This window comes from Ptychodera flava, chromosome 11 (assembly GCF_041260155.1).
Source record: "Ptychodera flava strain L36383 chromosome 11, AS_Pfla_20210202, whole genome shotgun sequence".
Lineage (NCBI taxonomy): Eukaryota > Metazoa > Hemichordata > Enteropneusta > Ptychoderidae > Ptychodera > Ptychodera flava.
The window spans coordinates 30769755-30841843 of NC_091938.1; the positions used below are offsets into that span (position 1 = coordinate 30769755).

Genomic DNA, 72089 nt, shown 5'->3' on the forward strand with positions numbered 1-72089 from the left:
TTTGCAATTGCTGTCATGGAGTTTGCAAACTATTAGGCCTTGGGGTAAGTGTCCTGTTTGCATGGTTTATTTAGGGAGACCAGTGTTATGGTTATTGTCCTGGTGCCACACTCGGCTGGGACAAAGTAAACTATTAATGTAGGATTTGTAGGAAAATGTTCATCGTATCTAAATCACTTTATCACTTGGCATATGATCACAGTAACAAGGGCAACGTCATTGGCAACTCTGATGTTACAAAGTATTTCACCAATGCAGCGAAATACCGTTCAGTGACTTCGACAGAAATATCGACGTCGGGAAGACTGAACCTATTTGACGAGAACATCAGCACTGCTGAAAATACAATGCAAACGGTTTCCTTCCAGTTTGACAAGAGACAGTCCCTTTCGCATATAAAATTAGAACGTTTGATTGTTTTGTGTCATTGTAAATCATCTTATTTACCTTGAGTGTACACCAAAATATTTCTAAAGCCCTGCCTATACCAATGTGATATACGTGGTTTATATTGTAGCGCATGTTCATGGTGTCAAATACTATCATGGATTCCTTACCACTTAGATTTCTTCATGCACAATTTCACAAATCTGAGACGGTAACGAGATGTTTAAGAATTATTATGTTTTGCTGACTGGTAACAATTAATCTCATGTGTTCAGTGACAAGTCGCCTTAGGTTGAGATATAGATAATAAAAAAGTCAATCCGTCAAGGGGGAAGACAGACGACGAATCGCGTTGTATAACCTTGCTTCTAATAATGTATACTCATTCCGACCTAGAATTTCCAATCATTACGGGTTATAATGTAGTGGCATTATTTTGACATTACAGTCAATGACATTTGACACGCGAATGATACATTTCATTGCAGTGATGTTCCAGACTGACAAATCACGCTGATGGAGACCTAGCAAGGAACAGCATCCAAAGAATTTGTCATGGATTGTTTTACTCGCATATCTTCACTATTAATAGATAACGCTACAGCAGTTCAATCTGAATAATGCAGTTTTGTCATGTAACGTCGTTGTTTCTCCCCAATATGTTAATAGGCTAGTGTTATGCCCACATAATATTTCGTTCATTTAAATGCCCTAGAATTTAAAACCAAAAAGCGAAAACAAACATCATTTGATGCTATCAATATCATTTAAAAATAGCATCAACCCTACGACTTTCTTAAGTGATCATACTTTTTTCAGTCGGTAAAGTAACTGCGCTCCATACGTCTCCAAAAGCCAATTATTCGGTCTTGAATCCAGTATTTGTCAAAATAGTTTTTAAAACAAAACAAAGGAAAATGCTAGCATGGTTATTCTATTAATTTCATCAGATTGAGTTGCTGTAGATATTTTCTTTGTACTTACTTAATTCAGCTTATAATAAGCAAGACTGAGAAAATGCTGAGTGATAGCAAAATAAATCAACGAAGAGCGCATTTCAAATATTATTGAATGTTTGAACGCAACCAGATATCTCTTCAACAGTCAGCTGAGCCTATGTACTTGCTGACGTACACCAACGTTATGTAAAAATCGATGGCTTTTCGGAATTTGTAATTTTTCTAGTGGTTCCTGACATGCATTCATGAACGTTGGCGCAAGTGATGACGGTACTATGGACGATAAACTAATGAATTATTCATTACCTGATGTAATGCATATTTGCATTGGTAAAATAAGACTCCGTACCTGATGTTTTGCACCAACTGACATAATTGTTAGTAGTTATCTCCCGGCTGGGACTTTCCCTCCTTCGTCATGCAGTCTCGCTTGACAGACGCTGAATATTGTGATTGTGTAGACTAATGCGCCTCAATATAGCTTCCACCAACTAACTTTGTATTTCAACAACGACAATCTGCATTGAACATATCAGGGCAACTGAAGTCACCCTTCCTTTATAGCTCAGTGAGGAAGGGGCGAGGTCTGGCAAGCGAGGTGATCGGACTGTTAGGTTTGGAGAGTTCCTACCAGGACTAGCTACATTCTAATTCCGTTTGTCATTTCACGTCAAAAAAATCATTAAATCTGAACTTGTTACATGTTTCAAATCACAGAAATTTTACTGTTCATCACTTCTGGTCAACGTTTGCATAACGAATTAAAGTATTACATAAAAATCACAAGATGTCTACAACATGTAAATTCTTCAAAGATGATGTGAGTGGACAAGAGGTCGTTTGCGGAGTGTCTATGGAGCGAATGTACAGATTGAACGTAAATTCGCGAAGTTTCATTTCTTAATTATCTCTCTTTCGTTTGTTTCAAAATTCAAAAAAGGAGGAAGGTATTTAAGGTAGTATGCGTCTCGAAAGTGAAAGGCTGCAACTTTTGATCAAACGTTCCTTGATGAAACTTTAAACTAGTCGCTTAGCAAATCAAGAATGAAAATCGGTTGTAGTGTGCAAAGTGTGGTACTAGAGAAACACATTACCTGACATTTTAAATTCAAAAAAAGCACCATCCCTGTGTTATGTCAATTTGAATAAATATAATTTACGATTTCCAAACAAATAAGACGGTGAAAGGTTTTCTTGCCTCAACGACTTCAAAAGAAGCCCCACGCAAGCATTAGACCACAAACCTTTTGCAAACATTTGAGAGTTCGGATCCCCAGGGCACATTTATGTCTTCCAGTGTGAAATCTCCCTGTAACCTATATCACTTTTAAACTTCCTCCCACATATAGGACTATTTGATATTGACATTCGCTTCTCACCCCTCTTACGGTGAATTGCCATTCATTCTTTCCACGAGAAATAACATCCATAGACGGAACCACCTGTGAAGAGTACATCGCAGCGTCCAGTGCCCTTGAATTTTGATCTCTCTTTAGCGAAGACGAGCAAAGACAGAAGTGAGGAAAATTGAAAACAAAGGAGAGGAAACACTCTCTCATCTTACCGTACCAGACTGACTCAGGGACTGCAACGCCGTGGCTGTTTGCCATACTTGTTTGCATTGTAAAGAGCCTGTACTGTGTAAAGTTCAGCAAACGTCGTTTATAGGATAGTGTATGGCTAGTTGTCCTTGACACTATCATGACATCACGCCCGAGAAAGTAAAGCATGCAAGTTGTAAACCATAGGTTTCAAATTTAGGTCACTCATAGACCAATTGGTCATCTACGAATACTCTCGGCTTTTAACCCTTTGACTGATTTTATTTCAGTAAGATGTCAAAGCAATGTCTTTTTTATTTACTATGACCAGAAAAAGAATTAACAGAAAATATCACGTTTATCTCTGTGACCAATTTATTTACTGACACTGTATGGTTGTAGATGAATGTTTCACACACCAGAAGTAAATACATGGGCACACAAAACACCGTTTACTTTCAAGATCGTTGAAGGTTTGTCTCTACGGGTAAATATTTCCTGACCAAAATTTCAGTGACCATCCACAATATTTGAACACTTTGTACTTACCACTATAGTCCATGAGCCAGACCCCCAAAATTGGTCGATTGGTACCATTTGGGTGGGCAAATTCCCCCATACATTTTCTGAAAGCCCGAAATCTGAACTTTCTGAAAATCTTTGGTGGACATGTCTCAGAAGTAGCTTTCTGTCTCAAAAGTTGTTGTCTTGGCAACCATACTTACAATCTTAAAAGTTAAGAATACTATACAAAACTGACTATTTAGTGAACAGCAAAAGATGTTTACATGATTTCATGACACATACTGGTACCTCACATTATGGCCTTTCAGTTGACCCCATGACCTTGAACATTCTGGGTCAAGGTCAATAGGTCATGCCCATAACATCTAAGAATTTCTGTAAAATCAATCATTTTTCACAAATACTTTTCTGCTACGTTTACATAACATACAATAGAAACTCAAAAGCTTGCTCAACAATAGCCACAGATGTGTGCTCTTTGAAATTAGTGTGTTTTGTATCAGGGATGATGTCGTTAGTGAGTAATTACCAAGGCAACCATATGTATGTTTTCAGTTATGCATGTAGCCTATGAGCGAGACCCCAAATTTTGTCAATTTGCTTCCATTTGACTCAAGTGGGGAACAAAGCCGCCTTTTAAACCTGAAAATCTGTATTTTGAGAAAATCTTCATTGGACAGTTTGCTGAATACGCTTTCAGTGTAAATATTGTTGTCATGGAATCAGCATTCAAATCAAAAGCATTAAAATTAACCATACTATGTAAAATAGATTATCAAATACACGACAAAAGATATTTGATTGATTTAAGGATGCATATCAATAGTTCGCATTGCTTCTTAATTGACCCCACGACCTTTAGATTTGTAGGTCAAGGTCAATAGGCATTGCCTTCAGCAACTTAGAAATTGTTTCAGGTGGGATTTTTTTGCAAATAGCTTTGCAACATTTTTACCAAACCAAAAAGTACAAACATGAAAACCTAGTCAGCTATAAGAGCTAATGCGATCTCTTTAAAATACTAGTGTTTTTTATCATATACCTTGTTGACAGGGCGGCAATCACCATAGCAACCATCAATGCATTTTCAGATAAAGTAATAGAGCGACATTGGACATACCTTTGCATGTATATTAATGGTTATAAAATCATAACTTTTGTGTACTAAGTACACAGCAATGTCAACTAAAGTCATATCGACAGTAAAAGAGGTCAAAAGGCAAATATACGTAAGTGTGTTTGATTGTTTAAAAACAAAATTTGGCAAAGTTTTATGTTTTTGTTTTCATGATTAAAGTAACATGTTCACTTATCAAAAATGAGTATCTGTGTCGGACCAACGTAGTTAGTGGGAGATGATTATAAGCTTGTCAACGAGTAGACAAGTAGTCTGATCTCAAGAGATACCGATATACTATAACTTAAAATTTTCCGGATTTCATGTTGAGCTACCCTGTATCTCCAGATAAATGCATTTTATTGTTATTTTCCATTGGGGCGGAGCTTAGGTCACATGGAAAAGGTTTAACAAGAGGCCTAGCAGCCGATAGACTTCTTCTGTTATGTATTGCTTAAAAATAAAAAGGTCAGGTTTTGTTTGTAAATAAACTTTGTAATACTGATACATCTGTTTATGTTGATTTTAGGAATACTGAACAAGGACATCCTTGCAAATGCATGTATTACTATTATATAATAATGGGCTCTTGTTTTTCATCTCTACCATAAATATGCAAGTATTAGCAAAATTTGAAGAAACTGAAGTAATACCTAGGAACCTTTAAAGATAATTTTGAGAAAATTGTTTTTTCAAACAGAAACGAAAAAAAGGCCCACAAATTTCAAGTACGAAACTTTTCTTTTCAACTTGAATAAACCTCACTCAGGTTGTCTCTAGCAACCACATAACACGTTTCAAAGGTTGATAAAAAGGAAGAAATGCCCCAAATACAAATATTATGTAAATTTCATCATGATTTGAACACATCTAACTGAACTCAGCCAAATGAGTTGCATACCAGTATTGAAAGCAATTAGACCAGCAGTTTCAGAGAATAAAACAATTGTGAAGATGACGGATGACGACGGACAATCCACCTATCTGATATGCTCCACGTCACTGACAGCAGAGGTAAAAACTGCGTAACCACCTTAATTCCTGAAAAATGATCGCTGTGTCATGAATATCTTGGTCCAGTTAGTTGCGCTGATTTAATGACTGCCAGTTTCAATGTTACACATGTTGCTACAACAAGTAGAATTGCTACTTCAGTTCGCCTGTTTTGAATCTATCTATTCGCCTTTTGTTGAAAGTTTTGAATTTTGTCTTGGCATGTACAATACACATATCATGCGCATATAATATCCAAGTAATTAAGTAACAAAGAAATCACCAACGTATAAAATAATTCAGCTTCATGCGATATTTCTTATAAAACTGGAAAAGTGAGTTGTGTTAGTAATAAAATTAAACATCTTGAAATTAAACTTCACTAGTACTCCAAGGGAGTGATTCATTTGTTGTACATCCTATTGGTTTTGTGGTCATATATTTACTTATATTTTCAGACATGGAAATTCACTTAACCTTTGGTGATTGAAATACAATTAGTCACCTCCTAAATAATCTTTAATTTAATATATATTTCAATAAAGTAAAAAAGATTAAGTGGCATTTCTTTTTTCACGCAATATCATTGTCTCGATTGAGTTTGTTAAAAATTTTGTTCAATCTAACGTAATGGATGTTTCAGAGGATGTTAATCAAAACAAGCGGGCGAAAAATGTGCAAATATTACCTCCACGTATCATTTAAGGTGCTATGGCTCACATCTTAATAAGCTCGGGGAACTTGACTTTTGGAAAGGTTTGTTCAAAGCAACCAAAATTCGCAAATTTGAAACTGTATTGCATATTGTATAATCTAGACCGCAGAGAAAAAGTGTTCCCACAAGAAAACACTTAGTAGACTTGAATGTGAAAATTCAGTTCAATCTACTATTAACTGCAATCTGAGTCTAGGGTGTCACAAAGGGATGCTACAAATGTAAATACTGGAGTCTATCAGAAAAAGATGTATAATTTGTGAAAGAACAAAATATGTAATAAAGGGGCTAAACACGAGAACCCCTACATCAAGCAGTAGACTTGAGGCCAAACATAAGTCTTTGGGAAAATGCTGTAGAAAGGATGATGGCTATAACGTCTAGGGGTATTGAAGCAGCAGAAGCACACTGCCACCGCAGCTGATATACAGTACCAGACAGAACTAACGCAACAAAAGCAAGCCTCGGGCAGGCCACAGGCTTGCCCCAGGCCAGCTCAGGCTCACATAGGCTTGCCTGGGTCTGCTACAAAAACCCTTGATTTTACAGAATGCACAGTCTGAGCTTGTGTTTGATAGCTGGCATACCTTTACCAACATTACCTTGTCGTGATTGGCGACAGCAGCTGGAAAATTTGTCGTAGCTTATGCTTCGTTGTTATAATATTCGACAAATATTCGATATAATGGCTAATATGAAAACATCCTGTAAGACTGAAGGACAGCCAGGGGCGTAAACAAGTGAGAAGATGGAGTTCAGTCCAGATACAGCGCTGTGATTGAGATACTTGTAGAGTTCAGTAATTTTTCCCCACATAAATGAAATTGGTCAAGGAAAGAAAATTGGTCAAGGAAAGAGCCGATACCGTGCAACAAAATATTTGGAAAATGGAATTCGATTGTATGGTCGTAAATGACCAGAGTCGTTCATTGCCGTCCACGCGACGTTAGGTCGTTATCGTTCAGCTGTCAGTGAATCTGATTCCGCGTGAGCCATTCACGTCATTTCCAAACCCGTCGAATATATTCCGACGAAGATTCGCCCAAGAAGAAAATATTTCCTTCCTTCGCTATATATGTCGTTTTACGTTTCTGCCAAGTTTTCCTTTAAAAAGTACGCCGAAGTTTTCTTTTTTTGTTCTTTAAAATGTATGGACAGGCATTATTTCTCATCTCAAAATAGTATATGTCCCAGGACAATAGTAAAAAAACACCCTAGCTGTCTTTTGCGTGCAAACTATCAGACTGCTGTCTGGAAAGGAAGCCTTGCTTGTCATCCATATATACTAAATTTTCATGAAGGGCATGGTTGGGTTATTGAAGACCGTTGTTTGTCAATTAAATCGATAAGGGGCATACCATGGTTGTTTGAGTTTGAGGCATGTAAATGTTCAAAATAGTGCAAATTTCCGCCATGTCAATGCCTGGTAAACGGAATAAGGTATACTCCGGTATTTATAATCTCCTGACATATGGAAATATTGTTGAGTTTGAAGAACTTCTAGGTTACTGATGATGATGATGATGATGATGATGATGATGATGATGATGATGGAAAAGAAAATAATAATGAGGATCAATGTAAAGATTGTTACCTAGATATTACTACTTTCTTATGAAATGCTTTACAGTGTGTTAGTGGTGGTTGACTAATGTACGTAAGAATTACTGGTACTGTATTTTGATAAAACCCATGCCAGGGAAAACGTAGCGGATCATAGAAAGTCAACATAACATTGGTCGTTGGTCATTTGTAATTAGTAAGTTAACGATGAACGTTAATATGTTTGTTTTATTTAGTGCGATTTACTTTTGATCAAGCGGTTCAAAACAGTAGTTTTATTATTAGCTCTATCCGACACATTTCATTTTGTTATCTATCGTTGATATATTTACGGCTGATGTCCAGCAGCATTAAAAACTTATTTCTGACTGGTCTATTTCTTTGTTAGATCAGGTGCGGGCCACGCATATAAAGGTATAAGTACTGGGCGTACGTTGTTCAAATTGTCACGTTAAAGTTCAGTTGTCATGTCACTAATGATTTTGCATTTACGTAAACATTCGAAAAAACATTAAAATGACACATGTTTGTTTACAGTAGTATGAAAATTCTGAAGATATACATTATTGGCCAATACGTATAGCTATAGCTAATAGCTGTAGGCTGTTAGCTAAATATAAGCTTGTTGATATTGCTTATCATTGATAATTATGATGTTTAATACAAACTGGTACCATAAAATACTCTTTCCGTGTAAAAACATATACGTAACACCATAGAAATCACCATTTTATTCTATGTTTAACCTTGTTCTTTCATTGACCTTGACCTTGGTTTGAAAAGAGCATCAGACAATGTGGTCAAATTTAATACCGGTAGAAGCCACATGTATCGTTTATCAAAGACAAGAGTGCATCTTTGCTGACAAGAGTGCACCTTGCTTGAAAATGTCAAAAAGTGCACAACAAAAGAGACACTATTTCTGTGCATAGCCACCTGAAATGTAAACTCTCCATGTTTTGAACTTTGACCTCATTTGGTCATGTACGCCTGACCTTGACTTTAAGGTCACATCTTGAGTGAAAGTTAGAATGTGTAACATATCCTATTTATGTTATCAATTTTGGTATGAACATTTTCATAAAGCAGGATATTTACTTTTGTATACAATTGTACTTTCTAAATAATTAAGATGTTTGTTTCTATGGCAACGGTTTTCACCCATTACTAAGCTACCAAAACTTTTCAGAAAATTCAGAGTTTCAACTTTCAAAATATATAAAGTGTGAGATTGCCCTCTGCTTGCCCCAAACAGTACCAATTGACCATAATTGGGGCCTGGCTCATAGAGTACATGTATAACTGAAAACACACTGATGGTTGCCTTGGTAATCACTCACTACCAACAACATCCCTGATACATAACATACTAATTTTCAAAGAGCACATATCTGTGGCTATGTCTGAACAAGTTTTTGAGTTTCTATCATATTTTATGTTAATGTAGCAGAAAAGTATGTATGAAAAATGCTCTATTTTATCGAAATTCTGAGATGCGATGGGCATGACCTATTGACCTTGACCCAGAATGTTCAAGGTCATGGGGTCAATTGAAAGGCCATGATATGAGGTACCAGTGTCTGCCTTGAAATCACGTAAATATCTTTTACCGTTCCCTAGAAAATCAGTTTTATCTAAAATTCTTAGCTTTTAAGATTGTAAGTATTGTTGCCATGACAACGACTTTTGAGACAGAAAGCTACTTCTGCGACCTGTCCACCAAAGATTTTCAGAAAGTTCAGATTTTGGGCTTTCAGAAAATGTATGGTGGAATTTGCCCACCCAAATGGTACCAATAACCTATCTGGCTCATGGACTATTATGTGTGTTATATGAACCTCTTCAAAGACATTGGGTTTTGATCACATGTCGTCGAGTTACTTTCACTTTTCCATTAACTATCAAGAAATACTGGAATCACTGTACAGTCTCATCCCTCACAGAAAAATGTTGCTCGGACGCTTAATAAAATCCTCTCTTGCCGTCATACATACGGGACACTTTCCTACCACAGTTAGTTTAAATGTGCCATGTCCCGAGCACTACTCTATCAAGCTGAAATGACGACTTGGGCGATGTACGGTGGTTTCCAGGGTGATTGGCAGTCCCTCTTATACTTGTCGTTACACCAGCCTAGCGTCACACAAAATTCTATTGTGACAAGTTGTGCTTGAGGTCAGTAGTACGGTCGTTGACTCAGACCAAAATGCTGATATTCCGAAGAAATAATGAAACGAGTCTTTCACTTAAGATACGTTTCGCAACTCTCCGCAAGGAAACATCAAACATTTCCCTTTCGAATCATGAGTAAATTCTGAGGTCGTCTTGCACATTTAGCTACTAAAGAAGCAAATTACGTATGTTTGCCGACAGAAATATATATATTGCAAATAGCCTTCATTCCTATGCGAACTTTATGAAGTAATATCAATTTCCGATTACCACAACTGAAAATTTCATTTCGATCACGAATTTCAAATTAAACCCACACAAGTGGTAGATTGGAACATTATTTTAATGATTCGGAGTCCGAATATCCTGTACTGGTGACGCATTTAACCTTAGAAACAGTGTTATGTACTTAGGTATCGTTAAACAAAAAGGCAGCTTCAAATGATGTAGGTGCGTAATGTTGTCAGAATTACCGTGATTTGTGAAATGTTGTAGACTCAATCAGGAAGATGTTATCTTAGATACCTTTAAGCAGATATAGTGTATAACTTGAGCATTAATTCAGATATGTGTAGAATAATTGACACTTCATGATAAATCGTGAAGCTATACTAACAACAAACAAATATGCACGACAAACAAACAAACAAACAGATACACCTAATTTGTCTGCAATGTATGTAACAGTTACTTGACAAACTTAAAAGTCAAGCTGGGGTGAATCTGGTTTGAGCTACAGACCGAGCGATAAAACTCTCACATTGTCTGGTTCCGACTGAACCGTCTGACAAAAACATTTAAGAACCTTTGAAAAAGTTGCGAAGTCGCTTGTAATGAAACTGTAACACGTGCTTTCAGCGTCGTTAATTGCTTTTAATTAAATGAACAGTGTTTAGTAAAATCTCTTCAAATTGGAAACTATCACGCAAGCCGAAAGGCACCTATCGAATTGAAAATTTGTTTATTTGTCACCATTCAATAGCTTCGAAACACGTGCCATCAATCACACTTATTGATGGAGGGTTGTCACAGTCTCATACCCTGAAGGTCGTAAATGTGTTGTCAAAATAAAAGCGTCTCCACAACACCAAGCGTGTCAACCCGTGGACAGCAGCTTTCTCACCTTATTCATTTTCTTCGCTCATAAACGCAAAACAAAAGGTGCCGTTAATTATATGTTGTATTTGCAAGTTGTCGAACCCATATATTTAGATACACGGCGACCAAGTTGGGCAGACAGTTTTCTTACAGAGACCCTATTCTTTCGAATGTGTTTATTCAATCGTATCGTTGAAGTTATAAACTTATCTTATCGAAGAGGTACAAATGATAGTTGGACAAAATCCCAGTATGAGATGATATTTATTCAGTTAAATGTGTAAGGCCTGACACTAGGTTCAAATCCACCAGTTAAGCTTCAACTGTACAAGCTCACTTGTTTACTACATTTTATACCCATTATCTTGATTCCGAACGGAAATTCTTATTTACCTTGTAAATTTGTAGAATTATGCCACAACCAACTGGGTGGAAGGTTATACATATGTAGGATTATATAAGAAAATGACCTGTGCGATGTTAAAAGTCATAGAAGTGTTGCAAAAAAGTTGTCAATACCATACATTGAAAATCTTTACAAATCATAAGATTTGTAAATGTGACACTTGCCCTCCGGCTAACTTTGCAAAATGTGACCCTCCCGGGGATGGGTTTGTAAATATGGCGTTCCCTAATTCCTCTGGTCCAGCCCCTCATGATAACTCCAATGTTCCTTATATGTGTCCTTAGCCCAAAGTTTACACTGGTATGACGAAAAACACGTTCGCTATAAAACGCCTAGGCCAACGACCCTGAACTGCCTCGTTAAAGAGGAGAAGCAAGGCTCATTCTTATGTGAATAATATCTTAAGTTTGACATAGAAGATCATCATTCATGGCTAGTGAGCGTACTCCTTCATGGGTTGTGCGCTTGACCCATAGCACTCACTGAGCAGTTAGCTCATAAAAATGTTATGAGACACACACCAGAATATTATATTGTGGTATTTCAGTGGAACATTGAATTTTGAATCCCGCAAGCTGAAATCAAGTCAATTATTCAGACCTGCTGCAATCTCTTTAGACTGGGAATCCTTCGCTTGAGGGCGCTCTCTACGCTTCCCCCTCTTAAGAGAGTAGAGAGCGACGGATCTTTCAATCTACAATATCATCTACTTAAGGGGCCCTTCCCCAACATGCTACGCACGTACTAGGCATCGAACTGTACAAGTAAAGTCTGAATGGTCAATTTATTCTTGCAGTCCATCCGACGCTAACTTTACACTTTATTTATGGTTAATTGATCGCTTTAATTTCCTCGATTTATTATCGGACCATTTCAGAGTATTCTGTGTGAACTTTACGGTGAAAGAACTGTATACTTTTCCTGTGGATATCAACAGCTTGATTAAATTTAAGATCCTAACAAGACACATTTTTCAGAAAGTAATACAGAAGATACATAGTGTGTCTGCCAAAACCGTCGTTATCTTATTCTGTGTAGACGAATTCACTTTACATAATCAAAGGCAATCGTCACGGTACATTGAATGCAAAGAGGACGGTTGTGATACAGTGTTTATTGCGCTTATATTGACACTGCAGCACGTGATGTCAGAGTAGTAAATTCAGCGTTCATTGCGCATCTGGCCCACTTTGTGGAGTTAAAGAGCACATATTTGTTACCGGGAAAAACACTATTTCTTCTTGAGTGAGATAGCAGACATAGCTGACAATATAAATTGTTATACATTCCACTTTCTGCTGTCAAGATAACAGATTTCAAGACATAAATGTGCAAACAATGTAAAATGTCAATCGAAAAGTTGCTTCTTTTGATACAAGTGTAGTAAATGACCCTGACTATAAAGACTCTGCTTGATAATTTCAAGTTTGCCTCAAAATTACGAATTTTATTTATTTATTTTACGAATAATATCATCCATGTAATAAAACTAACGAGCATGGTAATGTACGGAAACTATTCATCCGCTGAGGTACTGAGATCAGTATAGTTTAGCAGGAACTCCGGCGGTAGTCTAATTGTAACTTGGAGAATGTAAGGTGTCTCGTGTTTATATTTGTTTTAAAGGTGATATTAACAGGAGAACGACCAAAATCATGGCAACCTAACCAGGGTTTGCTTATCGGATCAGATCGTCGAAGATAAAGTAACACAGGTCATCGAAAATATGTGTCGGTAGTCAAAACACCTAGTCCACGCTTCTGTTACATCGAGACTAGATCATTGCAAGTAGTCTCCTCAATGGAATCTCTCAAAACAGTATTAATAAGCTACAACTTGTTCAGAATACTGCTGCCTTCCTCATCACCAAAACCAGGAATTTCAATCATATCACTCCTGTCCTTCGCGAGCTCCACTGGTTGCCGGTCAACAAGTGGATTGAATTCAAGATTTTGTTGCATACATTTCGTATAATTCACAATAGCGCACCACCTTACATGTGTGATCTTCTTTCCAAATGCCGACCGGTTCGTTGTCTCCGCTCCGAGAATAGTTGCACGTTGAAGTTACCGAGAGTTTTAACTAAGTCATTTGGTAACCGTGCACAAATGGATGTAAGTCCAGGATCCTAATATGGAGACCTTAAGTCTGTAACAGATTTCAAAAAGATGTCTGGAATGTTAGTTTCTTTAGTTTTGCAGATGTATTTATCACCTAACAAGCTGTTATATCCATATCAAAGTCCTCCACGGACCTCCGACAAGAAATACAGATTAATCAAAGTGATTGAAGATAATATCCCCAGCAACCGTTGCATGTTCATAAAGTCTGAATACCATGAATTCAATCACGTGGATCCGTCCGTCCCATTGCCCGTCCATTCACATCCAACAGAATCCATATTTTTTTTAAAAACAAACCTAACAGAGTTGTTATCACTGTGTATCTCCAACACTGACATGTTAACATTTTGTCATGATGATGTTATACAAGGATTGCGCTTTCAGCTTTTACAAATATCTACCGCTACATTCACAAGTGGAATTATAAAATAAAACTGAAAGATGTTCTCTTGACTTCACCGATTAACATCAAAACCATGCAGTAATAGATGCACAAGGAAAATTTGAATTGACTACAAATATGCAGCGAGCTACAACATTAAGAAGAAAAGATTGTTTCTCAAACCCATACTTACTGTAGAAAGGCCCCGGACTAATTCTCTATCTACTGCTGTAAATCCGTACGTGAGTGAGTGCACATAATCCAGAGTAGCAGGGCGCCCTCAAACGGCTGAAACTTTGTTTCCACGTTAGGGTTTACTGTTTCGAACATGACACCTTATTGTCCAAGGTCTGTGATGCACTCCAGAACTCACAGTGAAGTCTATGCAGTGGCTTCTAGAGAAACGTTTACTGTTAATTATGAAATGTACAATATTTAGTAGCTCAGAGTACCGTGGTAAGGCGTTTAGGGACTGGTCAGTTTCTTCAGCCTGGGGGGGGGCGGTGGATTCATGGGGGGGGGGTCACCCTGTTTTTGACTTTGGTGATAGGGGGGGTCACCATGTTTTTGAAATGCCCAATAGGGGGGGGGGGGGTCAGTGTGTTTTTGAATTTTGACACAGGCTCATCATTGCCTAAAATGCTAGTGTCAGCCACAAATTTCATCATTCAGTTGTATTTTTCGGCGCGCCCTTCGGGCGCGTAACTTTATTAATCAGTCATATTTTTCAGCACGCCCAACTTTAACATATCAAGCATACATACATCAGAGATATCTGTATAATGTTCAATATTTTTCAGCGTGCTCTTCAAGCTCATTACTTTAATATATCAGACATTTTTTAGCATGCCCTTCAGGTGCATGACTTTAATATACAAGGCATATACATGTAGATCAGAGATATCAGGATGTTTCACATTTTTTGGCGCGCCCTTCGGGCACCATACTTTAATAAATCAGAGATATCTTGATGTTTGCTAAGTGAAAGTGTACCATTATGAAATCTGCATTTCATATGAAAAGGATGACAAATTTCTGATACTTTTCTGTTCTCTCTATGAGAATTCAGTATGAGAAAGCAACATGCACAAATATTTCACAATATATATTTGATACAGTGACTTATTTTAGAGATAGAAAAAGATATCTTTCCTTCTCATTGATACAATTATTTTCCTTTGTGTCACAGGTTTTGTGTAGAAAGATGCTTTTTTATGAACAAATAACAGTTAAAAAGGCAGTTTTTGTCATTATTAGCTATGCTTTTATGGTTTCAATGTTACAAGAAAAGGTCCTCTCAGACACTGTACACATCAGATTTGGCTAAAAAAGATCTCTATGGCTCCTCAGGAGATGTATTGGATGGTTGGCAAGTCTTAACACCCATCAAAGTTTTTGATTCACTGCTTTTCCTCTTTGATATTAATTATTGACTTCCATTTCTGTACAACAGTTCAAGACATTTGGTTAAGCATAGAAAGTGTGAAATACATTCACAGCTCATTCAAAATGCAGCTCATTCAAAATATATTGTATTCAAACTTTAAGATTGACACTTTGAAATTCCTATCTTACAACTTACATGTCAACAATTTCATTAAAAAATAGAATGACTATTTAAAATATAAATATATGTAAAATGTAATATATATATATATATATATATATATATATATATATATATATATATATATATATATATATATATAATTTATGTCCACCTTTTGTTTTACCTATGTTGCGCGCCGGGGGGGTCACCCTGTTTTCAAAATTTACAATAGGGGGGTCAGCCACTTTTTGACGTCGGCAAAAAATAATCCACCGCCCCCCCCAGGCCGAAGAAAATGACCAGTCCCTTAATAAGAAGGGGATGGAAAAGCGAAACATCGAAAGTGCAAAATGGTGAAAGGTCTCAGTTGCTGAGTAAAATATTATTCTAACGACAGAAGTGAAAAGGAGAAATCATCCAGGACTGCAGTAAAACTGAAAAAGCAGGAGACACTTATATGTTATTTTCTGGGTTCGTCAAATGTGTGAATTGTACATTAATTCTTTGCAGAGTTGGACAAATAACAGTCCGACACTTCTTGAAACGGATTTTGAGCATATGAGTGTACGTGCGTATGTCTTAGGTTCTATTGTCAACTGTGACTTGGGAGAAAGTGAAAAACTGGTGAAATGTTTGCGTGACGTTGGAGTAGAAGACTTGGTTCGTGCCCAGGGACAGGTATGTAGTCTGTAAAATATTCGATAATGTCGTAGGGGTAAAAACCCTTATGATTTCCTTCTGGCATGAATAATAATAAAGTCTCGTAGCTATAATTACAATATAATAACTTAAAGTGTCGTTCTAGCAAACACACTGTGATAAACGAAATAGTGTTTTGCATGTCGATACTATCAGACGTCGGCTTAAATATATTCACATACTTTTGCTTAATCTGAGATGACGTCACTTGTAGTTGAATGGTCAATTGCTCAGGAACAAATGTGTCGGTTGCGCATGTGTATATGTCTTTCAAATGAAACTTGCCAAAAGGTACAAAATGTGAACCAGAAATCTTTGCAGTGCCCAAAACATTTCATCATCCAATTCAATAATTTTACAACTTTGGGAAAGTTACTTGGTTAATCCCCCATTAATTGTTTTCAAAGACTGGCTTGGAAGGAATATACCTTTAAAGATCTCGAAAGTAAATGGTGTGTTGTGTGCCCGTGTATTTAACACAATAACTTTAGGTGAAAAACATTCATCTACAACCATACAGTGTCAATTAGTAAATAAATCGGTCACAGAGATAAACGTGATATTTACTGTTAAACCATTTTTCAGTCATAGTAAACCAAAAATTCAAATAGCTTCCTAGCAATCGACGTTTGCTGAACTTTACATAGTATAGGCTCTTTACAAGGCGAAAACCATGCTATTTAAGGTGATTCTGGTAAGCTTACAGTAGTTCAAGTAGCAAACAGGCAAGGGGTTGTATTAAATCATAGTCAATCTTGTACGGTAAGACGAGAGAGTGTTTCCTCTCCTTTGTTTTCAATTTTCCTCACTTCTGTATTTGCTCGTCTTCGCTAAAGAGAGTTGCCAAAAATCAAGGCACTGAACGCTGCGATGTACTCTTCACAGGTGGTTCCGTCTATGGATGTTATTTCTCGTGGAAAGAATGAATGGCAATTCACCGTAAGAGGGGTAAGAATCGTATGTCGCTATCAGATAGTCTCAAATGTGGAAAGAAGTTTAAAAGTGATAACGTTTACTGGGAGATTTCACAAGGGAAGGCATTGAGTGAATGTTGTGACACTTCGCAAATTTACGTTCAATCCTTACATTCGCTCGATAGACCCTCTGCAAACGAACTCTTGTCCACTCACATCACCTTTGAAGAATTTACATTGTAGACATCTTGTGATATTTATGTGATACTTTAATTCGTTATGCAAACCTTGACAAGACAGCAGTGTCAAGTGATGAAATGCAAAATGTCCGTGATTTGAGACATGCAACATGTTAAGATTTAATAGTTTTTAAGTTGAAATGATAAAATGGAATTAGATGTTCCTGGTAGGAACACCCCAAACCTAACAGTCCAATCACCTCGCTTGAAAGACCTCGCCCCTTCCTGTAAAGGAAGGGAGACTTCAGTTGCCCTGACGTGTTCAATGCAGATTGTTGTTGAAATACAAAGAAGGACAGCTGGTAGACGCTATACTACTTGAGGGCGCACTATACAACCACAGCATTCAGGGTCTGTCAAGCGAGACTGCATGACGGAGGGGGGAAAGTCCCAGCCAGGAGATAACTACTTACAATTATGTCAGTTGGTGCAAAACATCAGGTACGGAGTCCTATTTTACCAATGCAAATATTCATTACTTTAGGTAATGAATAATGCATTAGTTTATCGTCCATAGTACCGTCATCACTTGCACCAACGTATGTATGCATGTCAGAAAGCACTAGAAAAATTACAAATTCTGAAATGCCATCTATTTTTACATAACTTTGAACACGTCAGCAGTACAAAAGCGCAGCTGACAGCTGAAGAGACTTGTGAGTGCGTTGATAAAATTGAAAACGCTCTTTTCGTTATTTATTTGCCATCACTCACCATTCAATTAGCATTGCTTCTTGTAAATTGAATTAAGTAAGTATAAAAGAATAACTTCAGCAATTAAAAATCTGATTCTTTTAATGGAATAATCATGCTAACATTTTCTTCAGTTTAGTTTAAAACACTATTTTGAGAGATCTGAATTCAAGGCAGCGCCTATATAATGTTTATAAGGGATCATTTGTAATACATGTGTTTCCTTTTTCTGGCTGACGTTTGAAGCACAGTTAGTTTTACCGGCTGAAAAAAGTATGATCGCTTAAGAAAGTCGAAAGGTCCATGCAATTTTCACGACAGTTATTGCATCAAATGATTGTCATTTGCTTTTCTTCTTTCATTTCGCTTTATGATTGAAATATCATGTGGGATGTACCAATAACCTATACATTTGGGAGAGGAATGACGAAAACATGACAACTACATGACAAAATTACATGATTCGGATTGAACTGCTGTAGCTTAGATATTAATACTAAAAGATATTTGAGAAAAAATATCTATAACAAAGTCTTTGGATGCTGTTCCTTTCTTGGGCTCCATTAGTGTGACTTCTCAGTCTGGAACATCACTGCAATGAAATGTAACATTCGTGTGTCAAATGTCATTAACTGTAATGTCAAAACAAATGCCAGTACGTTATAACCCGCAATCATTGGAAATTCTTGGTCGAAATGAGTATACACATTGGAAGAAATGTTATACAACGCGATTCGTCATCTGTCCATGGTGGGATTATTGTTGAGTTTTATATTTATATATCTCAACCTAAAGCTCCTTGTCATTGAACATGACATGAGATCAATCGTTATCTGTGAGGAAACGTACTTATTCCTACTCATCTTGTTAATGTCTCTAGGTGGTTAGGAATCCATGGTGTGCTTCAATATAAACCACGTATATCACATTGGTCTAGACTGGGCGTTAGAAATATTTAAGGTGTACACTCAAGGTGAATGAGATGATTTACAATGGAACAAAACAATCAAATGTTCAAATTTTATGCGAGAGGGGGATTGTCCTTCCTCCTGGCAAACTGAAAGTAAACCGTTTATATTGTATTTAAAGCAGTGCCGATTTTGTCGTCGAAAAGGTTCAGTCTACCCAAAGTCGATATCTCTGTCAAAGTCATTCAACACTATTAAGCCCATTGGTGAAGTACTTTGTAACATCAGAGTTGCCAATGACATTGCCCTTGTTAGTGTGATCATATGCCTAATGATATAGCGATTAAGATACGACGAACATTTTCCTACAAATCCTGCACTAATAGTTTACATTTCCCCTGCCGAGTGTGCCACCAGGACCATGAACCTTTACACTGACCTCCCTAAAGTAGTCATGAAAATAGGTCACTTACCCCTAAGCCAAATGGTTTGCAAAATTCATGACAGCAATTACCAAACACGGTAGGGTGTAGAAGAACATACAGGTTGTCTGTGTCACAGATCCACTCTCTGAAAAAGACAGGGAATGTGAGAATGTTAGATTCAAAGACTATAGTACCTGCTCACCAAGGCGAGGAAGTTGGCAATCAAAACCTCTCGGCTAAATTGCCAACTCTAAACTGGTGCTTCAGTAGCTTTGTCAAGTTGTTCAAGTTTTGATCACTACCGCTGCATGCAGTTTTTAACTATATCAAGGTAACAATAAACAACAACGAAATCAATGATTGTCTGTCAACATCGCCTGTTTACTCATATTTTGTCATAGAAACATGACAGTATAACTGTATTGCTTTTTCATCCACAACGACAATGCATGTCATTAAATTCCAGGTACATTACAGTATATCATACAGTTAATTATTTACTGTTCAATATGTGTAAATCAGCAAGGATAGCAAAGTCATCACGAAAATTATTCAGTTTTATTGTTTGATGTATTGCAGCAAGTAATATAAAAATACGGTCTCGTCGGGTAAAATTCCTCAAGGTACGCATGTGATGAAAAAGTAAATATTTTAGATACTTTACCTGCTGTAGTACTGCCTACAGAAGAGAATACAAGACGACAGTTTAGCTCAGTTTTCAAGTGACGATCGATTCCAATTAATATTGTATCCTATATTTGATGACTAATGCGTAACGGTCGAGTCAAGTTTGATATCTGTTTTATACAGATGTTAATTTTTCTCATTTTTGACATGATTATTGAACGTACTTTTGTTCATATTGAAGCTAATCCGAAACGAAACAATTACAAAAAATATATTTGAGCTAAAGAATGGACTTCGGAAGTATGCATACAATATCTAGTAACATCAATATTACATATTTATACAAAATGGGTAGCAGCACAATATTTGTACCTGCAAGACCGACAACTCAAGGAACTAATTTTATGTGTGGTGTGTACAAGAGTAAGCTATATTTTCAGCCTTTCAAAATATGATGAATTGTATCAAGTCAATGAAGACGTTAGATTCTGACTGATAGACACACGTTGAATTAATCACGAGAATATTCGACGGGCACCCCATGAACTACTTATTTGTAAGAGAGTAATCGATAAGGCAAATAATTAGAAAATAGTGTTCTTGCGGTGCACCGATGAAAGGATGTACATGTAAGGGATAAGAATCGATCATTTGATGTCGGGAGGTATTGTCAATAATGTGGTAAATCTGTAGAAAAAAAGTTGCTGTAAAGGAAATACAGCCACGCAGGTTTTCGGACAAGAAGTTCTCACACGAGCGTGGACCTAAAAAGTGCGAGAATGGGGGTGCACAATTCAAAAAAGAATTGTCAAATTTTATTTTGGAAAGGAAAACAAATTTGCATGTCAACATTCTGGCCACCCCTTTCCATAATCTAATGGTCCATTCCCAATTTTTGCTGACTTCACTTTTCAGCAAGTAATTGTTCATTTTTCGTTAAAATTTTACTTAGCAGAAAAAATACGATTAAAAAAATGAATCTTAATACTTTTGTTACATCATTAGCTGGAAAGGAATGGCAACTTGACATTCCGTTAGTTGAGTCATCAGTTTTAATACTGCGTTCGCCAACTTGACCTCATGAAGTAAAATCCCTTTTCACTGATACATAATTTGTTTGAATTTGTTCCCCCAAAATATGCATAAGCAATTTGAACTTCCAAAGTGTACGTACGTTGCCCGGATAAAATATTCGCCGACAGCATTCATAATTTGTAACAGTGCAAAACACAGTACTAGCCATTGTCACATGACATTCGAAGTCATTATAAATGCAGCGTCCCCAAGCGTTGCGCCTGGGAAGTGAAATGCTTTTTTGAAAAGTGAAATACCTTTTTGATTGACTTACCATCTAAAGTGTCAGCTGCGGGTCCAGAATATTCGGGAAAAAACAAGAACAAGAACAACAAATAAAAGAGTATGACTTAAAGACGACTTAACTCTAAACCGCTTGATTCTATCTTTTATGAAGTAGTTGAAGTCAACCTTTTCACATTTAATACTTATTCTGAAAATCTTAGAAAGTACAAATCTAGAGAAAACAGTACTCTAATCTCATTGTTTGCGACTCTGTCCTTACGTACTTGCCTTGCGTTTTTGTCTGTTTACTGGTCTTTCTGCTCTACTTGTGAGGAACAGTGCTTCTTAGTTGCGTCTCCATTACCTAGGTTTTATTTAAATATCTAAATATAACTTTTTTGATATCCTTGTTTCCTTCGTGATCTCCAATTTCTTCTTATTCTAAAATGGCTCTTCGCCACAATATTTCTCCAGTAATTCCTTCCATTGCTGTCAATATCTATCTCATGCTTTCTGTTCTGTGTTTCTTTTGTTCTTTTTGTTTTGTTTTGTCGTTCAAAACATTTTCCGCTCATTTCTCTTCAGTGAAATATGGTACACTTCTTTTCATTTTTCGGTATAAAATTAAAATCTTTAATTCTTTGAATTTCTTCTCGTTTAAATCTTAAGAAGCCGAATTCGTGTTATATATATATATATATATATATATATATATATATATATATATATATATATATATATATATATATATATATATATCAGTGTTCATTCTAGGACGTAAAAACAAGGGGCCAAAATACCATAGTCTATCAAGTCAAGAAAAGGAGAATACTAGAGATCGGGCCACATGTAACCAACGAAGCCTCCAGCAAACAATGGCAGCAGCAAACTAACCGTTTGGTTTGATTCATTGTTTACGTAAAATTACTACGGACTGTGATTTTGACTGTGGAAACGATCATGATCAAAGCTTAGCGCACCGTATAGGATTTCTCCGAGTGGCCCCCGATTTGCACTGGTCGACAATTATCACACTGATAGTATACAACACGACTGTCACGAGAGTGTAACCCGTACGACCTACATAAAGAGATCGATACATCAACTTTTAAACATATCTTGTATGTATTAGCAAATTTACGATCATTGGTTCTGACTAAATGGTTTTTACACAGCGGTGTTGTTCTATGCTTAGACCTGGCTACTCTGGAAAACGAGATATGTCCGACCTAAACTGTGTTGCTCTTCAAAACGATCATCTGGCCGGCCAAGCATGAATGCTTTCCTTGTAGTGTTCAACGTTTCGCTGGTATGGACCACAGGTGTCCGGAGTTGCCGGTGTACATGCATAGAGAGAGATTGGCTCCGGCAACTCCGGACACCTGTGGTATGGACGATAGACGTTGCAAACGCTTCAATTTAAGGGACTGCCCGATCATCCTGGGTTCATACAACTATTATATAGTACTGGCGTTAAAAATCTGAGTGGCGACTAGCTTTTCACGATAACGCAGCGGCGGGAGCCGTTGTTTACATTCATCGATCGTACCACATGCGCACGGCTCCAATACACCATCGCCCCTACATCAGTCCTTTCTACCCAGCTTCCTATGTACCACCATATATGCCGTAGTGGGCAAAGGTCGAAGGGTAACTGAATCGTTTTACATGGCACACTATGACTGAGGTAAGGACCTTCGGGGAGTTACGTAAATGTATGGACTAAGTGAACTCTGCGTGATCGACCGACCCATTCTAAAATGTTGCGCCCTTATGGCGCATCAAAGGTAGAAATGAGGGCATTGAAGATTTTTTTGCGCACATTGCGCAATGGCGCATCCTAGAATTAACTCTGATATACATATATTATATATATATATATATAATATATATATATATATATATATATATATAATTATTAATATTACCTCCTAAATATCCATAAACAGACCGTACGTACCTGTTACTGTTGTTGAATTTATATATATAATATATATATATATATATATATATATATAATATATATATATATATATATATATATATATATATATATATAATTATTAATATTACCTCCTAAATATTCATAAACAGACCGCACGTACCTGTTACTGTTGTTGAATTTTCTGTCTGTGATGCTGGAAGGTAATTGCAGTTTGATAAATGAAATTTCATTTGAGGCAATATACAAAAATGTGGTTCTTACGTCATGCCGTTCAAAAAATACGGTGAGGATATCTTTTATTTTTCAAATTATTTTTTCCCGTTATTTTCATTTTTTAGCTTTTCAAAACACTCTAGCGGTGAATAATTGCTCCACAACATGTTTTCGGATTTGATATATCACAAAACACGTGTATGAGTTTGAATGCCATCAAAACCGAATCGGTTGATCACAATTCTTCTGAGGAAACTGATCTGCTTATCCAAGTTTTTGAAGATAATATTATGATTCACTCATGATTGTTTGATCACATCCTAATGAATAAACATGAGCACATTTGCACTCAACAACTGTATTCTTTCACCATTTTACCAACAGTTACTGTGTTGTCATAAGCTAGTGGGAAAATCCACTGTTTTACTGATTTGTTTGCTTTAACACTTTAGATTATTGATGCTGTAACAACATCAACGACTTTTGGTTTCAGTGAACTTGTCATCGAATTAAGGAAGAGCGCACCCGGGGACAGAAATTCGGGCTTTCAAATTTTATCAATTCTCTTCTGATCTATCGTTTGTTGGGGATCATTTTAAAGCTCTTGGTGAAAAGTTTTCACCGTCTTAGTTTTTCGAAAATCCAAAATTTTATTTTTTCCCATAGAGCTAACACAGGTACGGCTGCCATTTTGAATTTTATATATTGGTAAATCTCAGGTAGGACCCCTGGTTTTTATTCTTGCTTTGTTAAGAGAATGATCGAAAGTTTCATTGAGGAAAGTTTCAGCAAAAGTCTACATCTTTCACTTTCGATGTGCATACTACCTTAACGCTGAAAATCCTAATTTTAGTGAGATGAATGGTTTTAATCAATGCTGTGTTGTCAGCCAAAATTGCAGCAAACTACTACATCGGATCGTCCAAGCTTTTCACAGCTTTGAAGAATAAAGGCGGGCACATGAAAAGAAGTCAAGTGGAACAATATATGGATTCTGACGTCATAAAATAAGATTAATCTATCACAACTGAAGTAAATGTATTGATGTCGAGGTTAGTCGTAGCCCTCACTAATATTTATATTCGTCTACTGCCATACAACTTCAGTGGGTGCCACTTGTAATATAGTCTGAAACCCGGCGTATTTCTGAAGCACAGAATAATAAGCTGACAATGGTAATAAATAAAATGTTCAATTGACGTGAAGCCTACCAGCGCTCCTTACAAAGTTTTAAAATGTCCAATTGTATGCAGTTAAACAAACTTACTAACAACATAGACATATTTTGTTGTTAGTTGTATTACCTTTGACGACAGCAGACACAGTCAGTACCACAAGGAAAATGAAGAGGATTCTGTTGAGATACAAGATAGATATTCACGAGTTACATTTTCGTTATGTAGGACGATTGATATTAAAAACTTTGAGATTAAGTTGAGTGAAGGACTCAATAAGGACTCTATCCGCTGATTGAATATTTATTTTATTGTCATAGTCATAATAAGAAACAATTGAAGCAAAATCTGGCATGTTAACGCTTTTTGGTGTAAATGAGGTTGATCGGGTGGAAATATTTGCTAGATCGGGTTCAGATTGGATTCCAATTCTTGATGAGTCGAGGGAGCACGATAGAAGAACGGTTCGAATGACACACACAAACTGATAGTGAGGCATCCACCGGTTTACACGAACAACGACCATTCATATTTTACCACTTGAGATAATGACAGGTATACCAATAGAACAGTAACACAAATACATGGAAGGTGAGCAAGTTTAATAATTCTCGCCGACTGATTTAAGTAGCCTTCAAAATATCGACGAAGAAGGAAGTTTTGGTATTAGAATCGTAGAATTTTCTTCATAGCAAAGTAGGGAAGTATCAAAATCGGCAGCACATCTACAATCTGAAATGCTATGCACCCGAAAAAGACAAAAAATGAAACACTTACTTCATGTTGCAGTCTAGTGGTCCACACAAGATCTGGATGATTCACACCTTGCGGCTCCAGCGTCGTCTGGGCCCGACGGACAGACTCCGTCTGGTAAATATCGTTTGCACTGTCAATCAGGCATGGACTCCTGGTGTCAAAGAACGATTGGACGATGTGACAAAGGGAGTCAATCACAATTCAATATTTCAACTGTAAGTCTGCGAACACTCTCTGATTGGTCGGAAAGTTAAGAAATTGATTCCAATTTAATGTGAGTGACTTTTGTTTATTTACACACGTTGCTACGTTACCGACATTTTGTTTATCGCGTTTCGTGTGCAGTTTGATTTATGACAATAAGTGAAATTTTCCGCCGAGCGTAGACGTTTCTATCACAACTTTTGTTAAAATTGTAATAGCACATAATGGGAAGCAATAATAAAGTTAACAGGCCATCCCTATGATCACGTGCACAGAGCATGCCTGATCTCGTACCCATCTCTTGTTTGAAATCAGTCCCATGTTGCCGTGTAGACGATACGACAAAAAAGTCAATCACAATATTCATTGTATACATTCTCTCATTGGCCAAAGGTTAACTAACAATCGGTGTTTGGATGAGTTACAGTAAGTCTGTTTTGCTATGTAATCAACATTTTTCTACCTCGTTTCGTGTGAGACTTTATTTATGGGTTGTAATTTGAATTCTCCTTTCCGGCACGTTTCTATCACAACTTTACTTTTCTTTTAATAATACACAGCTTGAAGATATTATTTAAACTTCAAGGGCCTCATTTTGATCAAGTTTTTAGAATATAAACACTGTCAATATAAACACTGTTTAGAATATAAACACGTTTTAGAATATAAACACATAACACTGTCGCCATTCTACTGTCTCTCTCGCGCTTGAATCAACGTCGTAATTGGCAATTCGGGAATAGCGATCTCAGCGCAACATCACACCAGATATTTCCCAATATTTAAGGAGATTCAGATGATAAGTCAACTTTGCGATCAGTAAGTAATATACATGCTGCGATATTTCACCAGCATTTTATAAGTATGTACCACCTTCCTGTCGAAGGTTAGATAAATAGAGTTTACTTCGGTTTACCAGGACAAGCCGTTTTGTGCGACATAGGAAAAGTTAGCAGTTACGATCATGCGTATATACAGAAACTACTTTACTTCATCGATAATTGCTACGCTATGTTTTGCTGGCATACCGCCGCTTGCTCATCGACTTACCAATGTCGCTATGATGATACCAATTTTACAATTAAGAATCTTTGATTGTCAAGGTCTTTTTAGTCTCTTTACGTAATTCAAGTGAATACTTTAATACCATATGCGTCACAGCAGGCTCGCATGATGCGCTTGTCTCATTAACTTTTTGTTCGGTCAGACATTTTTTTAAATCAACACATTTCTGGGTAATCAAATATCAAGATGAATGGCGGACTCAATACTTGCAACGCTCTTCAAGTTGCTTGTTGCGTATCGGAGGCACTTCACTCTCGGCAAGACGTGGCACTTCTCTGATTACCAACGCGTATACTTTATGAAGAATTTAAAATTGTGTTTGTTCTAGAGAAGTCTGAGCTATCAAAGGCACTCACGAAAGTTTTAGTCATATTACAAGAGGCCGAATCCGACTAAAACGTCTCGTGATTACGTTATGGATTTAATCTTGAAGTGATAGTTCACTGTCCTGCGAAATCTGTTCAACTTAAATTTTATACTTTCGGGCATGTTTTAGTCAAATTTGAAAATAACTGCGAGACTAACTTACGATTTTTGTTCTTCTGGGTGCGTGTTGCTGATTACCGTCATTCACCAATTTTTGACTTATTGATATGACTGACTTTTTTTTGATCAGCAACACCGGCATCTTACGATACAGTCATGTCGTGTTTTCTTTGAAATCATCCACACCAAGAGAAAATATGCCTCTGGCCGTGTAACTTTATATCACATATCACAGTGGAAGTATGGTATGAATATGTTATAATATGAATGATATGATATGATATATGATATGATATGATATGATATGATATGATATGATATGATATGATATGATAGGAATATTTTCATTTCACAGTAAATTTATCAAATATTTGCAAATAGGCCCTACCGATATATATTTTGCCATCTGGCGCAATATTCATCGACGTAATTCACCTTTTTTCAGAGTTTCTTCAAATATTGTTGTGAATTGTCTTCAATATGAATAGGACGACTTTTGACGACGTTGGAGACAATTCAAGAATGCAGTATACATTATATGGCTACAAAATTATCATTACGTTGAAAATGCAAGGAATTCGGACATAAGATCAAGTACTTATAAACAGTGGTCCAGTTTCCCAAGGCCACTAAAATGTTTTGACCAAAGTCGAAAATCCATCCTAGAAAAAAACTTATTCTGAAGTCTATCTACCTGATATGTCCAGGAGTCACATTGCCAAGGTCAAGGCCCATTTCCACCGTAAAAAATGAATGGATGATACCGTATTGTGGCGACTCGACCACATTCACTCCTACACAGGCACAGCGTCTGCAAGACCCTTGTAAGTGTCGATTCAATTGTACTGGGCACGTAAACCTTCCCCCTCAAAGACACTGTGTAGCCTACAACTGCATCAAACACACAAACAGCTTTGACACACATGTGCTAACTGACTGCTTCAGCAGGTTTTTTGTTGGCGCGTGACCAGGAAGTATTGGCACGACCCTAATTTCAACCGATGTGTTTTTATGCGGCGACGTTCGACGCTTTGTTTACAGCACTATGTCAGTTTGAGAAAAAAAAACTGCGACCACGGACGTTTTGACTATCGCTGGCCTCCATGTAAAATATGAAACTGGTCGTTAAAATAGCCGAAAGTGACTCTATTATACTTCAGCGGCACATTCAATTATAGAAAGAAGAGGGTCTTCCTCCCCTTCTGTCTATGATTCAATACAGCATGGATAGTATAGTTTGGTAAAATTCAATGTCATCTAATTCTCAGCAACAGCTATCGATGAATGCGTTCACCTCCTCGTTCGTGACATTTCTTCAATATATGGTAAAAAGGGCAATTTGGCTCAGAGCAAGAACCAGGCCGGACATTTCGTAAGTCATTTTATCTTGTTCAGGAAATACATGGCATTATTTGTTTACAGTGGTAGTTCCACATTCACATTGCAATGATTTGATTATGACGGTGATGTTGATAATGGGGAGGAGGGGAGGAGGAAGAGGCATTGGAGGCTGTCGATGACGACGATAACGACGATGATGCTAGTGGATACAGCAAGTCTTGACAATCAGTATCGCTTAACGTTCATTTGCACGTTCCATATATGATACACCCTTCGTCAGTTATTTTGCCAAGTTCATATGTCACTACCAGATCAAGTTGGTTAAGACTAGTGAAGCATAACATTACCAGTATGGTGTATTTTAACAAAATTTTAACATTTGGAGGCCATATAAACATGATTTGTTTTGAACTACAGCTGCTATAACAGACCAAGATAAGTGGCTGAAAATGCATATTGTTTCGTCTTCTTACCGCTTTTTACTGATTCGGTAGAGGGAGAAGTGGTTCTGTCAGGCAGGAAAAGGATTAATGATCAGAAAATATGTACACAAATCCCGTTCATGTCTGAGTACCACTCCTTGTAGGAGATGCATATATTTTGTCGGGAAGACACGTTCATGTTCGTTTCTACCCACCTGGTTCCAGACTTAGCACTATCCTCCACTCTCTGGGTTGGGTAAGTCCCGCTTTGTACAGAAACCTGTCCGGAATTTTGGCAACTCAAAGTACCACGTCTCTCAAATGATTTGTGCTCCTCTGACGTTTAATCCATACGGAATCCCACATTTGTTGCGAACATTTGTCGTTCACCGAAAAAGTAATACCCTTTTTCGTTAGCTGCACTCTTGCCCTGCGTAGTACACATTCGAGACTCTGAACTCGGTATAAAGTCCGTAACGAATCGAAAACTACTTCAGCACCATGGCCAGAATTCTCTGACAGAGTGTAAATGCATGTTTTATTTCCATCTAAACATCACCCTTATCATACGTCAAACATTCAATATCGTGCTGTAACAGCGAGTATTTCATCGTTTTAGCTCGTTCATATCGATATAATTCAATTCATTGCAATTCAAGAACGGGAAATATTTTTGTTCACATAAACACAATTCGTTTCCAAAAATTAGCTGCTATTGTAGTTAAGGCGAGGAGAACATGTTTCCATAAATTGGACCAATACACGCCGGTAGACTTTAACCCTTAATTTGTCTTATTCATTTAGGAAAACACTTTCATCAACTTGTTTTGCGTTTATTTGGATATCGGCCGGCGAAATACAAGGATATAAAAGTTTCCAACCGACCACCGTAAACCAAATAGCACAGCAAAGACGTCTTCTTTACCGAGTCCCAACTGACGTGTTGTTAACAACGACAACACTGGTATCCATGAATACAGGATACAAACAACAGATTTGACATTTCTGAAACAATACGCCTTATCCACAAAGATGAGCCTTTTTGAACCTACACGAAAACTACTGTGTATAAATTTCATTTCAACAAAACAAGCTGCATTTCGTCATGTTTCCTAATTTAGCGCAAAAATACAGCCTTTTGATTTTAGTCGTGACTAGTAACTCCGTTAGAGTTGAGACCTGCATTTTGTTTCCAGCCAGGGTACCTGTTTTACCATCGTTGGGACTGGTTCTCATCGCTTGATTGGCTCTGAAGAGAATGACGTTTATGGTGGCTGGCTTGTGTCAGATGTTAAAGAGTACGTCACTGTTGTTACAATAGCATCAATAACTCTCATAGCCGACAGCGTCTGACTCCAGGGCCTGAGGAGTTGGCCCAACAAAGCTGGTGACGCAAGCATGATAAAATCTATCAGTTATTGCTTAGCCTCTCTGGATGACCCTGCAATGAAGCCTTCTAACCTCCCTTGTCACTTTACGATGTCACCGAAGATCTCATGGATGGTAAATCTTCGAGACAATGCTGAAGTAAAACCGACTGACTTAGAATAAAAAGGCACACTTCTACTTTTATCACAGATATACCGTTCAATTCAAAGAAGGTAATTTACTGACGTAAACAGGAAGAGAACATTTCTATTTTTGCCTCCGTCTCTGCATCTGTGCAAGAAAGCAAGTCTAGACAGGAGTATGTTATTTATTTTGGTAACAGCATTCCTTTCTAACATCCCGTACCTGTGCAGGTATACTAACGGGACGATAATTGTTATGCTGCATATTAGGATATCAGGTACTTAAGGAACAATAATTGTTCAGTTTTGGGAACTGTCTGTCTGTATGTCTGTCTGTCTGTCTGTCTGTCTGTATGTCTCTCTGTCTTCCTGTGTCTGTACATGTATTGGTACAGAGTTATGAAACTTCAATTAAACAGAATCTCAAAACTACATTTTGCCGAATTAAACGTTTGCTTAAGCCCAGAATGTGGGAATAAACAGAGACAACGATGAACTGATATTTTTATTTTAAAGTTATCGAAAAAGCACAGCATAAATAGTATGTGGCTGAGTTATGATATTGCACCACATTATTTCTCAAAGTCTACTCACACACATACAAATATAAATTGAGAAATAATATGGCGCAACATCATAACGCGGCTACATACTATGTATGATATCGATCATCTATAAATACACATACTCAGTACATTTGTAAAATGTGAATTTATTATTATCAAAGTATATTGAATATTGGAACACAGTTGGAAGAGGGAAATACCTGTTTGCTTCAGAAATTCGGCGATTTTCTAGCTTCTGGTGGTACCTTCTGAATTCTACACGCCCAATTTTCAAGTGCAAACGAACAGACATATCCCGAAACAGAACAGTTGTCATTCCGTAAGTACCTACTGTACTGATATTCAAGGGAAAATTATCGCCCTGTGAGCATACCTGCACAGTGACCGGATGTTTGACAGGAACGCTGCTGCCAAAATTAACCTCAAGAACGAAAATACTCCTGTCTTGCTTTCTGGCACGGTTGCAGGGACATATACAAAAATGGAAATGTTGTCTTCAAGTCTACGTCAGTTATTGTACCAACTAAATCGAATTGAACAGTATAATGTGGACTATATTATTTTCATTGGAATTTCATTTTAGCTGAAAATAGATTTTCAATGTTTCACGATGATCTTATTTTCACTTTGTCTAGTCTGACTACATGCAAAGTAAAGAAACAAAATTCACTTGGATTTTATTTTAACGGAAAAAGGTTCAAGCCAAATCTAGGTGAAATAAAGTATTCCACAGTATCCCTGAAGATTTGTTGCTGAATACGAATAAGACCCTACGTTAAAAACTAACGGTTTCTCTTTCCTTGCTACTTTGATTCAAAGTGATAAAAATAGAAGTGTCTCTATTCATTCTACGTCAGTCGGTTTTACTTCAGCATTGTCTCGAAGATTTATTATTCACTGGGTCTTCGATGACATCATGGAGTGAGACTGGAGGTCAGAAAGGTAATGAAGGCTTCGCTGCAGGGTCATCCACAGAGGCTTAGAAATAACTGATAGATTTTATCGTGCTTGCGTCACCAGCTTTGTTGGGCCAGGTCCTCAGACCCTGGAGGCAGACGTTGTCGACTATGAGAGTTATTGATGCTATTGTAACAACAGTGACGTACTCTTTAACATCTGACACAAGCCAGCCATCATAAACGTCATTCTCTTCAAAGCCAATCAAGCGATGAGAACTGGCCAGTCCCAACGATGGTAAAACAGGTACCCTGGCTGGAAACAAAAAACAGGTCTAAACTCTGACGGAGTTACTAGTCACGACTTAAATCAAGAGGCTTTATTTTGGTGCTAAATTAGGAAACATGACGAAATGCAGCTTGTTTTGTTAAGATTATATTTCTACAGAGTAGTTGTCGTGTAGGTTCAGAACGGATCATCTTTGGGGGTAAAGCGTATTGTTTCAGAAATGTCAAATGTGTTGTTTGTATCCTGTATTCATGGATACCAGTATTGTGTTTGCTAATAGCACGTCAGTTAGGACTCGAAAAAGGAGATATCTTTCCTGTGCTATTTGGTTTACGGTAGTCTGTTCGAAACTTTTATATCCTGGTATTTCGCCGACCGAGATCCTAAGAAACGAGAACAATTTGATGAAAGTGTTTTCTTAAATGGATAAAGCAAATTAAGGGTTAGATGATATGTATTTATCGAATTTATGGAAACATGTTTTCCTTGCCTACACTGCAATAACAGATCGTATCTGTAAACGAATTGTGGTTATGTGTCGGAAATGATTACCTTAAATTTAATTGCAATGAATTGAATTATATCGATATTAATGAGCTAAAACAATGGAGTACTCATAATTATAGCACGCAATGAATGCGTATGATAAGGATAAAGTTTGGATGTAAACAAAACATGCCTGTAATACACTACATCAGACAAATCTGATCATTTTTTAATGTTGCTGAAGTAGTTTTCGATTCGTCATAAACTTTATACATACACCGTTTAGAGTCTCGAATGTGTACAACGAGTACAAAGGTGTAGTACAGCAATGCGCAGATAACGAAATTAGACACACCGTGGGGCAATGATTAGAGTACCAGTCTCACTATCAAAGGATAGTGAGTTCGAGACCCGGTATGTGTAAGTCAAGAAGAACGAACCCACTGTCATCGAACTGTGAGTTCGAGGCTTCAGCACGGTGTTACGCCCCTGAGCGAGGCACTTTACTCCTCATTGCTACATTGGGTAGTGGGATATGGGTACCTCATCCTGTAATTTGGCGTTCGCCCGTTTGATGATTCATTCAGATATAAAAAAGAAAGAAATAAAAAAAAAAGAAATATTAAAAAAGCGAGTTACGAGAATGCCGCACAGGCTTCTGTGCAAGGTTGAACTTCAGTAACCTTGAAAGTGGAGGATAGAGCTTAGTCTTGAACAAAGTGAGCACAAATGAACAGCATGGTGTCCTACCAATAAATTGCAAACAAGTTACACAATGTGTGAAATGGTGGTATCAATAAAAGGAGTAAATTTGGTCATTTTTTAAATGTGGTAATATGTCTCGTTGGCGTCTCCTAGAATGAGTGGTAAGCAGACGATGAATGGTATTTTTTTGCATTTTTGATCACTAATACTTTCCCTGCCAGACAGTATCACATCCTCATCTGCCAAGTCAGTAAAAAGTGGTATAAAGTCAAAAAAATTATGTATTTTCACCAACTTAGCTTAGTCTGGCAGCTTTAATTAGCAAAAATTATTTTTACAGTATCTATGTTTACAGGCGCCTTAACACGATCAATTTTTCTTAATTGCACCATATGGAACATGTCATGCTTCACTAGTTTTAACACCTTGACCTGCAGGTGACATATGAACTTGAGAGAATGGGGAAAATGGATGTTACCCGTGCAGGGCAGTCAAGTGAGAACATAAACACACTGTAATAGTACTACAACGGATACATAATGGTGCTAGCTTTTTCACGTCGATCGTACGTCGATTTGTCAATGATGGAAAAAGTGCCTCTGCTTTGACCATTTATTGAAGAAATATTTCGAATGAGGTGGTGAGTGTACCAATCGATAGTTGTTGGCAAGGTTTTGCGAGAATTTGATGGCATTGCTTCCGGGGAAATTATATTATCCATGCTAAATTGAATATGCCGCTGAAGTGTAACGAAGTAGATTTCGGCCATTTCTACGACCCTTTCGATATTTTACAGTTGAGAAAAGCGATAGTTAAAACGTCCCTGGTTGTTGTGGGATTTTAAAACTCACATAACGGCTGTAAACAAAGGGCGGAACGTCACACATATAAATCACATCAATGAAAATACATTCGCGCCAAGACTTCCTGGTCACGCGCCAACAGAAGGCCGAAACGCTCTATTTACATATGTGTCACGGTGTCGAAGCTGTTTGTTTGATGTTGCGTTGTGCTGTACAGTGTCTTTGAGGAGGGAGCCACACATGCTCATTGAATTGAATCGACACCCGTGCACACACTGTTCTTGTGTAGGAATGAATGTGGGCGAGTCGCCACAATATGCCATCGTCAATTAATTGCGGAAAAGCACGTTGACCTTGGGAATTTGGCTCGTGGGACATGTCAGGTAGGTAACTTCTGAATAAAAATTTACCAGGGTGGCGTTACGACTTTTGGCAAAACATTTAGTGGCCTGAGGCAGCTTGGCCCGTTTATGAGTAGGCAATGTTATCTCCGAACTCCGTGCATTTTTACTTTCGATTTTACGTTATGATAAAGTTATTCTAAATGCATATACCAAATACTGCATTCTTGAAATGTTTTCAACACCGTCAAAAAAGTCGCACGATTCATACTGAAGACGATTCACAACAAAATTTGAAGAAAATCTGAGAGAAAGTAAATTAAGTCGATAAAAATCGCGTCACATGACAAAATAAAAATATCAGCATTTGCAAATATTTGATAAATGTATTATACTATTAAAAAGGCTTATTATATCATTATTAAAGCATAACACGATTGGAACTAATTTGGGATAATTGGACGGTGAAGTAATGTCGATTTAATCTGCAAATGTTAACTCATCCGCTTGTTAGTTTTAACACTTGTTTTTATGAGTAATTTGTAATATTGCAACATTCAGCCATATGGCACCTAATCCTTTTGAGAAATTTGAAAAATATGGAGATCTAATTATCCCAAATTAGTTCCAATCGTGTTATATTCATATCATAATTTATATATGAAAATCTTATTATATCATTATTATAACATATTCATATCATATTTCCGCCGTGATACATGATAGGAAGTTACACGGCAATGACATAATTTCACTTGGTCCTGGCGATTTCAAAGAAATCTCCACGTGCTTATACCGAAAGCTGCCAGTATTGCTGATTAAATAAAGTCAGTGATTCTCTGGTCAAAACTAGTGTATGAAGGTAATCAGAAATACGCACCCAGAAGAACAAAATTCGCATCTATCGTAGAATAGACTACGTAATCTGGCAGTCATTTTCAAATTTGACTGAAGTATGTATAAAAGTATATGATTGGAGATGATATCAAAATTTGGACAAATATGAGTGAGATAGACAGGGCAGTGGGCTATCACTTCCACATCGAATACATAGCTTAATCACACGACTTTTGGAGTTTAACTCGACATAGTGGAAAATGACTATTATTTCACAGAAACGTCTGACCTGTTAATAAGTTAATGAAACAAGCACGTCATGCAAGCCCGCTGCGAAGCATATGGTGTTAAAGTACTCATACTCAAATTACATAAAGAGAAAGTAAAGTTGCAGATACTTATAAAATGCTGGTGAAATATCGCGGCAAGTATATTACTTACAGACCATAACGTTGACTTATCACCTGAGTCTCCTTAAATATTGGACAATATCGAGTGTGATATTGCGATGAGATCGCTAAATACCAAGAGACAGACAGCTGAATAGCGACAGTGTTATGTGCAATAATATTCTAGAAACCAGATAAAATGGTTCCCCTGTAAAGTTTACACTGTGCACTATTAAAACAAATGTAACGTTTCAAATTACATGCCATAGATAAAGTTGCACACGAAACAAGGTAGTAAAAATATTTATAACACAGCAACGTGAACCAACAGACTTACTTTAACTCATCCAAACATCGATTGTCATCCTTTGGCCAATGAGAGACTGTTTGCTACGAATATTGTGATTGACTCGTTTTGTCGTATCATCCACGCGGCAGCATGTGACTGGTTTCAAACAAGAGATGGGTACGAGACCAGAGACATGCTCTGTGCACGTGATCATAGGGATGGCCCTGTTAACTTTATTATTGCTTCCAGTGTGGTATTACAATTCAACAAAAGTTGTGATAGAAACGTCTATGCTCAGAGGAAAATTTCACTTATGGTCATAAATCAAATTGCACACGAAACGCGATAAACAAAATGTCGGTAACGTAGCAACGTGAGTAAACAAACAAAAGTAACTCACATTGAATTGGATTCCATTTCTTTACTTTCAGACCAATCAGAAAATGTACTCAGTGGAAATGTTGAATTGTGATTGACTCCCTTTGTCACATCGTCCAATCGTTCTTTGACACCAGGAGTCTATGCCTGATTGACAGTGCAAACGATATTTACCAGACGAAGTCTGTCCGTCGGGCCCAGACGACGCTGGAGCCGCAAGGTGTGAATCATCCAGATCCTGTATGGACCACTAGACTGCAACATGAAGTAGGTATTTCAATTTTCGTGTCTTTTTCGAGTGCATAGCATTTCAATCAATCGGTCAATTATTGAATCAGTCAATCAATCAGCAAAGTTTGTAGAGCGCCAAAATCCAAAACCAGTGTTTTACTTTATGACGCTAAATGATTAAACCATATTTTATACTCTGGAGATGCATGTGCGTTTCCAGTTTTCTTTGGAAGTTTCCAAGTTTTGGGATTTTCTAATGTCGAGTGGTTGTGTATTCCATTGTTTGGGTGCTGCGTAAGAAAATGCTCGGTCACCATAGGTGATGGTTTTGTAGGTAATAGATGTTAAGTTACTTTGTGGATGAACAGAGAGTACGAGTTGGAATATAGGGCTGGAGTTGATCACTGATGATGTACGTAGGAGTCTGATTGTGAATATCCTTGAAAGTTGACTGCAAAATTTTGTAGATAATTTTGAGACGAACTCGTAACCAAGGGAGATGGGTTAGAATTCGGGTGATCTTCGCAATTTTCCTGGTGCGTGTGATTATTCTCGCATTTCAAGTTTTAGACAAGTTGGTAGAACCTTCACATATTTTCAGGATTTTTTATATCGATTTTGTCGAACATGTACGCACAGTCGACACAGATTCTGCGTACTCCAGAGAATGGCAATTTCTTTACCTCAGTTATGTATTATTTTCTCGTATATTACCATTATTACATAATTCATTTCGTGTTGGACTACATGATCCATTATTCCTGAGATGAATACTGTGTCACTGATTAGTGTACGGAGACGAGCTGGAAAACCAATACATTGATACCATTACGTTCCTCGAACTTTGAACAACAATTCTAAAGTCAACCTATTTCTTAATCCTACCTCATGAACAATCACACGTTACAACATTCTACATTTTGCATAGCAAATGTTCCGAAAGATGGCCTTTTTTCCTGGTTTGTCCTTGTAATCAATTGTTCAAATTGTTAGAACATATACGTTGTCTTTCCTTATGGCAGCGTTCACGTAAAGTCTGAAAACGATGTGTAGTAAGCTCGACAACGGTGAAGCTGCTTTTCGAAACCACGTTTGATTTTTTAAAATATTTTCGTGACTATCAAAGCAGTTCCATTCCTTTTGTCCTTGTATCTTCAAGTTGCTAAAACCAGCTCAGTGATATTATCAGCGAGCTTAAATTTGATGTTTAACTTTCGCAGAGTTTAGAGCATTTCTATCAACCGTACATTCTAACACGACACAAATCTTCCTCATAGAATACGATACTATGGTAATTTATCTCTCAGAGATATGCTTTTTTCTAATGAACGGTCAATGCTATATAAGTCACATCTTGTCAAACTAAATCATCCGGTATTCCTGACAGCAGTTCTACGTCACCGTTATTTTGTACAAGTGTACGGAGATGAATTTGTTTAGCCATTCAAAGGACATTTTGATTATCTATTTATACCATTGTCTTTCTTCTACTTGCGAAATCAATGTGAGAGTCAATCAGTTCCTAATTTTTATTCATTGGGGAGAGTGACTAACACATCAAGAACAACCAGAAATCACGATTTTCTACATCGTTTTTCCTAGATGTTCTGAAAGATTAACTTTTCCTGATTTGTCCCTCTTTGTATGCACTCAAAAGTCAGTTGCTCAAAATGTCTGAATACGGGACTGCTCTTACTTCTACGGCGAGCCATTATTTCAATGTAAGTTCAAAACACGATTTTAAACGGTGTTTTAGCCGGGAATTTTTAATCAGCTCGACGAGGGACTACTTGAAGTAGTTTTCGATATTATCTTTGTTGCCTTTTGCAATAAATGACTAGAAAACATGCATCTTTCGTCAAAGCACTTTTGCTCAATCTGTGGAGTTTCATCTGAGTGAGACAGGGATCTTACGTCCGAGCAGGCTTTAACAGTCGAAGCCGTCGCATGTCACATAACCTGAAAGTTTGTATGTTTAAACCTCATACACTATGCTATCAATGCGATTACTGTTATAATAAGTTTTCGGACCCTCTGTATGACGTCGTTTGAAATAATTCAAATCGTGACGAAATGGCAAACGTTTGCTTTTATGATATTTCGTCTGTTTCTTTAAAGACCGACTGAAGCAAGGAGCATGGTTGTGTGATCTTTATTACAGCCACGTCGCTCCGCATGCCCGCAAATGTCCACGGTCCATGATCAGGCGAGTTGTAGTCAAAGTTGAATGGCCGATGACTTGATGAACAAATACGGTACGATCGTTCATATATCCTTTACGTCGAGCGTTGCAATTTCATTTATTTATTTATTTATTAATTTATACAATAACGTAATACAGTTTTGACGCTAGGCTTGACCTCACGTCGTCTTTGTTTGAAGTTCATTAATAACTGCCTATTCTATGCAGTTCAATATTCCTGTTTTCATCTACCAATTTTTGTATCCAACATGTAGATATGTCTCTTTAATCCTGCTCTAGTTTGCTATGAAGAGACTTTCATCGATTCAAATACCAAAACTTCCTTCTTCGTCGATATTCTCAAGCCTACCTAAATCAGTCGGTCTGGAATATTTAGCTTGTTGACCATCTATACATTTGTGGTATTGTTCTATCGGTAAACCTGTCATCAGCTCAAGTGGTAAAATATGGATATCGTTGTTCGTTGTAAACCGGTGAATTCCTCACTATTAGTTTTAGTGTTTCATAAGAACCGTTCTTCTATCGCGTTCCTTCGTCAAAAATTAGAATTGTCTAACCCAATCTACCAAATATTTCGACCCAATCAACCTGATTTACACTAAAACGCGGTTTTCGCTTCAATTGTTTCTTTTTATTACGACCGTGACAATAAGATAAATATTCAAGCAAATAAACACACGAACAGCAGATGATAGAGTCCGTGTTGAACGGTCCTTCAGTCAACTTAATACTCGGGTTTTAATAAAAGTCCTCCTATAGAAAATAACAGTAATCGGTGAATATCTATCTTGTATCTCAACAGAATCTCCTTCATTTTCCTTGTGGTACTGACTGTGTCTGCCGTCGTCAAAGGTAATACAACTAACAACAAAACATGTCTTCAAGCTAGAGATTTATACAATCGGACATTTTAGAAATTTGTAAGGATCGCTGGTACGCTTCACATCAATTATAAATTTTGTTCAAAACCATTGTCAGCTAATTTATTCTGTGCTTAAGAAATGACGTTGAGTTTCAAACTACACTGCAGGTGGCACCCACTGAAGTTGAATTGCAGCAGACGAATATAAATGTTAGTGAGGGTTACGAATAACGTCAACATCAAACACATTTTCTTCTGTTGTGAGCGATTAATTTTATATTATGCCATCCGAATCCATACATTTGTTCCTCTTGACTTGTTCGTCACATGTGCCCGCCTGTATTCATCAAAGCTGTGAAAAGCTGGGGCAATCCAATGTACTTCGAAGTGGCTGACTACCATTTTGGTGGACAAGACAGCATTAATTATAACCATTCATCGCACTAAATTAGAATTTTCGAATTCATTCGGTGACAAATTTACTGAAATGGAAAGTTGTTTGTTTTGGTGAAAACGAATATAAAGTTGACGAAAGCAAATGTGCTCATGTTTATTCATTAGGATGTGATCAAACGAACGAAAGTGAATCATAATATTATCTTCTAAAACTTGGATAAGTAAAACAGTTCCTTTAGAAGAATTGTGATCAAGTTGGTCAGTTTTGGTGGCATTCAAACTCATACACTTGTTTTATGATACATCGAATCCAAAAACGTATCATGAAGGAAATATTCCCCGCTATGTTTTAAACCGTCGTGAAATGAAAATAAACGAATAAAAATTCGAAAAATAAAAGATATCCTTACCCTATTTTTTGAAAGGCATGAATTTAGATCGGCATATTTCTTTTTATTTTGGCCTAATAAGAAATTTTATTTATCAAACTGTAATTACATTTCAGCAATGACAACAACTCCAACAGAAGAAATAGGTATGTGTGGGCTGTTTATGGATATTTAGCAGATATTTTGGATATTTGGTTATATAAGATTTGGTTATATAAGATTTGAAACAATACTAAATATGTTATACTGAAAATGAAAGAAATGTATCGTATTTCACCGACTAGAAATAAGCAGAAATATGATTGAACAACAAAACAAAGTAAAAACCAAAAGAAACAGGGAAACATGAGAAAGCTATTAAGAGCAATGGAAGGAATTATTGAGAAATATTGTGGCGGAGAGACATTTTAGAACAAGAAGAAACTGTGATCACAAAGAAAACAAAGGCTGCAAAATAATAATGTTTAGATAAAAAGATGGTGAAAATAAAGGGCGAAATTCCTCGTAAATAGAGCAAGAAAGATCAGTGAACAGGGAAGTAAAAACATTGACAAGTACGTAAACACAGACTCCCAAACGATGCGAAGGAAGCAGATCAGAGTAAGATTTTCTCTTGATTTTTACTCTCTGTGATTTCAGAATAAATATTTAAATGTGAAAAAGTTGATTGAAACCAGTGAATAAAATATCGAAGCGAGAAGCTCAGCGTGAATTCGCGTTTAACTCTTTTATTTGTTATTGTTTTCATTTTTCCCTAGAAACGTCTGAACCTACAGCTGACGCTTCTGACGGTAAGTCAACCGAAAATGCATGTCACTTCCCAGGCGGAAGTCTTGGGCAATGCCGTTATATAATGACTTCGAATGTTATGCGACATTTGGTAGTACCGTGTTTTGCAATGTCACTAATCATTACTGTAGTCGGCGAATATTTCATGCGAGTAACATATGTACACTATTTAGAAATTCTAATTCCTCATGCATATTTGTTAGAAACAAAGTCAAAAATATGTATTAGTGATACAGGATGTTACCTCGTAAAAGTCAAAGATAGTGAACAAAGTAATAAAACTAATGACCAAACTAACTGAATGTCAACATTCTTTTCCAGATGATGGTGTAACACAAGGTATAAACATTCAATTCATTTTCTAGATCGTGTTATTTTTGCTGAGTAAAAGTTTATGTGCGGTCTTTTTATGGATACTTAGGAGGTACTGTAGACATTAATTTGTTTAACGAATTAGGTTATTTAAAATTTAAAATAAGGATAAATTCAACTCTTTTATATGTTGTGGTTTTTGTTCTGGTTTTCCTCGGATTCTTCTGAACCTGCAGCTGATACTTCAGATGGTAAGTCAACCGAAATGGCATTTCACTTCTCAAAGGCAAGGCTTGGTACGATGCCGTTATAATGACTTCGAAAGTTATGTGAAAATCGATTGTACTGTGTTTTGCAATGTTACAAATTATTACTGTAGTCGGCGAATATTCCATACGGGTAACGTATGTACACTTTGAAATTCAATTTGTTGATGCCTATTTATGAGGAAACAAATTCCAACAAATATGTATTGGTGATATAGGATTTTATCTCGTAAAAGTCAAGATGGCGAACAAAGTAATAAAACTAAGGACCAAACTAACTGAATATCAACATTCCCTTCCAGATGATGGTGTAACACAAGGTATAAACATTCAATTCATTTTCTAGATCATGCTTCTTTATGCTGAGTAAAACTTTATGTGCGATCTTTTTATGGATACTTAGGAGTTATTGTAGATATCATTGTATTTAGCTTATTCGGCTATTTAAGATTGAAAACAAGAAATTCAAAGAATAAGGGGTTTTATTGTTATTCTGATAAAAAGGAAAGAAATGTACCATATTTCAAAAACAAAGCAAAGAAACGAAAAAGAAACAAAGAAAACATGAGATAGCTATTGACAACATTAGGAGGAATTATGGAAGACATTTTAGAAAAAGAAAAAACTGGAGATGACAAAGAAACAAGGATTTCAAAAAGTAATGTTAAAAAAATAGGTATTGGAGACTCAAATAACGGTCAAAATTCCAAGTAGAGCAAGAAATACCAGTAAGGGAAGTAAAAACCTAGACATTTCGTAAAGACAGAATCCCAAATGATGAGAAGGAAGCAAATCAGAGTAAGATAATCTCTTTCAGAATAAGTATTAAATGTGGAAAAGTTGGCTGAAACTAGTTCATAAAAGATTGAAGCGAGAAGCTCAGTGTGAAGTCGTGTTAAAGTCTTTACTTTTTGTTGTTGTTGTTGTTTTCCCCAAATCTTCTGAATCTGCAGCTGACTCTTCAGATGGTAAGTAAACCGAAAAGGTATTTCATTCCCCGGCACAACGCTCGGGTACGATGCCGTTGTTATGACTTCGAATGTTATGAAACGCGTTTTGGGGATATTGCAAGTTTTGACTGTAGTCGGCGAATATTTCATCCAGATAACGTATGTACTCTTTGGAAGTTCAAGTTGCTCATGTATATTTATGGTCTCATAATGGGGGAACAAATTCAGCCAATATGTATTAGTGAAACAGGATTTTACCTCGCGAGGTCAAAGTTAGCCGTCTCAGCATAAAACTAACCGAATTAACCGAATGTTCAACATTCCTTTCCAGCCGACGGTGTAACACAAGGTATGAAGTCATTTACTAGATCATGTTTTTTTCTGCTGAGTAATATATTAAAGAAAAGTAAACAAAAGTTAAGTGAAGACAGCAAAGCTTTGGAATGGATCATTAGATTATGGGAAGGGATGGTCGCAATAATGACATGCAAATTTGTTTTCCTTTTCAAATTAATTTGATAATTTTTTTGAATTTTGTACCCCTCATTCTCGCACCTATAGGTCAACGCTCTTGTAAATACTTTTTTCGAAAAGAAAAGAAATATTTTCTTTGCAACAACTTTGACACTATTATTGACAATACTCCCGACATCTAATGGTCGACTCTTTATCCTTTACATGTACATCCTTTCTCAGACTACCTCCCTTTTTACCTCCATGCTGCCTTCATGAGTACAATGCATGACACTCCCTAATTGTTGGTCAATTTCTCTTTCAATGCCCATGTTGTGTATTATTGCGCTGGTGAACTTTTAACTCTTTACTATTCATTTGCCTCATCGATTACTCCCTTTCAAAGTAAGTAGTTCATGGGGTGCCCGTCAGATTTTCTCATGATAAATTGAACTTATGTCAATCAGTCAGAATCTAACATCTTCGTTGACTTGATACAATGCATCATATTTTGAAAAGCTAAAATGTAAACTTTCTCTTGTACACACCACACATAAAATTATTTTCTATGTTGTAAGGTCATTGAAGATACCAATATTTTGCTGCTAAGCATTTTGTAAATCATGTACTATAAATGTCACTAAATTACAACATTGTATGAACACCTTCTACAGTCGATTCTTTAGATGAGATAGAGTTTTTTGTAAGAATGTTTCGCTTAGAATTAGTTTCAAAAGTACGTTCAATAATCATGTCAAAAATGCAAAAATTAATATCTGTATAAAACAGATATCAAAATTGACTCGACTGTTTGACACATATCACGCATTAATCATCAAATAGGAGCAAATATTTCTGGTAATCGATGGTCACTTTAAAACTTTGTTAAACTGTCTTCTTGTGTACTTTCCTGTAGACGGTGATTCACACTACTCCAGGTAAAGAATCAAAACGTTTATTTTTTCATCACATTCGTACCCCTGAAGAGGTTACCAGACGAGGTCGTAGTTTGGTGATATTACTGCTACAATACATGAAACAAAATAAAACTGAATATTATTCTTGATTGCTTTGATACTATATGATGTACTATAATGTACCAGGAAATTGATGACGATGCCACGTTGTGAATGAAAAAGGAATACAGTTATACTGTCATGTTTCTATGATAAAATACGAGCACGCAGGATATTTTGACAGACACGTATTGCTTTTGTTGCTATTTATTGTTAGTACCTTGTTATAGTTATAATCTTCGTAAAGACAATTTATACTATGTTGTTATGCATATGTATTACTTTAAAATCTTCTACGATAGATTATAATGGTGTGTACACCTATTTTTCGAAAAGTTCAGCGATGTATTCGTTACTTTGATTGAGTTTGCCTGCGTTCTGTTACAGCGTATTATGTATGCATGTGCGTTTACGTTATTGAACTCCAGTTGCGGGCAGAGGTAGTGATCAAAACTTGATTACTGAAGCACCAGTTTGCCGAGAGGTTTTTGATTACCAACTTCTTCGCCTTGATGAGCAGGTACTATAGGTACCTTTTTGAATCTCACATTCTCATTCTCCGTCTTTTTCAGACAGCGGATCTGTGACACAGACAACCTGTATGTTCATCTACACCTTAACGTGTTTAGTAATGGCGGTCCTGAATTTTGCAAACTATTAGACTTGAGGGTAAGTGATCTGTTTTCATAGAAATTTAGAAAGGCAATTGTAAAGGTGTATGGTCTTTTGCCATATTCGGCTGGGGAAATGCAAGCTAATAGCGTAAGATTTTATAGGAAAATGTTAATCGTATCTAAATCACTACATCACTAGGCATATGATCACAGTAACAAGGGCAACGTCAATGGCAACTCCGATGTTACAAAATATTTCACCAATGGGAGTAATAGTGTTAAAGGACCTCGACAGAAATATCAAAGTCATGTAGACTAAAACTATTTGAAGAGAACATCAGCACTGCTGAAAATACAATGCAAACGGTTTCCTTCCAGTTTGACTAGAGGAAGACAGTCCCTACGCTTTCTCGCATAAAATTTGAACATTGTAATGTTTTATTCCATGTTGTAAATAATCTCATTCACCTTGAGTGTACACCAAAATATTTCTAAAACCCTTCCTCTACCATTGCAATGTATTTATATTGAAGCGCACGTTCATGGTGAATGATATATTTCATTGCAGTGATGTTCCAGACTGAGATGTCACGCTGATGGGCCCTAGCAAGGAACAGCATCCAAAGAATTTGTCATGGTTTTCTTCTCTAATATCTTCTAGTATTAATATCTAAAGCTACAGCAGTTCAATCCGAAACACATAATTTTGTCCTGCAGTTGTCATATTTTCGTCATTTCTCCCAAAATGTATAGGCTTTTGTTACTCCCGACATAATACATCTGTTTCGTTCATTTAAATATCCCAGAAGCGAATTGAAAAAGGAAAACAAGTGAACATCATTTGATGTTACCAACATCGTGAACATAGCATCGACCCTATGACTTTCTCAAGTGATCACACTTTCTGCAGCCGGTAAAAGTAACTGCGCTCCATACGTCTCCAAATAAAAAAGAAATTCATTGAACATAAATGTTCGCTAATAATCATTATAATAGCGCGGTCTTGAATCCAGAATTTGTCAAAATAGTGTTTAAAACAAACAAAGGAACATGTTAGCATGGTTATTCTATTAATAGCACAAGACTGAATTGCTGTAGATAAGTTCTTTTATACTTACTTAATTCAACTTAAAATAAGCAATGCTCTGTGAAATCTGAGTGATAGCAAATAAATAACGAAGAGAGCGATTTCAAATAATATTGAATGTTTGAACGCAACCAGATATCTCTTCAACTGTCAGCTGAGCCTATGTACCTGCTGACGTACACAAACGTTATGTAAAAATCGATGGCTTTTCGGAATTTGTAATTTTCCCAGTGGTTCCTGACATGTATTCATGAACGTTGGTGCATGTGATGACGGTACTATGGACGATAAACTAATGAATTATTCATTACCTGATGTAATGCATATTTGCATTGGTATAATAAGACTCCGTACCTGATGTTTTGCATCAACTGAAATAATTGTATGTCGTTATCTCCTGGCTGGGACTTTTCCTCCTTCGTCACGCATTCTCGCTTGACAGACCCTGAATATTGTGATTCTGTAGTGCGCCCTCAAACAGTATAACATCAACCAGATGTCCACCTTTGTATTTCGACAAAAAGCAACAATCTGCATTGAACACGTCCCGGCTACTGAAGTTGTCGTTCCTTTACTGCACAGTGGGCAAGGAGTGTGGTCTGGCGAGCGAGGTGACAGGACTGAAAGGTTTGGAGCGTTCCAACCAGGATTAGCTACATTGTAATTCCATTTATAATTTCATTTCAATTTTAAAATTACTTAATCTGAACATGTAGCATGTCTCAAAACACTGACATTTTGCATTTCATCACTTGACAGTTCTGTCTTGTCAACGTTTGCATAACGAATTAAAGTATCACATAAAAATCACAAGATGTCTGCAATGTAAATTCTTCAAAGGTGATGTGAGTGGACAAGAGGTTGTTTGCAGAGGGTCTATCGAGCGAATGTACTGATTGAATGTAAATTCACGGTTTCACTTCTTAAATATCTCTCCTTTCTTTGTTTCAAAATTCTAAAGGAGGGAGGTACCCCATACAAACGGTTTCCTTCCAGATTGACAGGAGGAAGACGGTCCCTCTCTCGCACGAACATTGAACGTTGTATTGTTTTGTGCCATTGCAAATTATCTACAGCCCTACCTACACCAGTGTGATATACTTTGTTTACATTGAAACGCACGTTCATGGTGTCAAATACTATCATGGATTCCTTACCACCTAGATTTCTTCATGCACGATTTCACTAATCTGAGACATTAACGAGATGTTTAGGAATAAGTATGTTTGCTGAGAGGTAACGGTTTATCTCATATGTTCAGTGACAAGTAGCTATAGGTTGAGATATAGGTAATCAAAAATTCAACAACAACTCTCCAAACGAAAGGTTTGAAATGAAAGGTTTGGTGCATTCCTACCAGGACTTCATCCACGAATTTCACTTAATGGTAATACTTCTGTCAGATTTTAAAAAAAATAATATGACATTATATTTCCATCCTATTGTTTTTTTCTGAGTAAGAACATATGTCAAAAGTCAATGTAAAAAATATTGTGAGTCAGGTCATTACCAAAATTGGCGGCGCTATGATTATTTCCACGGTTAGCCAATCACCGATCAGATTTCGTCATCGATAAGATTGCAGTCACTGCAGGTTCGCCAGCATTGTATGAATCCCTATCGGCTACTTTAGGCCCTACTGTAGGCTGTAAAATCAAAAACTTCCCACTTGTTTCATGATGAACTAGATGCTATATTCTCCAAGAACACTTTGACAAACAATAAGACCATCAAACAAAGCAGCAACCAAGATATTTACGAGTCATTTCGATTACCCCTTTCCTGATTTCCTTCATCTCTCTCGCGTAGAATTTTTAGCTGCCAACTTCGATACAAATGCGGTTTTCCGAACGATCTGTGTAGATACGCGAATTTATATTTCGCAGAACTTCAGGCCAGAGTCCCGGGTCACAGCGATGTATGGAGTTTGGTTATCTGAGCCAGGCTAATAATAGTACGCGATTTTGAAAATGTGTGTTGACAGAGTCATGGCCACACAACTGTTCGAGATTATGACAGAATACGGTGGATTTTGATAGCCCAATCTCCGATACAATCACAGGGGCCTCGATCTCCGATGATGATGATGATGATGATTAAATATTTAAAAAATGATGAACAATAAAAATATATTTGGACTCAGTAAATTTGTTGTTGTTGTTGTGTTATTGTGTTATTATTAATGTTGTTGTGGACAATATTTGCAGAAACGAACAAAGTATGCGCCGCGATACTCAATACGGCCTAATTAACACATGCGCTGCAAAATATAATAGCCTAACAATACACATGGGCTGCGAAAAAGGTGTGTCTCTTATTTATTTCACACACTTTTTCTTCCGTCGCCAAAAATGCACCTAGCAAGCATCGAAAGTGGTAAAATTCGATGTAGGTCAAAGCACATTAGTCCTTCTCAATCATACTCAAACATTTTTACCTCTTACTGATTAAAAGTCGAAAAATCAGCAGGTTTTTCAGCTTATCCTGTCTTCTCTTACATTCCAGATTTAAAAGACCCCGCGTTAGATCGAGTCACGCGGGCGTATAGCAGAGCCTGTACTGAACGAATGGGCCATGCGTGACGTAGCCCCGCGTACGATACATGCATGTTCTATTCCCACTGTGTCCGAGTCATTCATGGGCTACAAGTCCATAGACGCGTTTTCAAGATTAAGAAAGCTTCTTCTGCTTGCGTCTATGGACTTGTAGCCCACGAATGAATTTGGCACAGTGGGAACGGAACACACAGTATCGTACGCGGGGCTACGCCACACTGGACCAATTCGTTAAGTATCAGGCTCTGCTATTGGTTCGATTTGAAATGCGCCCACATGACTCAATCTAACCAGTCCGGGTTATGTCCATATAGAGGATAGTTGGGAAAAGCCAATGGCGTACCGTATATGTAATGAGGTTAAGGCAAGAACCAATCACGTACTGTATATGTAATGACGGTTAAAGGTTAAATGGGTTCACTTTGAAATGTTATGTTGAGATCGCGATCTTACCTGACAGATCCACCGTGACCGATCGAGTGAGAATGTTGGCTACCCGGAAGTGTCGAGTCAATTTGCGACGTTCTACCGTGTTAAAAATTGTAAGGATTTCTTCAGGAATAGTTTTCTGAGTTTCTTTACCCTAGACCATGTTCGACAAAGAGTTATTTGACGTTTTTCGTACTCTTTACCAGCTTCTGGTTAACTTCTCGGCGATTGATTCTGCGCGTGTTTTTCTTAGCGAAGGGTCAATCGTACCGGGAAATGCATGGTGATCGAAAAAATCGTGCTCCGATCATTGACAAGAACAGTTGACCCATCGTTGCAATGCTTGAAACATTCTCCATGCTACAGATGGAAAGGTTAAATTAAATTTGACCAAAAATAGGCGATATTTGGAGACAAATAACTTGCTGTAAATTTACAAGGGTCAAATCCTGATTTCGAGGCGCGGTACCTGGCCAGGAAAATCATCCAAAGAAGTAATATTCGATGTAATAACCACCAGTGTCAGTCGTCATCTCGACCGTATTGAACATTGTGCGTAACGTGTTCATCTAAAAACTATCTAGTGCTCAAAATAAAGAGTGAAATCTAGCCGAAAGTTCCGAACTCATTACAATCTGCGAGCCAAGGATTGCATGGTTAATTATTCATGACGTTGGCGGCGGCAGGTTCGCTGATTGGTCAAACGCAATATCCTGTCTATGGACATAACCCGGACTGCTAACGCGGGGTCTTAAACTGACATTGTTTTTTGACACGGATCTACGATAATACAAGAAAAAGTTATGTGAATGGTGCAGCGGAGGTGTTTATAGCAAGATAGAGTTCAACACAGTATGGCATAGGTAACCATAGACTCACGCGGAGGTTGCCAGGAAATACAAGTTTTATAGATGACGCACTGGCCGCTGATTAGGTAATGCCATGGTGGAAAAATATTATAGTATAGCGTCGCCAATCGTGGGAAATGACCTGGACTGGTTATCGCAGTCCACTATTCAGTCGGGTGTTTTAAAACTTGCTTGTGATTTGCTGTATAAAGTCAGTGACAATTAGTTATGGCTTCAAGCAGCAGTCGTCATTAAACACTTCATTCAAGTATTCCAAGTGTATCAATTGTACAAGCACATTGTCAGGTCAGAATAAAGGTATCAAATCAAGTGCATATTGAAAATGAAAAAACAAAACCCAGAGCAATTGTTTAACGGCGGCTGCGTGTCTCGGCCCAGGTTGGTTGAATCTCTTTAGAGCGGCAGGCCGGGTGATAAAAGTCTCACGTTGTCTCGTTCAGATTGCACAATCACCCCGACAAAAAGATGAAAACACTGGCAAAAAGTTCCGAAATCGCTTTTATTGAAATTGTAACACGTGATTTCAGCGTCGTAAACTGCATTTAATTAAATGAACAGTGTTCAGTAAAACCTCTTCAAAAAACCATTATGCAAGCCCAAAGGCACCTATCGAGTTAAAAATTTATGTTTATTTGTCACCATTTAATAGCTTCCGAAACACGTGCCATCAATCACACTTATTGATGGAGGGTTGTCACAGTCTCATACCCTGAAGGTCGTAAATGTGTTGTCAAAATAAAAGCGTCTCCACAACACCAAGCGTGTCAATCCATAGACAGCAGCTTTCTCACCTTATTCATTTTCTTTAATAAACGCCGCGGAACAAAAAGTACCGTTAATTATATTCTTCGGTCGTTAACCCATATATTTAGATACACGGCGTCCAAGTAAGATAGACAGATTTCTCACAGAGGTCCTATTCTTTCGAGTGTGTATCGTAAATCGTATCGTTGGAGCTATATTCGTATGCTATCGAAGAGTTCCAAATCAAAGTTGGACAAAATCCCAGTCTTAGACGATATTTATTAATTTAAAAGGTGAAAGGCCTGTATTTTCTTAGGTTTAAATCCACCAGCTAAGCTTTAACTGTACAAGCTCACTAGTTTACTAACTTTTATACACAATAACTTGATTTCGAACTGAAATTCTTATTTACCTTGTAAATTTGTAGACTTATGCCAAAACTAAGTGGGTTCAAGGTAATATTATGACAATGACCTAATGCCATTATAAACATCATAGGAGTTTTGCAAAAATATTGTCAATACCATACATAGAAAATTTGTATTAATTATCGTATTTGCAGATGTGACATATGACTCCCGGCTAGCTCTGCAAAGAGTAATCCTCCTAAATGGCAGGTTTGTAAAAATTGACCTTCCTTCATTCCTCTGGTCCAACCCCTCATGATAACTGAAATATTCCCAACATGTGTCCTTCGCTCAAAGTTTACATCGGTATGACAAAAAACCAAAACGGCAGAGTCAACGACCTAGAATTGCAGCAAGGCTTATTCTTATACGAAGAGTAGCTGATCGAAGTCATTTATGCCTTGCGTGCGCATTCATGGGTTGTACGCATGATACGAAAAGCACTCACTGAGCGGTCAGCTCACAAAAAGTGTGTGCGACACACACCAGAACGGTCCAATGATATTTCAGTGGAACATTTAATTTTGAATCCCACAGGCTGAAATCTAGTTAATCATTGTTGACCTGCTGCAATAGGATTAATATCATCTACTTAAGGGGGCCTTTTCCTACATGATATGCACTTACTAGACATCGAACTGTACAAGTAAAGTCTGAATGGTCAATTTATTCTTGCAGTCCATCCGACGCTAACTTTACACTTTATTTATGGTTAAGTGATCGCTTTAATTTCCTCGCTTTATTATCGGACCAATTTCAGAGTATTCTGTGTGAACCTCAGATGAACGAACTATATATTTATTTCTTTATTTATGTCAACAGCTTGAGTAAAGCCTAACAAAGCACTTCTTTCGGACATTACTAAATATACAGCGTGTCTGCGTGATCATGTCGTTATCTTTTTCTGTACAGACGAATTCACATTCGTCATGGTACACTGCATGCAAAGAAGACGAATGTTATGCGGCGAATTGTTCTCAACGCTATCCTGAATGTATTTATTGCGCTTTATTGAAACTGTAGCACGTGGTTTCAGAGTAGTAAATTTAGCGTGTATTGTCCGCCTGGCCCAGTTTGTGGAGTTACGGAGCACAGATTTGTTACCTAAGCTCGAGCGTCAAATCGGGAAAAACGCTATTTTTTCTTGAGTGAAATTGATGTCTCTCAAACTTCCATATATTAATTATTCCTTCATATTAACAAACATGTACACTTTATCACTATTTCACGATGGCGACAATATATTCGGATATCAGCAGTAGTGAAAAGTCTTATGATCAATCAATGGTGCAAATAGGTCGAATCAAACTTGATTTATGATACAGAAGTTTGGTTACGTTTGTGTAGATCTAAATTTAAGACGTATCAGGAATTGTAACTTTGAGGCTTCCTAGGTGACACTTCTTAAAGATATGTTGCATTGAATACATTTGTTGCCTCTGACGTAAATCACTGCACGGCGAACAACCCACAGGAGCACACCATCGGTTACTATACAACGGCGAATACTCAAAAGGGTAAACAAAGTGATAGAAAAACTTTACATCACCTTTGTGTCATTCCTATTATTCTATCCAAACAACAATTTACACTTCATGATAGACAGCTCAATGGTATATCTGTGTACGCACACTGCTGTTAGCGCATACGCACCGAGAGTATAGGATCAGTAAATCCAAATATTCTAATCTCGTGCGAATCACCAGACAGCAAGATGAAGTAAGTTGACATATTTCTCAGTTCACTGTAAGGATTTTCGTACATGTATGGCTGTTGTGTGTTAAATTTGTGGTTAAAAGAAAACCTAGCGGACAATTTATATTGAAGTACATTCCACTTTATGATTTCAATGATAACAGATTTCAAGACATAAATGTGAAAACAATTTAAAGGGTCAATCGAAAAGTGGCTGCTTTGCTATAAGTGTAGTGAATGCCATGACTATGACGATTCTGTTTTAACATTTCAAGTTTACCTCGGAATTACGAATTTTATATTTCATTTTTTTCAGCTGCATGTCATGTTTCCTGCTTGTGGTTTTGTCTGCCTTGGCTTTACTCCCAGGGAGTTTTGTAACAGGTACATATTGCTAACATTTTTATCCACATCAAAAGGAATCGATCAATCTAGATGGCTTTGAAAAACCATTGACGTTGATGGACTTTTATTTCAATTTCAATAATTATCATAGAGCGCCATAATTTCAGTTGAAAGCCGAATAGAATTCTAGTCGGTAGTTTTCATTGTGAATTGCGACAAGCAAAATCAGTCAGACTGTGACGAATGTGTCATGTACATGCAGGCTCCTTCTCTGTACTGATTCATAGAAATGAACTTGGACATACCAAAACCGCTTTCGCACATCAGGTTTGCATGGCCTCGCTTGCATGATGCATTATTTTCTCTCCCAGCGTCCCTGAGTCTTATTTTTTATGGAAAATGTCCTGCAACTAAATCTCAGCAAAAACTAAAGAAATGCAAAATGGGAGACATAGGAATTTAGCTAGATAATGGAATAATATTAGCTCTTAGTCATTGCGCTATTTCAAAGTCAACCTAAGTAAATTAACAACGGCATAGGTTGTCGATCTAGCTTTAGGCACTGTTAATTTAAAGGGCACATGTACGTACATTTTACATGCAATCACCTGTCAATACTTTATCGTTTACATTTTAATTTCCTTAAGATATGCAGTCATTTTTACATTGAATGTTAACTACAATTCAAGATTGTCATCTGAGTGACCACATTTATAGACTGTACCGATATTGCTAATGTCGGCAAGTGAATTCTGTGCGGACTAGAATCAAATTTTAAACATAATAGCGCATTTTACGTATACCTGTACGTGTTTTGACATTTTGGGGGAGAAGAACAAGAACTTACAATTCAATTCAATTATAATGTCATTCACTGGGAGAAAGATGCCCTAATTCAGCAGGATTATACATATTTCCCAATGACAGGTGACATAAAAAGTGCATGTCAAGTCAATTCTAGACAATGATTGTGTTTGTAAAGAATAAGGATTCCCTACTCCATTTAGGGCAGCCTTGATCTCAAAACTTGGCTGTCGCGGCTTATTCGTTCTAGTCAGCTAGTTTAGTTTGCAAGTAGAATTTAATATTGCCATAAAAAATGTATCATTTTTGTGTATTTCTTATTCGGGCAAAACTTTAACGGCGCTTGTGAATGGCAGTTCAACAGTCCATAATATGTAAAAATATCAACATAACTCTTTGTTAACATCTTTCACGCTTATATATAAAATGTGAGAGAGAGAGAGAGAGAGAGAGAGAGAGAGAGAGAGAGAGAGAGAGAGAGAGAGAGAGAGAGAGAGAGAGAGAATATGACATATCTCGATTGTGACAAGATCTGTTTCTCTTGATGTAGGAAGGAATAATGTCGGAACCAGACCACCTATACAAGGTATGTGCAAAATAACATCGGTTTTGTTAAAGTTTCTACTTTGGTATTTGACATTTCGTGTATGTTGATATGATAACGTTGCACGGTGACTGTTCCTGTATGATAGTAGACGATCAACTGAAGTTGTGCGATGTACACTGTACTTGTGAAGCCGCAGATCAAACAGTCACTTTATGTAAGAATCGCGATGTGACGATAGTGGTATATAGCTTTCCTAGGCTCAGTTCAATCAAAGCCATTTAGGAAAAATTGAAAATGACGTTGTTTGTCAGCGCTGATATAAAATATACGTGAAAGTCCCTAGGATTTCGTACTTCATTGAAAAATGACGTCTTTGGAACAACTAGCACGCGGTTACGATATTGTTCCAAAATCTGCCTACGTGCTGTCATAGCATGCTCCCAGGCCTTTTTCGTACAGAAAACAACACGTTATTTAAAATTTAACAGTCGCAGAGGGCGGAATGACTATTCTGTTTGCAATTTTGGTCTATTTTTGGAAAGACCCGACCCATTACAAGGCGACAGTTGCGGTGGATGTACACATAATTAAATCCTTCAAATTTAACCACATTCAATATTTCTAAAGAATTAGGAAAAGGCACGGAAACTATTCATGTAACATGGCACTTAAATCAGTAAAGTTTAGCAGGAACGCCTACGGTAGTCTAAATTTAACTAGAAGAGTGCAATCTTTTGTTTACACTTGTTTTAAAATGATATTAAAAGAAAACCAACAAAATCTTTGCAATCTTACGAGGGACTGTATTATCTGATTTGAACATTGAAGATAAGCTTCACAAATCATCGAGTGCGTATGCATAGGTGGTGAAAACGACATACAAACAAAGTGGAACGTTTAAGACATTGCATTGCATTGGACACTGAGAGAGTTACTGCTTGGCGAGCCCCCCTGATTTTGTATTCACAACCTTTGAACAAACCGTATTTTATATCTTTTGATATCAATTGACATAAAGCCGTAGTCAACTGTGCCTGACAACTATTGTGGGACAGGATACAGTTAAGGGACCGCAGACAGTACTTCTTTTTGTGTTGTCGTCAGCAGAGTCATTTCAATTTGCCCCCTAGATAGACGGCGATTAGTCAGTCACTGCCAACAAGGGGCTCGTGTAGCTAAATTGTACATCATTCTGTTTGTAAAGAACACTGTAACTTCTCATTAAGGAAATAATGATATTAATACAGATTAGTCCACAGAAGTTCAGATACTTTCAAATTTAAAGGAGTGAAATAAATAATGGTGTTACCGTGACTTGTAACGAATATGCGATGTCAGCTTCAAAATGGTTCAGCTATTGCATTCAAGGGATTTGTTCTTCTGGCATTGCATTGTAGTAGATCGAAAGACTTACTCGTACAGTGTGGGGGCGTTCCGGTAGGGGTCGCTGGGGCGCCACACTCGACTGAATCTTATAGTCTTGTATTTACCTAAAATTTCCCTCGGCTTTATATTTTGGTAGTTTGAAATGAAAGTTTGGTTTATCGCTTAGCTTCTGACCAAAGCAAGGCATCGAGTAACAGGCTTGCCCAATATTCATCAGCTTTTAACACTTGTGTGTCGACTTCATATCCTAAATAAAAATATGTTTCGAGATATCGACAGGATTTGCCATCATGGCCGACAATAAACATAAAAATAGGATCTAAACAGAAATCGGCTATTTTGGATTGGGGCGGTTCAAGAAGTGAGTTAATGTTGAGATAGGCATTGAGTCTCTTGGCAACGATTTTTTCTTTGACTTTTGAGATGAATGGAAGATTATAAATAGGTCTGCACATTTTCAGGATGTCTGGATCAAGTGTTTGTTTCTGTGATTTTTGCATAATATAAAAGCGAACTACAGGAATGTCAGCAACTTCCCAGGAGAGAAATTTCTTGTAATAAAAAAAGTTGTTTAAAATCAGTTCGAATCTGAATGCATTTTTGATAAAGCCCTTACATTGAGAGGTTATAAACGGCAAGCGAGGGTATTTGGTTGCGGATATAAGACCTCTGGGTGAAAATTAGCATATTTGGCGGGAAATAATCACCGAGCGAAGCGAGGTGATTATTTCACCCAAATATGCTAATTTTCACCCCAGAGGTCTTATATCCGCAACCAAATACCCGAGCGCACCGTTTATAACCTCATTATAATATGCTAAAGTTAAAAACAAGTGGGCAATTTCGTTATTTAGGGCCGAAGTTGGAACGAGAGTTCAGGAGCGCCCAGCCTCATACAAACTCTAAAAAAGAACGTTTCAGAACGCGCGCGCGTGCACAGTTGAATTCATAAAATACGGTTACGCAACGCATCAATATCGCGATTAGACATCGAACTTGAAGAATTTTACTTAAAAAAACGCTCAAAAAACTTTAAAAAATCATGTTGTTGTTACATAGCCTCCGCTCCTTACAGAAACTCTTCATTTGTTGGTTCGTCAAGCTGCACTAGACTAAAATTTAACAATCAAAATCAATCTGAAGCCATAGACTTGTTCGACATTATGGCGCGTTGAGCTCTCAAGTTGGCGTTCGAAATTTGCGCGAGCTCAAAAATGTTACGCGGCGCGCAGGTCTTCTTGTTGAGAATATAAACCCCGGCTCCAGCCAATCAGATTGCCGGATTCCAGCTAAGCATATTATAATGACAGATATAATAAACAGTCCTATATTTCCGTTCGTGCCCAGTACTTTCGAGTCAGCTTTTGCTATTGCGCTTGTGAAATTGAGCTTCAGACATTGCCAGGTCAACAATTTTGAAAATTTAGAATACGCCAGGGCTTTGTTTTTGAGCTTTTCATGTTCAGATCATGATTTCAAAAGTTTCTAAAGTTACATGGATTGTAATCAAATTTTTCACATATAGTGTATGGGGAAAAGATTGTAATTCTGATTGAGGGCTGAAAATTCCACCTGTCCACTTTGATAAGTACTCTTGAAAACCGCCTGTCCAAGGACACAAAGTACCCATTTCTTACAGGCATACAAGAATTATTTCGAATCATGTATCTATAGACATAGTCCGTTGTAAAATTTTAAGAGTTCGACCATCTGTCCTCGAGGCGCACTCTACATGTAGGGCAAACTTTCCATTCCAATACAATAATCCATCGTAACGTAGATTAATATCAATCATTACATAGCCCACAGTGATATTGAGAATAATGACTGAAAAATTTTCAAATCAAAAACACGTTCAGCTAGAATTAAAGGAAGCAGTCGATATCTTTATGTTATATTTATTGGTTTATTTACACATCAATATTTTTTTATCAATAATTCTCCCTGTTTCTATTTCAGATCCATATAGAACACGCCGTAAGTCTTTCATTTTGACAAGCTCCTCATTTCTTCGCTTTATTTTAATAGACATTAACATAATTATTCGTATTATTTATTCATTAAGTTAAGCAACATTGGTAAGGCAAAATAAGAGGGTTCACGGAAAACATAATTTATATACAATTACATGGAAAACCTACCATTGACAAATATCAGTGATAAATCAAAAAGAATCAGTAAAACTTGACGATATATATATATGTATATGTTTATAGTCTCGTTCACATCCAGTTAAAACACGCTTTAAATCTTTTTCTGTCGACACGTTAAATTCTTCATTGCTGTTTTGCAATATGCATTGATATTGTTTATTCGTATTTGTTTATTCTTGTGTACGACCAACAGAAGTAAGATCCATTAACAGGGTCCTCCGAAAACATAACATCTCTCTCTCTCATATTTTTAAATGGTTTCTGTTTCAGGTCCTGTTGAAACACGCTGTAAGTCTTTCCTTATGACTCGCGAACCATTCGATTACTGTAGTTTAGTTAGCGTTTATATTGTACATTCGTTCGTATTTGTTTAATCAATTTAATGAACAACAAGAGTCAGATCCAATGACAAGGAAAACACAAATCTAAATCTAATTATATAGAAAAACATACCACTGAAAAAATAAATGGTAGTTTAGAAAAGAATTGTGAAAATGTGAGAGTTTGAATATCTGTCCCCGAGGTGCATTCTACCTTTAGAGCAAATTTTACATTTCAATACAATAATCAATAGTAACGTACATTGATATCAATCATTATATAGTCCACATTGATATTGAAAATAATGGCTTATAAAGTTTCAAACTAGAAACACGTCCAGCTAGAATTCAAGAAAGCAGTCGACATCTTTAAATTATATTCATAAGTTGATTTGTACATCAATATTTTTCTATCAATACATTTAATACATAATTCTCACTGTTTCAATTTCAGACCCATATAGAACACGCCGTAAGTCTTTCATTTTGACAAGCTGATTATTTTAACAAGGATTTTCATTCTTTATTCGTAGCTAATTATTTGTTCATTAGGTCAAGGTACAGTAAGCTTATATATATATATATATAAGCTTATATATATAACGAAGTCTAGTTCGCTTCCTGTTGAAAAACGCCTCGGAACAAATTTTATATCTACTTATACAGAAAAATATGCTATTGATATCCTCCCTCCCTCCCTCTCTGTGTCTGTCTCTGTATTTTAAATGGATTCTCTTTCAGATCCTGTCGAAACACGCCGTAAGTTTTTCCTTATGAAACTCTAACTATTTCATTACTGTATTTTAATTGACATTTATATTTTCCGTACTTTTCCATTCACTTGGATGACCAAAAGGGTCCTCGGGAAACATAATTTGTATCTAATTACACAAGAAAAAGATACCAAGGACAAAGATATGTCGTAGATAAAAATAATTGGAAAAATTGAGAGTTTGAATATTTCCCCGAGGCGCACTTTACGTTGAGGGCAACTTTTACATACCAATACAATGATAAAATAATACTTTTATATTTCGGTTTCTGGTTCAGGTCCTGTCGAAACACGCTGTAAGTCTTTCCTTATGACATGTTAACCTTTTCATTGCTGTATTTTAATTATTTATATTTTTTCGTACTTTTTCATTCACTTGGATGACCAACACGGATAATATCCGGTAACAGGATCATCAGAAACATAATTTATATCTAAATATATAGGAAAGATACCATTGACAAAAATAAGTTTTATATCATAAAATAACACTGTAAAAGTTTGAGAGTTTAATCATCTGTCCACCAGGCGTACTCTGCCTTAAGAGAAAATTTTACATTTCAATGCAATAATCCATGATCGTAACGTAGATTAACATCAATCATTATGTAGCCCATATTGACATTGCAAAGAATGGATCAAGAGGTTTCAATTCAGACACGCTTTCAGCTAGAATTAAAGGAAGCAGTTGATATATTTATATTTATAGGTTTATTTGTACCTTAAAGAGTTTTTATCAATAATTCTCACTCTTTCTATTTCAGACCCGTATAGAACACGCCGTAAGTCTTTCATTTTGATAAGCTCCTCATTTTTTGGCTTTATTTTAATAGACATTAACATACTTTATTCGTAGTTATTTATTTTTTAGGTTGAGCAACATTTTTAAGGTTAAATAGGGTGATCCATGGAAATAGAAAACATAACATTGACAAATATTAGTGGTAAATCAAAAAGAACAGTAAAAGTTGACAAGTTCATATATATACATATATTGGTTTGTAATATGCATTTAAATTGTTTAATCGTATATGTATATTCTTCTGTACGACCAATAGGAGTAAGATCAATTAACAGGGTCCTCCGAAAACTTAATTTATATCTATTTATACAGAAAGACATGCCTTTAATAACTCTCTCTCTCTCTCTCTCTCTCTCTCTCTCTCTCTCTCTCTCTCTCTCTCTCTCTTATGTTTTTAAATGGTTTCTTTTTCAGGTCCTGTTGAAACACGCTGTAAGTCTTTCCTTATGACACGCTTACCATTTCAATTTCATTGCTGTATTTTAATTTGCATGTATATTGTTTATTCGTACCTCGTTCTTCATTTGGACGACCAAGAGGAGTAAGAATCTTTAACAGAGTCCTCTGAAAACATAATTGATATCTAATTGTACAGAAAAAATATGCCATTGATAACCTCCCTCCCTCCCTCTTTGTCTCTCTCTCTGTATTTTAAATGGATTCTCTTTCAGATCCTGTCGAAACACGCCGTAAGTCTTTCCTTATGACACTCTAACCATTTTATTGCTGTATTTTAATTAGCATTTGTATTTTTTCGTACTTTTCTATTCAATTGGATGACAAAAAGGGTCGTCGGGAAACATCATTTGTATCTAATTACATAGAAAAAGATACCAAGGACAAAAATATGTAGTAGATAAAAAAAAACTAGAAAGTTTGAGAGTTTGAATATCTGTCTCCGAGGCGCACTTTACGTTGAGGGCAACTTTTACATACCAATACAATAATAAAATAATACTTTATATTTCGGTTTCTGGTTCAGGTCCTGTCGAAACACGCTGTAAGTCTTTCCTTATGACATGTTAACCTTTTCATTGCTGTATTTTAATTATTTATATTTTTTCGTACTTTTTCATTCACTTGGATGACCAACACTGGTAATATCCGGTAACAGGATCATCAGAAACATAATTTATATCTAAATATATGGGAAAGATAATATTGACAAAAATAAGTTTAACATCATAAAATAAAATTGTAAAAGTTTGAGAGTTTAATCATCTGTCCACCAGGCGTACTCTGCCTTAAGAGAAATTTTTTCTTTTTAATGCAATAATCCATGATCGTAACGTAGATTAACATCAATCATTGTGTAGCCCATATTGACATTGCAAAGAATGGATCAAGAGGTTTCAATTCAGACACGCTTTCAGCTAGAATTAAAGGAAGCAGTTGATATATTTATATTTATAGGTTTATTTGTACCTTAAAGAGTTTTTATCAATAATTCTCACTCTTTCTATTTCAGACCCGTATAGAACACGCCGTAAGTCTTTCATTTTGATAAGCTCCTCATTTTTTGGCTTTATTTTAATAGACATTAACATACTTTATTCGTAGTTATTTATTTTTAGGTTAAGCAACATTATTAAGGTTAAATAGGGTGATCCATGGAAAACATACTTTATATATAATCACATAGAAAACATAACATTGACAAATATTAGTGGTAAATCAAAAAGAACAGTAAAAGTTGACAAGTTCATATATATATATATATATATATATATATATATATATATATTATATATATATATATGTCGACACGCTAATTTCTTCATTATTGGTTTGTAATATGCATTTAAATTGTTTATTCGTATATGTATATTCTTCTGTACGACCAATAGGAGTAAGATCAATTAACAGGGTCCTCCGAAAACATAATTTATATCTATTTATGCAGAAAGACATGCCTTTAATAACCCCCCTCTCTCTCTTATGTTTTTTAATGGTTTCTGTTTCAGGTCCTGTTGAAACACGCTGTAAGTCCTTCCTTATGACACGCTTACCATTTCAATTTCATTGCTGTATTTTAATTTGCATGTATATTGTTTATTCGTACCTCGTTCTTCATTTGGACGACCAAGAGGAGTAAGAATCTTTAACAGAGTCCTCTGAAAACATAATTGATATCTAATTGTACAGAAAAAATATGCCATTGATAACCTCCCTCCCTCCCTCTTTGTCTCTCTCTCTGTATTTTAAATGGATTCTCTTTCAGATCCTGTCGAAACACGCCGTAAGTCTTTCCTTATGACACTCTAACCATTTTATTGCTGTATTTTAATTAGCATTTGTATTTTTTCGTACTTTTCTATTCAATTGGATGACAAAAAGGGTCGTCGGGAAACATCATTTGTATCTAATTACATAGAAAAAGATACCAAGGACAAAAATATGTAGTAGATAAAAAAAACTAGAAAGTTTGAGAGTTTGAATATCTGTCTCCGAGGCGCACTTTACGTTGAGGGCAACTTTTACATACCAATACAATAATAAAATAATACTTGTATATTTCGGTTTCTGGTTCAGGTCCTGTCGAAACACGCTGTAAGTCTTTCCTTATGACATGTTAACCTTTTCATTGCTGTATTTTAATTATTTATGTTTTTTCGTACTTTTTCATTCACTTGGATGACCAACACGGATAATATCCGGTAACAGGATCATCAGAAACATAATTTATATCTAAATATATAGGAAAGATACCATTGACAAAAATAAGTTTTACATCATAAAATAAAATTGTAAAAGTTTGAGAGTTTAATCATCTGTCCAACAGGCGTACTCTGCCTTAAGAGAAATTTTTTCTTTTTAATGCAATAATCCATGATCGTAACGTAGATTAACATCAATCATTATGTAGCCCATATTGACATTGCAAAGAATGGATCAAGAGGTTTCAATTCAGACACGCTTTCAGCTAGAATTAAAGGAAGCAGTTGATATATTTATATTTATAGGTTTATTTGTACCTTAAAGAGTTTTTATCAATAATTCTCACTCTTTCTATTTCAGACCCGTATAGAACACGCCGTAAGTCTTTCATTTTGATAAGCTCCTCATTTTTTGGCTTTATTTTAATAGACATTAACATACTTTATTCGTAGTTATTTATTTTTAGGTTAAGCAACATTATTAAGGTTAAATAGGGTGATCCATGGAAAACACACTTTATATATAATCACATAGAAAACATAACATTGACAAATATTTGTGGTAAATCAAAAAGAACAGTAAAAGTTGACAAATTCATATATATATATATAATATATATATATATATATATATATATATATATATATATATATATATATATATATATATATGTCGACACGCTAATTTCTTCATTATTGGTTTGTAATATGCATTTAAATTGTTTATTCGTATATGTATATTCTTCTGTACGACCAATAGGAGTAAGATCAATTAACAGGGTCCTCCGAAAACATAATTTATATCTATTTATGCAGAAAGACATGCCTTTAATAACCCCCCTCTCTCTCTTATGTTTTTTAATGGTTTCTGTTTCAGGTCCTGTTGAAACACGCTGTAAGTCCTTCCTTATGACACGCTTACCATTTCAATTTCATTGCTGTATTTTAATTTGCATGTATATTGTTTATTCGTACCTCGTTCTTCATTTGGACGACCAAGAGGAGTAAGAATCTTTAACAGAGTCCTCTGAAAACATAATTGAAATCTATTGTACAGAAAAATATGCCATTGATAACCTCCCTCCCTCCCTCTTTGTCTCTCTCTCTGTATTTTAAATGGATTCTCTTTCAGATCCTGTCGAAACACGCCGTAAGTCTTTCCTTATGACACTCTAACCATTTTATTGCTGTATTTAATTAACATTTGTATTTTTTCGTACTTTCTATTCCATTGGATGACAAAAAGGGTCGTCGGGAAACATCATTTGTATCTAATTACATAGAAAAAGATACCAAGGACAAAATATGTAGTAGATAAAAAAAACTAGAAAGTTTGAGAGTTTGAATATCTGTCTCCGAGGCGCACTTTACGTTGAGGGCAACTTTTACATACCAATACAATAATAAAATAATACTTGTATATTTCGGTTTCTGGTTCAGGTCCTGTCGAAACACGCTGTAAGTCTTTCCTTATGACATATTAACCTTTTCATTGCTGTATTTTAATTATTTATGTTTTTTCGTACTTTTTCATTCACTTGGATGACCAACACGGATAATATCCGTAACAGGATCATCAGAAACATAATTTATATCTAAATATATAGGAAAGATACCATTGACAAAAATAAGTTTTATATCATAAAATAAAATTTTAAAAGTTTGAGAGTTTAATCATCTGTCCCAACAGGCGTACTCTGCGTTAAGAGAAAATTTTACATTTCAATGCAATAATCCATGATCGTAACGTAGATTAACATCAATCATTATGTAGCCCATATTGACATTGCAAAGAATGGATCAAGAGGTTTCAATTCAGACACGCTTTCAGCTAGAATTAAAGGAAGCAGTTGATATATTTATATTTATAGGTTTATTTGTACCTTAAAGAGTTTTTATCAATATTTCTCACTCTTTCTATTTCAGACCGTATAGAACACGCCGTAAGTCTTTCATTTTGATAAGCTCCTCATTTTTTGGCTTTATTTAATAGACATTAACATACTTTATTCGTAGTTATTTATTTTTAGGTTAAGCAACATTAATAAGGTTAAATAGGGTGATCCATGGAAAACATACTTTACATATAATCACATAGAAATATAACATTGACAAATATTAGTGGTAAATCAAAAAGAACAGTAAAAGTTGACAAGTTCATATATATATATATATATATATATATATATATATATATATATATATATATATATATATATATATATATATATATATATATATATATATATATATATATATATATATATATATATATATATATGTATGTATGTATGTATGTATATATGTATATATATATATGTATATATATATATATATATATATATATATATATATATATATATATATATATATATATATATATATATATATATATATATGTCGACACGCTAATTTCTTCATTATTGGTTTGTAATATGCATTTAAATTGTTTATTCGTATATGTATATTCTTCTGTACGACCAATAGGAGTAAGATCAATTAACAGGGTCCTCCGAAAACATAATTTATATCTATTTATGCAGAAAGACATGCCTTTAATAACCCCCCTCTTTCTCTCTTATGTTTTTTAATGGTTTCTGTTTCTGGTCCTGTTGAAACACGCTGTATGTCCTTTCTTATGACACGCTAACCGTTTCATTGCCGTATTTTAATTTGCATGTATATTGTTTATTCGTACCTCTTTCTTCATTTGGACGACCAACAGGAGTAAGAATTTTTCACACAGTCCTCGGAAAACATTTTATATCTACTTATACAGACAAATATGCCATTGATAACCTCCCTCCCTCCCTCTCTGTCTGTCTCTCTCTGTATTTCAAATGGATTCTCTTTCAGATCCTGTCGCAACACGCCGTAAGTCTTTCCTTATGAAACTAACGATTTCACTACTGCATTTTAATTGATATTTATATTTTTCCGTACTTTTCCATTCATTTGGATTACCAAAAGGGTCCTCGGGAAACATAATTTGTATCTAATTACATAAGAAAAAGATACCAAGGACAAAAATATGTCGTAGATCAAAAAAATTGGAAAAATTGAGAGTTTGAATATTTCCCCGAGGCGCACTTTACGTTGAGGGCAACTTTTACATACCAATAGAATGATAAAATAATACTTTTATATTTCGGTTTCTGGTTCAGGTCCTGTCGAAACACGCTGTAAGTCTTTCCTTATGACATGTTAACCTTTTCATTGCTGTATTTTAATTATTTATATTTTTCGTAGTTTTTCATTATCACTTGGATGACCAACTCTGGTAATATCCGGTAACAGGATCATCAGAAACATAATTTATATCTAAATATATGGGAAAGATAATATTGACAAAAATAAGTTTTACATCATAAAATAAAATTGTAAAAGTTTGAGAGTTTAATCATCTGTCCACCAGGCGTACTCTGCCTTAAGAGAAATTTTACATTTCAATGCAATAATCCATGATCGTAACGTAGATTAACATCAATTATTATGTAGCCAATATTGACATTGGAAATAATGGATCAAAAGGTTTCAATTCAGATATGCTTTCAGCTAGAATTAAAGGCAAGCAGTTGATATATTTATATTCATATGTTTATTTGTACCTTAAGAGTTTTTATCAATAATTCTCACTGTTTCTATTTCAGACCCGTATAGAACACGCCGTAAGTCTTTCATTTTGATAAGCTCCTCATTTTTTGGCTTTATTTTAATAGACATTAACATACTTTATTCGTAGTTATTTATTTTTTAGGTTGAGCAACATTATTAAGGTTAAATAGGGTGATCCATGGAAAACATACTTTATATACAATCACATAGAAAACATAACATTGACAAATATTAGTGGTAAATCAAAAAGAACAGTAAAAGTTGACAAGTTCATATATATATATATATATATATATATATATATATATATATATATATATATATATATATATATATATATATATATGTCGACACGCTAATTTCTTCATTATTGGTTTGTAATATGCATTTAAATTGTTTATTCGTATATGTATATTCTTCTGTACGACCAATAGGAGTAAGATCAATTAACAGGGTCCTCCGAAAACAAAATTTATATCTATTTAAGCAGAACGACATGCCTTTAATAACCCCCTCTCTCTCACTTATGTGTTTAAATGGTTTCTGTTTCAGGTCCTGTTGAAACACGCTGTATGTCCTTTCTTATGACACGCTAACCATTTCATTGCCGTATTTTAATTTGCATGTATATTGTTTATTCGTACCTCTTTCTTCATTTGGACGACCAACAGGAGTAAGAATTTTTCACACAGTCCTCGGAAAACATTTTATATCTACTTATACAGACAAATATGCCATTGATAACCTCCCTCCCTCCCTCTCTGTCTGTCTCTCTCTGTATTTCAAATGGATTCTCTTTCAGATCCTGTCGCAACACGCCGTAAGTCTTTCCTTATGAAACTAACGATTTCACTACTGCATTTTAATTGATATTTATATCACTGCATAAAACCCTATAATACTTACTGTATTAGCATGGATTGTTGTCTGTATTTTAGCTAAAAAGTGCATATACAGATGAATACAGTCAAGAATCCATTTTTTGTATTCAGCAAGCCTGTATTCATGTGGATTCATGTGAATTCACGTGTATTATACTATAATACAGGCAACTCATTAATGTGAATTTATCTGAATTATTGGGTTTTCATGCAGTGTATTTTTCCGTACTTTTCCATTCATTTGGATTACCATAAGGGTCCTCGGGAAACATAAATTTGTATCTAATTACATAAGAAAAAGATACTAACGACAAAAATATGTCGTAGATAAAAAAAATTGGAAAAATTGAGAGTTTGAATATTTCCCCGAGGCGCACTTTACGTTGAGGGCAACTTTTACATACCAATAGAATGATAAAATAATACTTTTATATTTCGGTTTCTGGTTCAGGTCCTGTCGAAACACGCTGTAAGTCTTTCCTTATGACATGTTAACCTTTTCATTGCTGTATTTTAATTATTTATATTTTTCGTACTTTTTCATTCACTTGGATGACCAACACTGGTAATATCCGGTAACAGGATCATCAGAAACATAATTTATATCTTAATATATGGGAAAGATAATATTGACAAAAATAAGTTTTACATCATAAAATAAAATTGTAAAAGTTTGAGAGTTTAATCATCTGTCCACCAGGCGTACTCTGCCTTAAGAGAATATTTTACATTTCAATGCAATAATCCATGATCGTAACGTAGATTAACATCAATCATTGTGTAGCCCATATTGACATTGGAAATAATGGCTCAAAAGGTTTCAATTCAGACATGCTTTCAGCTAGAATTAAAGGCAAGCAGTTGATATATTTATATTCATATGTTTATTTGTACCTTAAGAGTTTTTATCAATAATTCTCACTGTTTCTATTTCAGACCCGTATAGAACACGCCGTAAGTCTTTCATTTTGACAAGCTTATCATTTCTTTGCTTTATTTTAATAGACATTAACATACTTTATTCGTAGTTATTTATTTTTAGGTTGAGCAACATCATTAAGGTTAAATAATAGGATCCATGGAAAACATCCTTTATATACCATTACATAGAAAACATATCATTGACAAATTGTATGTGGTAGATGAAAAAGAACATTAAAAGTTGACAAGTTCATATATACATATATATATATATATATATATATATATATATATATATATATATATATATATATGTGTGTGTGTGTGTGTGTGTGTGTGTGTGTGTGTGTGTGTGTCGACACGGTAACTTCTTCATTGCTGTTTTGTAATTTGCATTTATATTGTTTATTCGTATTTGCTTTTTCATATATATATATATATATATATATATATATATATATATATATATATGTGTGTGTGTGTGTGTGTGTGTGTGTGTGTGTGTGTAACACAAATTACTCTAAGTACAAAGTAATAGTATCTGTTAATTAAGTTTCATGAATTCTGCAATCTTCAGTCTGATGATTGCATAAAACTGTAGGGAGTAAAATGACGATGAAACTACTACTGCCATGAATTGTCATCATCAATCTATAGAGCTCTAAACTAGAAGCGCGGCAAGTTCCAATCGTACCTAGTGACGTCGACCATGAATGCTGGAGAAAATGCCAGGAAAAGTAGCGGGAAACATACCAAAGTCTGATTCGATAAAACAAATTGTCTATGATTGGGTGAGAGCTTCTATCTCAAGATCCTAGTGTCTGTCATCAATACATTTTGAATTAAGTTCTAACTTCTCCAAATTCTCCGCCGCGCGATAAAAGGAAAATATATTGACATCATGAACAGGGAATCTCAGAAAACATAAAAGTTAATGCGTATGAAGGTCCACTAATTTGGCCATTATACTATATAATTCAGAAACGCTGCTCACATTGTCCGCAAAAGCATATATTGACTTTCGACGCACACAATGTAAGAATGCACGGAAATCGTGTAAATTGTCCGAGTGAAACAAGGTCCGCTATTTTCATTCGGACAGCTACAACAGAGACTCTCATAGGTCGTCTAGGAAAGACGTCATCCGCCTTCGGAGTGGTGTCACCAGAAATACGTGTTGAATTCACAGTAGCCCCTGTATTAGTACTGGAGTCTGATCTGAGATCTGTCAGCTCCTTCTCATACTCTTTTATGTAGTCAGCATTTCAGACACGACTTCCCCAGGGATATAACTTCTGGATGGGTCTGTTTGTCGAGCCGTTTGCATTATTCAACTCCGCAGATCGCACCAGTTTGTCGTTACCGTATATCACCTTTCGTAACAGTTCCCAGATGCCAATTCTGACGTTTTTCCGTGTCACTGTCTAAGATCACCACATCACCAACTTTGATGACATTGTTGCAACTTCCTGTAGTCGGATCTCGTTCTCGTAGGGCTGTCAAGTACCGGTACTCAGACGACCATCTTCTCCAAATTGCGTGTGTAGTCTGGATAAATGTTCCTATCTCCAGTTGACTTCGTGATGGTCTTAGTACGTTGGATCAGTTACCCCCTCATAGGTGAGCTTTACCTTTCCAGCCACCTTAATACCCTAGGGTGCGAGTGTATCAATTTCTGTAATGTATTTTTGCACTTTGTGTAGACCACTAACCTGGAAGTGAGATGGACTATAGTCGAGTTGATTGAAATGTTCTGAGACTGGGGAGGGTTTACGACTGCGGATTTTGTAATAATAATAATAATAATAATAATAATAATAATAATAATAATAATATTTTTATTGCTTGCTTGTAAATATAGGATTTACATCACATTTGTGGCAACAAAAAAGTAATACAAAAATAAGTTAAAATTTTCTTCAATAAAGATAAAGTATTACAGTATAATAATAGTAGCTAATAATAAATATAACTAGGTATTTCTTTGCTTATATAAAGTAAAAATATAATCTGCAAGTTGTTTATTACAAGATAACTCTTGTTTTGTTAGTAGAGAAATAAGCTGATTTTCAGTATTGTCGTTTGGCAAATTGATTGTATATGTGTTCGTAAATTCGTCTCTTAGGTTCACTGTTCGTTTCCCCAATGTATTGTTTTGAACATTTTCGGCAAGTGATAATGTAAATGAGGTTACGGGTGTTGCTTAAGATTTTACCGATGATGTTATGGGTTTTACCCGTAGTGGAGCTGGTAATTGTGTTTGTTTCTGTAATGAATTGGCATTGGTTGCAGTTGCCGCAGCGTTTAGTTTCACCTCTTGTGGGTTGATGTGGTTGTGTTTTGAGGTCTGCTCTTACGAGAATTTTTCTCAGATTCAGAGGGTGTCTGAAGGCTTTGATCGGTATTTCGGGAATGGCTTTGTTTATTTCTGTGTCGTCGGAAATAATACCCCAGTGTCTGCGAATAATGTTATAAATCTTGGGAAGAGTAGGGTTGAAGGTGGTGACAAAGTAGAGTCTCTTGTTTGGGGGCTTATCAGTGAATTTGGTGGTAAGCAAGTCGTTTCTTTCTCTGTTTCTGGCTTTTTCAATGCAAGTTTTGACTGTTTGGGATTTGTAGTCTCGTTTTGAAAATGATGTGTCATTTCTTTGGTTGCCTTGTCATAAGTTGAACACTCTCCATTATGACAGACTACGACACGATTGATTGTTATTTCACAAACAACACCCGTATTCCCATGAAATGTGCAACTCCAAGTGTTTTGGCAAAACCCCTCTTTCACAACTGACAATATTTTTGACACAGATCTGTCACAATACACAAAAAAGTTATGTGAATGGTGCAGCGGAGGAGGAGTTTATAGCAAGATGGAAGTAACCATGGACGCATATGGAGGTACCCATAAACGCATGTAGAGGTTGCCAGGAAATACAATTTTACTAATGGCGCGCTATCCGCTGACTAGCTAATGATACGAAAAACATATTATGGTATAGCGTAACTGATTTTGGAAATGACCTGGACTGTTGTGTGAGTTCATCGAAGGATATTTACGTCGACCGAGGAATTTCTTTATCTCATTTTTGTTTATGCAACCAGTCTCTCCCAGAAACCGCCAAACCAGGGCGCACGCTTTGGTATAAATGTCCACTGTACTCGGTGCTCGGCGAGAAAGTCATTGAATTCTGGGGTGCCAAACAATGTTTTGATTTCATCGGTAGCTGCTAAATAAGTCGATGCGTTATCAGACAGCATTCCAGTTGGCAAAGATCGTCTTGCGGCAATCTTCTGAATGCGTGCATAAATGTCTTGTTGACATGTCTGGTACGAGCTCTAAGTGAATGGCACGCGTCACCGCGCACATGAATTAACAAATGTAAGCCTTTCAACGCGTTCCATCTTTTGCTTTCGTGAATAGATTTCCAGTGAAATGTACACCGTTTATCGTAAACGCTGGAACCATGTTTACTCGGTAGCTTGGCAATCATGGTACTTGTACAGGGTTTGCGTAAGATTTCCCTGTAACTTTGTTGCATATAACACAGCCTCGTAGGACGCTACGTACAGTGATCAGTATCTTAGGGATCCAGTATCTCTGTCGTATTTGAGTCATAGTTGACTGGACTCTCTCATGAAGCATCAGTCCATGTGCTTTCCGTACGATCAACTTCACTAGTCTGTGGTGCGACGGTATCAAAGCGGGAAACTTTGTGACGAAATCAAGGTGTGTGTTATGAATTTTACTTCAACAACGGAGTACGTCATCATCGCCGACAAACAAGTCTAGTTATTGCACGATTTGGGCGCCTTACTCAAATTCAATTTCACCAACTGTTGTGTGTCCCAATATTGTTGACGTTGAACATGCTTGACCTACGTATTTTCGGCTCGGTTCAGTTCATCGGGGTAATTCTTCTAGTCTTAACATCGGTGGATTTCTTCATCCGGGCGATGAATATGAGAACATACCTTATCACTCGCAATAACTTATCCAAGTTGTTGAATCTCGAGATATCTACGATGCAGTGGATCCCGCAGTTATTCAGATTAGTGTTCTCTGGCTTGTCATCAGTCGTGTTTTCCCTGGAGGAACAGGTATTTCCCTGTTCTCGGTAATTGAGTAACTAGCCTCGTCGTTCAGGTGTGGTTGTATCATGTCAGTTTCACTGGGCTCAATCACAGAATGCA

General features: G+C 36.3%; 3 long non-coding RNA genes across 4 annotated transcripts in view; all 3 read left to right on the forward strand.

Annotated features, from left to right (window-relative positions):
* The window catches only part of LOC139144081 (uncharacterized), a 15494-nt gene extending 13362 nt beyond the window's left edge, over nt 1-2132 (forward strand). Inside the window, exons 7-8 of the long non-coding RNA XR_011554724.1 lie at nt 1-44; nt 876-2132. The exon at nt 1-44 is cut by the window's left edge and continues 53 nt beyond it. This is a non-coding gene — a long non-coding RNA (uncharacterized lncRNA). The remainder of the gene's footprint in view (nt 45-875) is intronic.
* A 38494-nt stretch (nt 2133-40626) lies between these two features.
* Nucleotides 40627-44209, forward strand: LOC139144083 (uncharacterized). Of its 2 annotated transcripts, XR_011554726.1 has the most exons (7): nt 40627-40658; nt 41271-41303; nt 41623-41640; nt 42182-42199; nt 42833-42847; nt 43161-43178; nt 44199-44209. It is a non-coding gene; the product is annotated as an uncharacterized lncRNA (long non-coding RNA). The 2 variants fall into 2 exon arrangements; XR_011554727.1 differs by lacking the exon at nt 42833-42847.
* On the forward strand, nt 44206-46812 carry LOC139144082 (uncharacterized). The gene is made up of 2 exons (XR_011554725.1): nt 44206-44967; nt 45481-46812. It is a non-coding gene; the product is annotated as an uncharacterized lncRNA (long non-coding RNA).
* Nucleotides 46813-72089: the final 25277 nt, after the last annotated feature.